The 72,089-nt window shown below is 35.8% G+C and overlaps 1 protein-coding gene across 1 annotated transcript; it reads left to right on the forward strand.

Annotated features, from left to right (window-relative positions):
* Positions 1–9,560: 9,560 nt before the first annotated feature.
* On the forward strand, positions 9,561–59,792 carry grin2cb (glutamate receptor, ionotropic, N-methyl D-aspartate 2Cb). The gene is made up of 13 exons (XM_051123606.1): positions 9,561–10,648; positions 20,420–20,858; positions 28,257–28,852; positions 32,989–33,103; positions 41,533–41,744; positions 49,741–49,909; positions 52,749–52,902; positions 53,278–53,403; positions 53,908–54,137; positions 55,617–55,777; positions 56,105–56,292; positions 56,773–57,005; positions 58,212–59,792. The coding sequence occupies exons 2-13, from the start codon at positions 20,436–20,438 to the stop codon at positions 59,589–59,591; spliced, it is 3,987 nt and encodes a 1,328-aa protein (XP_050979563.1). The 5' UTR covers positions 9,561–10,648; positions 20,420–20,435; the 3' UTR covers positions 59,592–59,792.
* The last annotated feature ends 12,297 nt before the right edge of the window (positions 59,793–72,089 follow it).

Here is a 72,089-nt window from a genome sequence, read left to right on the forward strand (position 1 = left end):
CAGAAGAGCACTTGTGTTGTTAACATGTAAACCTTTTCCCTTAAACCTACGAGTGCAAGGCTTGTAGAGATGTAAAAATAGTTTCCATGCAAATCTGGAGTGTCCTTCAAAAAATGCAGACAATAAAACGAAGACACTCTGTAATATTTGTGCATCTATTAGTAAGTGATTTCCTAGAAATGATGGGAATCAGATAGGATTGGACAAAGAGGGTTGTAGTGCTGTTAAATTCTGAAGAGTTGTGTAAAGACTGTCATGACTCACTCTGGATAGTTACAAAGCTCTATAGCTATATGCAGTCACATCAAGAATGGCCAATTTAAGTCATTCATTGTCCTTTTTTTCCTTTATGATTTTCTTTCGTCCTATAGGTGTTTCTTATTCTTAAGGCCTGTAGGTGGCAGCATGATGATTTCACTTAAAGGAGAAGTCCACTTCCAAAACAAAGATTCACATGTACTCACCCCCTTGTCATCCAAGATGTTCATGTCTTTCTTCAGACGTAAAGAAATTATGTTTTTTGAGGAAAACATTTCAGCATTTTTCTCCATATAATGGACTGATATGGTGCCCCCATTTTGAACTTCCAAAATGCAGTTTAAATGCGGCTTCAAACAATCCCAAATGCAGTTGTAAATGATCCCAGCTGAGGAAGAAGGGTGTTGTCTAGTGTAATGATTGGTTAATTTAATAATACAATTTATATACTTTTTAATGTCAAATGCTCGTCTTTTCTTACTCTGCCTGAACTGTTTTTGTTACGGTTCATGACAGTTAGGATATGTCGAAAAACTCCCATCTCATGTTCTCCCTCAACTTCAGAATCGTCCTATATCGCTGTTTTACCTTTTTTGTTAAGGGTGTTTGATATTCTTTGCATGTTCACTTTGCAAAAACTGGTTGGTACTTCTGCAGTGATGTAGGATGATTTTGAAATGATTTTTGAAGTTGAGGGAGAAAATACAGTTGGAGTTTTCCGACATACCCTAACTGTCTTGAGTCAGAATACAGGGAGTTCAGGGAGAGCAAAGCAAGACGAGCATTTGAAATAAAAAAATATTTTAATTGTATTTTTTAATGACAATAACCAATCATTTAGCTAGATAAGACCCTTCTTCCTATGGGGGCACCATATCAGTGCAGAAATGTTTTCCTCAAAAAAACATAATTTCTTTATGACCGTAGAAAGAAAGACATGAACATCTTGGATGACAAGGGGGTGAGTACATTATATGTGAATCTTTGTTTTGGAAGTGGACTACTCCTTTAAGGATCAGCTGGTTTTCCCGGGTGAGGTTTGATAGATGCACGGCTCAAACCCTGAGCCGATGTGGCGATGTGGAATATTTTTGCTTTACATGTGAGTTTGAATCTTTACTGGTTTATTAGATGTATGTCAGTAATAGTGTCTTTTCTGATTTCATTGGAATGAAGAGCATTTGTCTAAGAGTTAGAGAAACAGAAATCATGTCTGTTAAAGCTGTGTGCAGGGCAGACTTATGTGGCCTAACATTGGAGGAAACGATTTTCAAGTTGAATTAACTTCAGATTGCAGATGCCCTTTTCAGCAAACATGAAGTGAGATCACATGATCACAAGGGTGCTGACAGCTGAGTTAATTGCGGATTTTTGAGGTGGCTGAAATGCAAACATGAGATCGAAGCCCCCCTAAGTAGGGTTTAACAGCACCTACGATTGATAACATTAAAAGGCATTAAATGTATGACAGCATATGCATTAAGGCTGTTCTTTATTCAAAACCAAAATTCAATCCCTTGAAATTATAGTACTCATATGTTCATGCACAACATAATCTGTAGATTCTGCTTTGAGAGTCTCTTCTTGAGCATTTTACAGTTTCTTTTGAGAAAAGCTATCGTCATATCAACACAAAAATTTGTAGGTTTTCACAACAATCTGTCAAAATAAAAGTTTGGTTTAACTTGAAGAAACTGTGACGGAAATGTATTACTTAATATAATGATAGAACTACTACTACTAATACAATTATTATTAAAACCTTATTTTTATTATAAATATTTAACAGAAAAATTATTCATCAGAATTTAATAATAAAATTACTATTAAAACCTTATTTTTTACCAGAAAAAATGTAAAAGAGAGAGAGAGAGAGAGAGAGAGAAATAAAAAAATAATGAATCAAATCAATTAATTAGAGATGCTTTTGATTATTAAAATTTTATGAAACAATTAAAATAAATCCAGAAAATTAATGATGGTAAAAAATAAAACACATTTCATAGGGCTTTAAAAATGTATTTTTTGTTTTTAATAAATTGCTGTTAAATTGTGTAAGTTGATTTTAATTAATTAGACATGCTTTTTTACATTTAACCATTAAAACAGAGTCTAGAAAAATAAAAAATAGAACAAAATGAATTTGTTTAAAAAAATAAATAAATACATTTATAAATAAATAAATAAATAAATAAAACAGATTTAATAGGGCCCTAAAATATTATGATTTTATTTGCTTTATTGTAAAAAGAGACTTTTATTTCAGCCATAGATTGTTTACGATTAAAGCAAGGACTTGAAAACCTTTCACTTTTTTATTTTTTTGAGATAATAGGGATTGTTTACCCATTATTTACTCATCATTTTCTCACCCTCATGTCATTCCAAACCTGCATTTCTTTCTTCAGTGGAACTCAAAAGATATTTTGAGAGTTGTTGAGAATATGGCATAAAAGAAAGGCAGGCCAGTTTTGGAACTACATGAGGGTGAGAGACAGAATTTTCAGTTTTGGGTGTAGTATCCCTTTAACTGCATTTGAGCCCATTTAAACTTTGTACACCATCATACAAAAGACATTTTCTGATTTCATACCAGGACAAATATAGTTTAGCAGTTCTATTTATGTCCTACGTGTATATTTTTTGTCAAATCACACTTTTGAGCTCATGAATAATTGCATATTTGCATACTATAAATAACTTTTCTAGATTTCTGGTTGTCACTAAAATATGCTGTCATGTGTCTCAATGTCTCCAGATGTATCCAAATGTACGTCATATCAAAACTCATCTAGTCTTTTAATATTGTTTACAAGATGTTGTCATATGTTAAAGTCTTAAAGCAAAGTTACAGTCCGAATTGAGACTCTTTTGATTTCTTCCAGTTGCTCCTCAAGGGAGTTGTGCAACAAAGTTAACCCTGCTGCACGTTTCCTTCTCATTCTCCGGCTTCTCTTACTAAAGTCTATCTAAAAATAGCCAGCAGCATAGGAAAAAAAACTGAAATGTCACATTTCATAGATGAAAGACGAAAGATTGGATTTATTTATATGCATGCCAATATTTATATATTTCCACAATGTTGCTATTTTCCACTTTCAGTCCATCTGATGCAGTGTAAATCTGGCAGTTTTCTGCCTTTGGCACATTAGCTGCTGATTCTAAGACACCTGATGGACAGGCAGCCTCCACCTGAGCCCTTAAGGGACACTTGACCGCATGACATTTCATCCCCAGGATCTGACACGGCTACCAGCTGTACCTGGGGAACCCAAAGCATCTGCATTTCAATTTACACCTCAGAGAAAAACCCACATTTTGACAAGGGAGTGAACAAGAGATTCTGTGTTGTTACACACATGATCCATACTTGACAAAACAACTCAATAACCCATTTTACCACAATTACAGCTAAGGCAGTTATTGGGTCTATGATGAAGGAATTTATATTATTTAACTTGTATAGCTGACTGAATTGCTTTGAACTGAAGACCCTTATTATGAACACAAGTACAGCACAACAGTAACTCAGCTGAGTTTAATTTCTCCCAGACGCTGCCAGGGTGCATCATAGGTGAACAATCAACAGTATTGACATTTAAGCAAAACTCGAGCACAGATTAATATTATAAAAGACAATCTGTCATTCCAGGTACATCTCAGCCTCACACAATCCATAGATTTCTTTATAGTAGATGGTGACAAGCAATACATTTCAGATGAACACACTGCAGTTGAACAGACTTGAATTTGAGATGTTCATCCTTGTCTTAAAATTCAAATAAAGATAGATCGATCTTGCTTCGCACATTATTGTATGAGAACAAAACTTGAATTGACTGGAGCTGAATAATGACACCATTGTCTTGCTGCAGCTGCTTTACAGCAGAATTTGGATTTGCCTCTTTTGAAGTTTGCATCATTGATTATGCTACTTTCCTGAATATTTTTATTAATAAAATTGAAGTTCAAGGAGAAGTAGATATTGTTCAAGTCCTTGTAAAGCAAAGTCTGTTAACTTGTATGGCTTACGTTGATCGTGACAAACTAGGATAAGTGTATATTATGTTTTGGGTATGGACAATTATAAATGGCACTTTGAATCATTGATTCACACGATTCGTTCAAAACGCGGATTCATTCAGAAACTAAACATGTTTCTCAGAGACATGCAACAATTCTGCTATGGCTTCAAAGGTAATATATTTTCTGCAAAATTGAGCAAAAACACATAATATAGTGTTTAAAATATAACACAATATCAACTTCTTATTTACTGCACTGTTGTATAAAATCACATTTAAGTTTCACTTAAATCAGCACTTGTGTCATATTTCTCTCGCTGCCTTTGTGATATCGTGTGATATATATAAATATGAGACAAAACACATACAGGGGCATTTTGCACTAATATCTTGAATTTTAGGGAACAGTTGCATTTATTGAGTTGTTGCCCTGCATCATATTTGTCAACAGTCAACTGTATGAAATATAAGATGATGCACAGGTCTGGGGGCGGGGCCAGCACATTAAAGGGGTCCTATTATGCTCTTTTTTTTGAAGTCTTGAAAAAGCATAATATCACCGCTTTAAGCATTATTTGGTTTATGTGTAGTAAAAAAATATGAGCAGTTTCCTCCATTTTTTGGCCTCGCAATCATAATTGTAACTTTATATTCCACCACATGACTTTATGTCTTATGACTTTATGACTTTATGTGACTTTATATTTCACAGTGAGACTATATATAATGCAATTGCAATTTTATTTCTCTTAAATTCTCTTAAACTGTGACTTTACTGTAAATCTTACAATGCAACTCTGTCAGAAAGTAACTTTATTTCTTAAACTTTTTCTAACAAATACTTTTTTTTTTTTACTCCAAGGCAAGAATGGGCTTCCAAATGAAGTGACGAACTGCTGTCATACGCTGTCAGAAAACATTATGCATCAGGTACTGTTTCATACTAAAATGTTCTCTCTTTTTTTGTCAAGAATGTTTAAACCCATTTGCTTCTCCAAAAGACAGGTCATCATATGTTGTGTGTGTGTCAAAATGCGCAAAAAGTTTGCACAGTTCGGTTGGAACATGTTTGAAGAGTCACACTGGTTTCTCCTCCTGTCAGTATGCCTCATCACCTGGCCCGCTCTAAAATAGCACCATGGTATTTTTAGTTTCTTAAAAGCTGCCATGTGCACAAAGCGATTTAGACAATTTAGAGAGTTCCTTTTGAGCAGACGGAAAATAAGAGGAGACAGCAGATCTTTAAAGCTGGGACAAAAAAAGAGGGAAAAATTAACTCAGGGTGAGAAAAAAAACACATTTGTGTTGCATGACAGCATCCCGGCTGATCTTTTTTTTTTTTTTAAATAGTGTAGTATATATTTAGTTTTGCACATGCTGTACAGGTGCAAAAGACATCGTGTTTAAAATATGTCAGCAATCAAAGAACAATGAGCCGTGTGTAGATTATAGCACTGATTTAACACGTATATTATTAGTAGTCTACGTGAGCTGAAACACCAGGGTTCTGCCATTTAATGCTCTCATGAGTGGGAAAACCAGTGTGTTTTTATCCTGCATTATGGGTTACAGCAGGGAATCATAAGACATGTGGAATTGTTCTGTCTCGTTACATGTGGAAAGTTTAATTTGCAGCGTCAGGTGAACAAAACTTGATTAGATTTTTTTTGTGCTAATGAAATTAAACCAAATCGAACCTTAAAATTAACTTTTTGCTTTCATCTTTCAACTGATTAAATTGATTTTGTTCTTAAAAAAACACACACACACTTTTTGGCATGAGATCTTGCCTTGCTACTCAAGCATCAAGTCTCTCGCAAATCCATGTCTAAAGATATGTCTCGTCCGTGACCACTTGGTTGAATCATTTTAATATACTTAACTAACTCTTAAGAAAGAAAGGAAAAAAAAGATATTATTTAACTATTTCTCACTTTCATCTCTGTTCTTGTGTTCTCTGAACAATCTTTTCCCCTCAGGGTGAATCGCTTATGTTTTATTCTTCATCTGTGAGGCTTTTGTAAATCATTTTGAATAAAAGCTTCATGAATGCTAAGGCAATAAATGTAAATATGCACATACTTACATTTTAATTTATTTTTAAATTATGTGTATGTGTGTATTAGGTTTGGGGTGAGTTGATTTATTTATTTTTTTTAAGAAGTCTCTTATGCTCATCAAAGCTGCATTTTAATTGATTTAAAAACACAGTAAAAAAACATATAGTGAAATATTATTACAATATAAAATGACTTTTTTTAGTTGAATATGTTTTAAACAGGGCTGTCAGTTGATAAAAATGTGTAATCTAATTAATTCTGTCGATTAATTAATCTAATTATTTGCGAAATAAATTTGGCTGTGAAAATACTCACAAAAGATTATTTAAAGTTATTTTTGTCTTAAATGAGAAATCAAGTAGACATTACAAATTGTCGCTTTAGAATGAAATATTTTATTTGATTCAACATAAAATTTATTACACATAAACATTTAGGCTGCAATGGCCTAACATAAATTCTGAAGCATAAAAGAAGATAATTTGAGAAACGTTGCAATGTTTTTTTTTTTTTTGTTCATATAATGAAAGTCATGGTAACCAAAACAGCTTTGTTACCAATAGTCTTCAAAACACTTTCTTTTATGTTCCACAAAAGAAAGGTTTGAAACAACATGAAAGTGAGTAAATGATGGCAGAATGTTAATTTTTGGGGGGGTGAACTATCCCTTTAATGTTTTCATTTTTATTATTATTATTATTATTTTTTAATGAAATGATACTCTAAATAAGAAACTAAACCTGCTAGCAGGTGGCGGCAAATGTCTTTATGAGTCATTCACTTATTCGATTCGATTAGTTCAAATAGCTGATTCATTTAGGAACAAAATAAATGGCTCTCTTTATAAATGGGTCTTTGAATCATTGATTCACACGATTCGTTCAAAACACGGATTCATTCAGAAACTAAACACCACTGTGATGCTCGGAGACGCACAACAGTTCTGCTATGGCTTTAAATGTAATAAAAAAATACATAATATAGTGTTTAAAATATAACACAATATCAACTTATTATTTACTGAACTGTTGTTTAAAATCACATTTGAGCTCATGATAGATTATGACAAAATCAGCACTCACTCGTGTGATATGTGATATATATAAATACGAGACAAAACACATACAGGGGCATTTTTTGCACCAATGTCTAGAATTTTAGGGCATAACTGCATTTATAGAGTTGTTGCCCTGCATCATATTTGTCAACAGTCAACTGTATGAAATATAAGATGATGCACAGGTCTGGGGTCATGGTCAATGCGTTAACTGCGTTAAAATATTTTAATCACGTTATTTTTTAATAACTAATTAATTAAGTTAATGCGTTAAAGTGACAGCCCTAGTTTTAAAATGTTTATTCCTGTAATTGCAAAGCTGCAGTCTTCATTGTCACATGATCCATTAAATGTTATTTTTTAAAATATGCTGATTTAGTGCTTAAAAACATTTCTTATTATTAGTGTTGCTTAATATTTTTGTGAAAACTGCAATACATTTTTCAAGAATCGTTGATGAATGGAAAGTTTAAATGAGCAACATAATACAATAAATTTTACATTAAAACATTTTACAATAAAATTTCTCTGTCACTTTTGATCAATTTAATGCATCCTTGCTGAATAAAAGTATTTCTTAAAAAAAAAAATCTTACTCACCTCAACTTTTGAATGATAGTGTGTGTATATATGAATATATTAATGGAGACCTATTATGCCCCTTTTTACAATATATAATATAATGGTGTCCCAAGAATGTGTCTGTGAAGTTTCATCTTAAAATACCCCACAGGTCACTTATTATATTATTTTGAAAATGCATTATTTGAGTGGAAGCAGAAACACAATGTTTTCGTGCATGTCTCTTTAAATGTAAATGAGCTGCTGCTCCCCGCCCACTTTTCCCAAATAGGGCTGTGTCTTTACAGCTTGTACCACAGATACTCTGCTAAAAAAACATCTGTTTGGTTTTGATCATGTCTATCGGACTGAAATCATACTTTTTAAACCATAATTTCTGATAATAGGGTTTTCTGAGCATACACATCGGAAGCATGCACAAAAAAAGCAGCTGTCACACTGCATGTGAGTACTAAACGGTTCTGTTCATGTCTTATTGCGCTTAAAACTTTCAAATACACACGAGTTTCTGTTAAAAACACATTAGTTATAAAAACTGTCGCTTATGTCTGTGAAGGTAAACAGCTGGAAAATAAATTGCATGTGTATATTAGATCTGTGTGTCAGCAGTGTAGTATACACAAAATACATCAATAAATCCACTGCTCTCTTGACTCCTCTGAGGCTGGGGCTCTGAATAGTGTTCTGTGTTCATCTGTGCAGCCAATGACAGAACAATTAGCATGCTTTGCTCAAACTTTTGCCATGGCGTTAGAACTGGCACACCATTGTCACTTGCGAAAAACGAAATGACAGCGCCGTGGGTGGAAACGTGCAGATTAAGGGGTGGTGATATTATAATAAGATCCCCTTATTACGTCACAGGTTTCGTTTCTGGGTTGGTAGATGCACCGGGGACCTGATTCTAGCACTTAAACACAGAAAAAGTCAAATTTTCATGATATGCCACCTTTAACATTTATGAAACATATTTTATTATAAAATCCACATTGTCCCCATGATAAAAACAGGTTGATAATCAAATAAATAATGTCTTAATAAAAATCTGGAGAGGTTTGTGTAAAGGTAGGTTTAGGATTAGAGGATAGAAAATGTCATTTGCTTAGTATTAAAACAAATGATATGAAAAACAAACGTCCGTGCAGAGGACGTGGATTGATTTCGTAATAGCCGTCTGACAAAAAAGGACAAAACTGCATTTATAATAACCTCAGACTTGAAGGACAAGCAAGGTTGAAGTGTCTAGAAGTGTCAGAGACAGAGAGAGAGAGAATCAACAGGACAAGGGAACTTGTCTGTCGGACCTGCTCATCTCAGAATGATCGGAAAGCAGAAGAAAGAGCATTTAAATTGCAGCAGGAGGATAATGACAAAGATGGTGGGAAAGACAGACAGACACAGGAGTAATAGAGGCAGAGAGAGAACAAACAGGACAGGACAGGGAAGTGAAAATCAGACATGGTGAGAAGGGACTCAGGACGGAGAGAGAGAGGGAGAATAAAAGCACGAGAGAATGAGGAGGGGGGAGGCAGGATAAATCTGTACAGCATCATGATTAGGTATCAGAAGCTTGTTCTGTGGTCTGGAGAGCAGAAGGCAGATCACATCAAACAGATGAGACGCTCAGCACATCTGCTCTACAAACTGGACAAACATCATTTGTGAATTTGTGTTTATGTATGTATTTATTCTGGATTGCTTTCGTGCTCTTCTCAGCCAACGAACTCCAAACTTTTCCGGAATCCAGACTAAATCCAAAAGCGACACCTGCGGATATAAAAGATTCAGATGAGCAGCACATTTCGACTAACTGAGAAGCATCTTCATGGACTTTCTTTTCAAAATCAGCAAACTACAACTCCAGAGACGGAAAAGGTCAGATGCACAGCTTCAGTCTCATTCGAATCTATTTTAATCAGCTGTACTCTCTTCCCAGCATCCTTCTCATTTCATCATGATTATTCCCCAAGGTTGGGGAACTAGGTTGGTCGTGATGGAACGGGCGGAGGCTATGGATGAGCGATTTGATTGAAGATGAAGGGTTAGCCCATGCCAAAAACTCTGACGCACACTTTTAAACATACTTTCTGAGCTTCGACAGGCATATCACAACTTCAGGCATAGGTAAACAAGACCCACGTGAGATTTATTCAAGATTTACAGAGTAAGACACCACCTCGCGCGTTCGCACGCCAATCCGCGAGCGAGGGGAGTCACCGCCACGCGCTCCCCACCTGCTCTCGCACCTTTCCTCAGTCAGAGATCACAACTGCAACTCTCCAGCTGTCTCTTGTCGGCGTCACAAGCTGCTAACAGCTGTTTCTCCTCTTTTTTTGGACACTTGTCTGTCTGTTTCTCGCTAATTCCTTCCATCTTTTTCCTCACCGTGTCACTGATACCATCTTCAGTTTGACCCTCTTTGCCAGAAAGAGCGAGAGAGAGCGAGAGGGAGAGAAATGCCATCACCACAGCAGGGTCTTCAGCTGCCACACAAGTAGTCTCACACAAGTGTTGAGAGAAGGAGAGAGAGACAGTGCGAAAGATAGAAAAGGCCAAAAGGAGGTGAGAGGAAGCAAAGGCGAGAAGAGGAAACAAGAGGAGGCGGAGACGCACAGCTGAAGAATGTACAGCTTGGGGTCGGGCTCGAATGCATCCAGCCGGCACAGGTAAGGAAACTCCTTTTCATTCACTCCAACATACAGTTTCGTTCGACCTCTGTGCATGTGTCCACATGGAGAGCGGCTTTCCGTCTCTGGGTCTTGCATGTGTGGCAGGGGAAATGCCTGTGGGGCTAAAGCTGGCGTAGTTAACAGGTGGAGCGCCGCTCTCTGTCGTGTCTGCTCGCTCGCCGAGTGCAGAAACAGTCCTCGAAAGCGTAACCGGCAGAGTGAATGGGATTCTGGAGACCTGAATGCTTTCTGACACACATACCTGCACTGGGACTTTTTGGCATTGGGAATGTCATAGGCATGCATATATCAGCTCACAGTCTGTGTCAGTGATGCTAGACTTAGTTACACACAATTACAACAGGAAAAAGAGGCAAACTGGGTCATTCGTGACAGATTGGGTTGGAAAACACCTGTTTTTAGTTCTAAACTCTTTAAATTTGTGTTGATATTCTCTTTTTAACTCCGTAATCATGCTTGAATATTATAGATATGTATACAAATTGGCGATAGGAGATCGGCCAAGGTCAAAGAAGGGAAATTGATTTTCTTGCAGTCTTCATGTTTTCCTTATGATTTGTTTTCCTCACAAATGAAATGTGACGTCCTGTAAAGTCTTGTGTGAGTGGGACAGACGAAATGAGGTTTACCATTGGCGTGCACGCAGTATGTGCGTATTTAATTATTTATACATTTCAGACTGTCATGTTAACTCTTTTAAATTGAGTAGAAGTGATAGAAAGTGATAGATGTAGATTTATAAACATCTTAAGTCATTTATCACTCAAGTGTCATTTCCGACAATCCTGTTATAGGTATGCTGTTGACTGGAAAGGTCCAACATGTTATTTTCATTTATTTAATACAGACAATCCGTCCCCTCTTAGCATTCATAAGACTGAACTGCTGATTGTTGCTGGAAAGCTCATCCGTTAATGTCCAATCACAACTGTTTGGAGTGTGACTAATACATCACTATTAACATCCGATTCTGTCTGCGCCGCCACACAGTTACAAATGCGGGCGATGGTGATACTTCCGTCTGTATTTCAGTGTCATAATCTGTTTTCATTTTAGAGCAGACCTGTATGATAATGGTTGAAATTGTGAGATCACAGAGGTTTGGAAAAGCCAGCTGATACATGCAGATTTGGGAGACACTAATGTGTGCTCTGACCGTGACATTCTGAGCTCTTTCACCTTGGATCACTGTTGAAAATGTATACAGCATGCGGTGGGTTTGTGTGGAATACTAAATAAGGATGTGATCTGTTTTTAAAAGAGTCACTGTACGGCCACACAGACCTTGAGTCATCACTGTTAACAAGTAAGATACAGCTGAGGTCAAAAGTTTACATCCCCCTTTCAGAATTTGCAAAATGGTAATTTTTTTTACCAAAGTAAGAGGGATCATACAAAATGCATGTTATTGTTTGTTTAGTACTGACCTGAATAAGATATTTCACATAAAAGATGTTTACAAGAGAAAATAATTGTTGAATTTGTAAAAACAACCCTGTTCAAAAGTTGATACTGTGTTGTTTCCTGAATGATCCACACCTGTGTTTTTTTTTTTGTTTAGTGATAGTTGTTCATGGGTCCCTTGTTTATTCAGAACAGTTAGAAAAGTCTTTTAGGTCCCACAAATTAGTTGGTTTTCCAGCATTTTTGTGTATTTGAACCCTTTCCAACAATGACTGTATGATTTTGAGATCCATCTTTTCACACTGAGGACAACTGAGGGACTCATATGCAACTATTACAGAAGGTTCAAACACTCACTGATGCTCCAGAAGGAAACACGATGCATTAAGAACTGGGGGGGTGAAAACTTTTGAAATTTGAAGATCAGGGTAAATTTAACTTTCTCTTTTGGGACTTCTGTAGGATCTTCTGTAGCCTCTGAAGGGCAGTTCTAAATGAAAACTATAAATATTTAAGCAAAATAAGTAAAATGTACACATATGCATTCTGTTCAAAAGTTTTCACCCCCTGGCTCTTAATGCATAGTTTTCATTCTGGAGCATCAGTGAGCGTTTGAACCTTGTAATAGTTGCATATGAGTCGCTCAGTTTTCCTCAGTGTGAAAAAATGGATCTCAAAATCATACAGTCATTGTTGGAAAGGGTTCAACCCTGGTGAAAAAAACAGTATATGCTGGTAGGTATGTTTTGATGCTGGAATACTGGTTAGGTAGGTTTTGATGCTGGTTTAAGCTGGTCCTTTGCTGGTTTATGCTGGTCCTTAGCTGGTTTAAGCTGGTCCTTTGCTGGTCATGTTGTTGGTCAAGGACCAGCATGAACCAGCAAAGGACCAGCATAAACCAGCAAAGGACCAGCTTAAACCAGCATCAAAACCTACCTAACCAGCATTCCAGCATCGAAATATATCTACCAGCATATGCTGTTTTTTTCACCAGGGAAATACACAAAAATGCTGTAAAACCAAAGAATTTGTGGGACCTAAAGGATTTTTCTGAAGACACAGTAGTTAAACTAGCTGGACAGTTGGGATTCTGTCACCTTTGTGGCCAGAGCTTAAAAGGAAAACTTACCATGATCCCCTTCTCCTGTGTGATTGAAGACCAATACAATACCAGGCGGCTTGTGTCCCACATTGCAGAAAGCAGACGGATCGCTCATAGAAAGCAACGTTGAGACTAGGAATTAGCTTTGTGTTGTTAACATCACTCAAGTGAGAATGTGTTTGGGATTGTTGCTATAAATAGCAGCGATAGTGTAACTCTGAATGTAATTCAGCTTTAAACTCGCTAACGCTCTCATTTGTGGCGGCATTTTACCTCAGAATCACATACGTCGACAGAATACACAAGATGTTAATTCAGTGCTAATATAACACACCATCTGGATGATGTGTATGACAGTCCGTGTATGGTTTACAGCTCTTTGATTGTCATTTTTGATGGTCGCAGATGTCAGTCTAACTACAAATGTGACCAGCAAATGTCTAGTTTGTATTTGGAGCAAAGCCCAATCTACAACCATTTGAAGTTGTGCCAAACGGGACGTAATCCTATATTTTTGTGCTCTATTTTTCATTTATTTGAATCATTTCAGAGCTAACATCTAATGATATTAAAATATATGATTGGGGAAACAGTACTGTAGCTGTTATTATTTTTACTTACTGTCCAGCCAAATAGTTTTAATGCATTAGAATTTTTTTCTTTCAGATGTGCCCATTCTTCTTGTGGATGCTTGTTCATTTGAATGCTGTTTAAATTACAGTTCAGTTTATGATCTGAACTGAAGAGTGGATGTGAGTTGTAGTTGTGGTTGCAAAATGTATTAAAAGCCATTGTGCTTTAATCAGCTTCACCTATCAGATACCGCGTGGACAGCTGGCACCCACAGCTGGTGTTTTACTTTGAAAATATTTCTATCTGCGATTATCTACATGGAAGGTGCAGATTAAATTTTGCGACGAGTCGTGTTTACATGTAATGCTGTGAATTCAGGAACGTGCCTTACAGTAACTCAGGCACCTCGGTGCATGTGTCACAGACCTGTATGATCACTGTCTATTTCACAACTTTATTTACATTTGCACAAGTGCTTCAAATCCTGTTCAATGATGGCACAAAAAATAGAATGAATGGCAGCTGTTCTTTGCCTGACATTGATGAACGCTTTCATTTTTGTTCTTTTGTTGTTTTTGTTTGAAATAAGAGTACATGCTCTAGCTGTGTGATGTGATTGTCCATAGGATCTATGGTCAAACACATATCAAAGTGTCCATTTTTAAAGAGATCTGAGGACTTGAAAAGGACATGAGAAGATCACATCAACAGCAGATCTAACAGACTGAAAACGGGAGTGTGAATATATTATCGTGCAGCAGCCTGACTCTGTGTGTGTGTGTTTGTGTTCCATTTTCTGTCATCAAAGCAAGTCTGCAGGTGTCTCACTGCTGTTCACAGTGTCACGTGCAGTAGGCCAATGAACACACACTCTGAAGACATCCAATATAGGGGTGTTTCTTCATCTATTGGCACTTGTGTCCCAGGGGTTCATTATTACTGAAACTAACAGTTTTCAAGCTTTTTTCTTGTTATATTAGGGTCACATGAAAAGTGTCTTGGAAACTTTTCGTCTTGCATTCCTTGTTTATTTTTGCTACTTTTTAAATGTTCTTTTTATATACAGTTTGTTTTTTGTTAACACTTTATAGTAAGGTGTCATTTGTTAACATTAGTTAACGTATTAACTAGCATGAACAAACAATGAACAATTATTTATTACACTATTTATTAATCTTTGTTAATGAGGTTCAAATAAGGTTCCATTAGTTATAGTTAATGCATTAACTAACATAAACAAACAATGAACAATACATTTATTACAGTATTTGTTAATGTTAGTTAAAGAAAATACAGTCGTTTATTGTTTGTTCATGTTAGTTCACAATGCATTATCTAATGTTAACAAGCACTACTTGTGATTTTAATAATGCATTAGTAAATGTTGACATTTACATTAACTGTTAATGAATGCTTTAGAAGTATTGTTCATTCTTAGTTCATGTTAACTAATGTAGTTAACTAATGAACCATATTGTAAAGTGTTATCATTTTGTTCCTTTATCCGAGAGCTTTTATGTTTATATCTTAAAAAATGAAAAATTACAAAAAATATATGTATTTGTACATTTTAACAAAAAAAAAGTAAATTATAAATGATTTCCATATTTATTGTGTCAACATTATTTTGATTTTATATGCAAATTACTGTCCCAGTTGTGGCTTAATTTCCATAATGACCAATAATTTTACCCTAATACATATTTTACATATTTTTACATTTTGTATTTTTTTTTTTCCAGAGTTTGTGTATTTTTGTTACAAAGAGGACAATAGTGTCAGTGAAGAGCATGCTTGAGATTAAATACTTTGTTATATTAGTATCATTGAGATATTATAGCCTTTATTAATGTTTTGAATTAGCTTATTTAAAAAAAAAAAAAAAATATTTTTTTAAAGTTTTTTTTAATTTACTGTTTTATGTCATTGTTTCCATTTGTTTAAATATGTAAAATTTTATTAATTTTGCACTTAGTTATTTTAGTACAAGTTAAACTAAAAAATTGTAATTTTAATCATTTTATTTTAAAAGAATTAATATTTTAAATAATGAAAATTGTTTTAGCTGATTTTAGTATTTGTTAATTAACCCTAGATTAAATATGAAAGCAAAGTAATTAAAGACTTAAGATGGAAAATCCTCCAAGTCTGTCTGAGATTTTTCTTTCAAATTAACTTTTTTATCACACTCCTATGAAAATATCATTAGACATTTTTAAAAATAAGGCATAAGACTAATAACCTTTTCTTTGCCATTAAAGTGAAATTACTGAATCTAAACATAGAAGCCTCATAAAAATACTAATTTAAAAGAAAATGCAACTTGGAAGGTTTTTGCATCTGAAGTCTTCAGCTGTAAACAGAATTTATTCTGCATCATTTCCAGTCAAGCTGTAATTTTGTGTAATTTGAGTGTGAAAATTTAATTATTCAGAAAAAGTAATATGTTTTGCCAATTTTACTCCAGGTTTAAAATGCAATTCACACCACAGAATGCTATTGCTGTTAATCACAATACACTGTATGAGATGTGCTGGAAAAGATTATTATGTGGAAGTGGCCACTATTGGACATTATACTATTGGTTAATGAGAGTGTGCAAAGCATGTTTTAAAGGAGAAGTCCACTTCCAAAACAAAGATTCACATATGATGTACTCACCCCCTTGTCTTCCAAGATGTTTATGTCTTTCTTTCTTCAGTCATAAAGAAATTATGTTTTTTGAGGAAAACATTTTTCTCCATATAATGGACTGATATGGTGCCTCGATTTTGAACTTTGGCATTTGGGATCGTTTGAAGCCGCATTTAAACTGCATTTTGAAAGTTCAAATTTGGGGCATTATATGAAGAAAAATGCTGAAATGTTTTCCTCAAAAAACATAATTTCTTTACGACTGAAGAAAGACAGACATAAACATTGTGGATGACAAGGAGGTGAGTAAATTATTTGTAAATTGTTGTTCTGGAAGTGGAGTTCTCCTTTAAGACGCTCCACAGGACCAGAAGTGCCTAGTTGAAGAAACACCCCTCAGATGTATATTTTTTAAATAAAAGATGCTCTTTTTTCACTCTTCTCTGTCACGTTCCCTAGAAACTCGCCCAGCTGTTGCTATGTTAACTCCGCTGCTCGACTAAGTGTGAGGATTTCGTTGAGTTACAAGCATACAAATATGCTCATTGATGCTTTGCCAGTATTGAGTGGAGTTTTGAACAGTGTCTTTTTAATGAGGATTCAAAAAAGCAAACAGAGAGAGGAAAAACAGAGACAGGGGACAGAGACCATGACGGCTTTAACTCTCTCTGAGCGTCTGGGTTTCTCATGGCAAGTCTTGTGTTTGCTTTTGTTGCTTTTGCAATTGGAATGCATATCTCCATTCTTACTTCGCCATCTGTCTTCCACTTGTGCAGAAAGTACTTGAGATTCCACATTGGATGAAGAACGTTGCTAATGAAGTCCAATGCAGTACAAAGCATCAGAGCGAGCAAGCAAAACCACATGCATTCTTACCATAATATGTCCTTAATGTAGCAATTAGAAGCCAGATGTATTTTAAAGAACATGATAACCATCAAAATGTGAGTGTTGCATTTATCATGGATAGTAATTACAGTCCATGGTCCAACAGCTAGCTCTGATAGTTTAATAGGCTTCGGTGTCATAGTCGTAAGATGCTGGCATGGATGGATGGGCCTAACCTTTAAGATTCTAATTCAAGTGCATCTCATCAGATTCTGATTTAGTTTGCTCTTGAAACAAGCCTGCTTTATTTGTGTGTACTGTAACACACTTAAAAGTACAGCGGTAGCCTTATGGTTAAAGTTCAGCTCTGGCATCGCAAAGGTTGCTGGTTCATTTCCAAGTCGCTGCGACCCAGAAACTGGAGAGTTATTGAGATCACTATCATGCTCTGTCACCATGGCTACCAGTAATGCACTTGACCCGAGGTCGCTCCAAAGGGCCTGTCCTTGAAATTACTAGACTTTAAGGTCTATATGGTCACTTGTAAGATTAAGACAGGCAACATATGCTATAGACCTGTGCACTATATAGATATCCATGGTTCACAAACTGGCAGTGGTGTGAATTGGAATCATTAAACAAGCGTTCGTCAGTTTTTTTTTTTCATTAGAGGTGAGCTTTCGATGACCCACGCCATCTGCGGGTTGAGAGATCAGGGACCAGCCCCTGTGAAGTGTTGAGAGCTGAGTTTAGATGTGATTCCCTGCTGGATTCATTGTAAACCTCCCACTCAGCTTGCTAATGGCCTGTTGTGTCACAAAGGCGCATGCACACTGTGACCAGAACACATGCAGTCTGAGATTATGAGTGACAGAAATAGACATTCAGACCATGTGAATGTTTTTTAAACACGGGATTACTGTACATTAAAGTACACCTGTACATTTTTTATGTACAATTTCATACTGTATGTCTGTATAGTCATCAGTAAGATAAAATAAATTAAAACAAAAATAAAATTCAATTAATTTAATTGAGTTTGGCAGTTTTGTGTGGATGACACTTAAGGCACATAATATACATTGCTGTTCAAAATGTTTTTTTGTTTTTTTGTTTAAAAAGAAGTGTCTTATCCTTATCAACGCTGCATTTATTTGATCAAAAATCCAGAAAAAACAGTAATAATGTGAAATATAATTTCAGTGTAAAACAAACGTTTTCTATGTGAATATATTTAAAAATGTAATTTATTTCAGTAATGCAAAGCTGAATTTTCAGCAGTCTTCAGTGTCACATGATCCGTCAGAAATCATTCTTATATGCTGATTTATTATCAGTGTTAAAAAAAGATTTGCTACTTAATATTTTGTTGGAACCTGTGATACTTTTTTTTAGGAATCTTTAATAAATAAAAAGTTATAAAGAACAGAATTTATTTAAAATAGAAATATTTTGTAACAATATAAACTACCATTTAAATGTTTGTGGTCAGTAAGTTGATAAAAAGTGAGAGCAAAGATATATAGACATTATAGATAGTTTATTTTGAATAAATACTGTTATTTTTAACTTTTAATTCATCAAAGCATCCTGACAAAAGAATCACAGATTCCACAAAAATATTAAGCAGCACAGCTGTTTCCAACATTGATCATAAAAGTAATAAATCAGCATATTAGAATGATTTCTGAAGGATCATGTGACACTGAAGACTGGAGTATTATAGATATAAATTGTATTTTAAAATGTATTAAAATAGAAAACCATTATTTTAAAATGTAAAAATATTTCACAATATTACAGTTTTTTTCTGTATTTTTGATCAATAATTCTTTAAAAAAAACATTAAAAATCTTACTGATCCCAAACTTTTGAACGACACTGTATGTGTTTATAAACAACACCTGACAGAGGTTGATTTCTGCAGCAATGCTTTTTATTTGTGTCACTCAGGCCTCGCTCTTGTTCGTAACAATGCAACACTGTGTCCTATTTTCATCTCATCATGTCTGAACACACAGAAATCAATATTGTTAAATAATCGCTGCTGCTTGTTGCTCATTTGCAAGTCTCCCCTGATAAAAATGTAGAAATAATGTAAATGTACACTACAGTTCAAGAGTTTGGGGCCGGTGAGTTTTTTAATGTTTTTGAAAGCAGTCTCTTATGCTCAAGGCTGCATTTATTTGATCAAAAATACAATAAAAACAGTAATATTTCTGTTTTTCACAAACTGTATTAAAGTGCATTGAAATTTCAATTGCATCTCAATGCTAATCTGCAATAATTAAACAATTATGAACTGTATGGACCACTCTATGATTTTCACCGACCAACTGCAGTAAAAAAATCTTTGGAAAACTTGTTAATTATACAGACTTAAGCCTGATTTGTGCAGTAATTGTTTTTCATGGGGACGTAAACAATTTTTAGCTTTTAACAAGGTTTAGTCTGTGATTTGATTTTATTGCCGTCCGAATCCAGAATGTTAGTGTTTTTCTCTCAGCACCTGTGAAAAAATCCCTGGCCGAATTACCTACGGTTTTTTGACAAACACTTTGTCATGGTAATTTAATTGCCGTCCAAATCCACATCTGTGAGTTTACAAGAAGAAATCAATTCAAAATTCACTGTTTAAATCCTTTTTGACCACTGTTGAAACACCATATGGTAACTGTTGCATTTCGCTGTAATTTGCATGCATACTCATTACTAAAATGCTGGAAAGTATTTACAAGAACATTATTTCATAACTGCTCAACCACAGCGAGTGGGAGCTGTTAAGAACAAAAAGAAGAAAGAGAAGAAAAGTACATAAACATTTGAAAAGGGTCATTATTATGGCAGCAGCAGGAATACAATAAAATTTTGAAATATGTATATATAAACCAAGCAGCTTTATGGATACCTTAGATAAATAAGAGGTTGCATTAAGTTATTTCTGCTAATTTTCACATTTTTAGTGTCATCCATCATTTTGAGAGATAAAATGCAAGACATAAAACCATTTTAACTACAGGTTTGTAGGATCACAGAATAAATTGGCATACAAATCCATCACTGTTATCACTGAGGTGCCATGTAAATTTATTTTTTAATTTTCATCCACATGAAAAACAATAGAGCTTTAGAGAGAACACATATCTGACATTTTCCAAACTGACAAAAAATTCTGAAATTATGTTTTTGTTCTTTCTCTCTCTCAGGCTTTAGGAGGCTGAAATGGCCACTCCTCAAGGGTGTTGGGGTCCCTCTCTTCAACTCCTCCTCTTCTTCCATCTGTTACTCAGCGTAGTGCCTCCCTGCCGGGGACGTCCGTTCTTCGGTCCTCCTTCGGTCAACGTGGCTGTGGTTTTCAGTGGTTTGGCCCACCACAGTGAGATCAAGGGCCGTCTGAGTCCAGAAAACTTCCTAGACATGCCCCTGGAAGTGAACCCTATCACCGTGCTGGTGAATGACACTAACCCCAGGGCTTTACTCACACGTCTCTGTCAGACTATGGCAGCAGAGAGCCTCCACGGAGTGGTGTTTGAAGATGACGTGGACTCAGAAGCTGTGGCACAAATCTTAGACTTTATCTCCTCTCAGACGTCCATCCCCATCATAGGCATCAGTGGAGGGTCGGCAGTAGTCATCCCGCATAAAGTAAGTGTTTGAAAGGTGGTAGTGGTAGATCTTAAGGATCTGTCAGCAGAGAAGGAAAAGGTTTAATAAGTAATGGGGATTTCCTGAGATCACAATCCATTCAAGACTTAAGTTACTACAAAAAGCATTGTCCTTGAACTGGAAACCTTTGGATCACCTAAAAATATATTTGAATTAAGTTTATTTGGATTATTTTTATATTTAACCAACTACAGGAAAATGTATTTATTGAGTTTATAGAGTAATGATAATACAACAACAAAATCCCCTGAGCTGAAATCAAAAGTTTACATACACCTTGCAGAATCTGGAAAATGGTAATTATTTTACCAAAATAAGAGGGATCATACAAAATACATGTTTTACTTTATTTAGTACTGACCTGAAAAAGATATTTAACATAAAAGACATTTACATATAGTCCACAAGAGAAAAAAAGTTAAATTTATAAAACTGACCCTGTTCAAATGTTTACATACACTTGATTCTTAATACTGTGTTATTACCTGAATGATCCACAGCTGTGGGTGCTGTGAGTTTTGAGGGTTTTTTTTGTGTATTGTAACCCTTTCCAACAATGACTGTATGATTTTGAGATCCATCTTTTCACACTTAAGACAACAGAGGGACTCATATGCAACTATTACAGAAGGTCCAAACACTCACTGATGCTCCAGAAGGAAAATTGATGCATTAAGAGTCAGGGGGTGAAAACTTTTGAACATAATGAAGAGGTGTACATTTTTCTCATTTTGCCTACATATCATATTTTTTTCATTTAGTACTGCCCTTCAGAAGAAGATAGTCTGTAATTTTATTGCTGTACGAATCCAGAATGTCTGTGTTTTTCTCCCAGTACCTGTGTAAAAATACCTGGACGAATTACCTATAATTAGGTAATTTATTTACCTATTTAATTGCCGTCCAAGTTTACAAGAAGAAATCGATTCAAAATTCACTGTTTAAATCTTTTCTGACCTCTGCCGAATGCCATATGGTAACTGTTGCACTTCGCTGTAATTTGCATGCATATTCATTACTGAGATGGTGGAAAGTATTAACAAGAACAATATTTCATAACTACTTCACCACAACAAGTGGGAGCTGGTAAGAACAAAAAGAAGAAAGAGAAGAAAAGCATATAAACATTTGAAATGGGTCATTATTATGAAAGCAACTGGAATAGAATAAAATTGTAAAATACGCATTTTATACAGTTATTTACATAAAAATATAAACCAAGCAGCTTTATGGATACCTTGTATAAGGATACTTACATGTTCCCCAGAAGGCAAAATAAGTTAAATTTATCCTGATCTTCAAATTCAAAAGTTTTCACCCACCTCTTAATGCATCGTTTTTCCTTCTGAAGCCTAAGTGACCATTTGAACCTTCTCTAATAGTTGCTTATGAGTCTCTCAGTTGTGCTCAGTGTGAAAAGATGGATCTCAAAATCATACAGTCACTGTTGGAAAGTGTTCAAATACACAAAAAAGCTGAAAAACCAAAGAATCTGTGGAATCTGAAGGATTTTTCTGAAGAACATCAGGCAGTTTAACTGTTGAGGACAAGCTAGGGACTCATGAACAACTATCACTAAACAAAACAAAACAAAAAAACACACAGCTGTGGATCATTCAGGTAACAACACAGTATTAAGAAAGTGTATGTAAACTTTTGAACAGGATCATTTTTAGAAATTCAACTGTTGTGAAATATCTTACTCAGGCCAGAACTAAATAAAAAAATATCATGCATTTTGTATGATCCCTCTTATTTTGGTAAAATAATAATCATTTTGCAGATTCTGCAAGGTATACTATATGTAAACTTCAATTGTATGAATTTCAAATCAAAATTTATTCATGGGTATCTGTGAAATCATTTCAGGAATGCTGTTCTCACAGCTCTTATTAGACACAGCGAGTCTAAAATAACTGCTGTGAGGTTGAAAAACGTTAGCATGTGCATGTGGTTTGTGTGTGCATTTTTCATCGAGCCCCCCTGCAATGATATGCTATTGAACAGCTGTGTGGAAAAGTGATTTTGTGAGGTGTGAAAATCAGTAGGTGTTATGATGTATAACCAGCAACCAACAGTTGTGTCCTATTTTCCTCTGATTACTGAGGTGTGGAAACTTCTGAATAACATCAAGAAAAAATATAAAATTGCAGCTGTTAAATGCACATTTTCAAGGCAACTACTGTCCGTATAAGACTTTTTCATGACAGTAATTTTCTACACACCGTGTGTAGCGAGGGCATTTTTTGTACATTTATTGAGTGTCTGGTGGCAGCTTCAACTGCGAATGAAATAAAAAACACACTCTTATCTATTATTGAAAGGACCAAACACAAAGCAGTCTGAAGAATCGCATAAATTTCTTGGTTTTCGCCTTTGAGAAACTTCATTATTCCATCTCTGCAGTCCACAGTGGAAAACTAGAAAAGCCATACAGGTTTGAAAAAACATGAAGTTGAGAAAATGATGACAGAATGTTCATTTTTGGCCTTTAATTCAAACAGCTATTACTAAAGGCACATGCAGTTGTGTCACTTTTTTACGATTAGTGCACGCTTTGTGGATTTTGCAGCATATCTGAAATCCACAATGCACTAAAAAGTACGCTTTTTAGACAGTAAAACAATCATTACATATGCAGACTGGCAAAAGATGTATATCTTTAAATGAGAAACACAATAGTCCTTGATTTAATGGGGCAGATGAGTATCTTCAATGCCAGCTAGAGAGTGGAAGACTCCTTCCTGCCCAGCTGTCATTTTTCAAATGCCTTTTAGACTCGCACAATGTGCAGAAAAATGTTGATAAGATGTATAAAGTAGAACAGAAGGCCAAAAATATGCGTTTGTCTCCAGTGCCAGATAATTGTGTAGGAACTGGATTAAAATGAAGCATTCTGGAATGGAATAATTTTTCAAGAGCTTAACTATAGAACGTGAAACAAACAGTCCAGTGACCATGTCCTTTCATGCTATTACTTCCTTCACATTTATCATTTCCAGTTCTCATTTATCTAATAATGTTATAATATTTTGGACAGAACTCAAGAACTCTAATGTCAATCAAATTAGAAATAGGAGTATAAAGCTGTGAACCATATTTTATGGCACTCTGAATAACCACACTTCCAGATTATGGATTAGGCATTTAATCTCCTTTGAGAAATGCATGCATATCATATCATATAAATTTGATGCGATTATACAATTCCCCTTGTATAGGCATGTGGTGGGCGGAGCCAGAGACATGCGACAGCCTGTTCTACTTTATTCAAATCTGGTCGTTGTACAGCAAGACAAACCAATGTATATTGCACATGTAAATCCCATGCAATTGAATAAGCTGTTCCCGATTATTTTTTTCTAGCATGAGGGATTGCACTGGAGGTCACAAACATCTGGTATGGGATTTCTCATGAAATCCCAGTAGCATAAGACACTGTGTCAATGGCCAAGTGCCTTCCAAATAAAGTGAGCTTAAAATATCACCTTTCAGGGTAGAACTTCCCTTTTTGGAAAAATGAAAATTCTGTCATCATTTACTCACCATCATGTCACTCCAAACCTGTTTGACTTACTTTCTTCTGCAGAACACAAAATTACATTTTGAAAAATGCTGGTAATTTTGAAGAACATTTTGAAGAACGTTACTGTCACCTTTAATGTTTCACAGATGAAAGTAAGTCAAACAAGTTTGGAAAGACACAAGGGTGAGTAATTGATGACATCTTTTTCATTTTGAACGTGGTGAACTAAAGCTTTAAAGAGATAGTTCACCCTAAAATGAAAATTCTGTCATTAATTACTCACTTTCATGTCGTTCCAAACCTGTAAGACCTTTGTTCATCTTCAGAACAAAAAATGAAGATATTTTTGATGAAATCTGACAACTTTCTGACAGAGCTTTTAGACAGCAGCGTAACTGACGTTCCAGACCCAAAAAGGTAGTAGGGACATACGCCACCAGTCAAAAGTTTTTGAAGGATTTTTGAACAGTAAGATTTTTAATGTTTTTTAAAGTCTTTCTGCCCACCAAGTCTGCATTTATTTGATCTAAAGTACAGCAAAAATGTAATTTTTTTTTTAAATATATTTACTATTTAAAATAACTGTTTTCTATCTGAATATATTTTAAAATGTAATTTATTCCTGTGATTTCAAAGCTACATTTTTTAGCATCATTACTCCAGTCACATGATCCTTCGGAAATCATTCTAATATTCTGATTTGCTGCTAAAAAACATTTTCTTCTTCTTATTATTATTATGTTTATATCATTATTATTATGTTGAAAACAGCTGAGTAGAATTTTTTCTTTGATGAATAGAAATTTCAAAAGAACAGCATTTATCTAAAATTCAAATCTTTTGTAATTTTATAAATGTCTTTATTAGCACTTTTGATCAATTAAAAGCATCCTTGCAAAATAAAAGTATTAATTTCTATAATTTCTTTCCCAAATAAATAAATTATACTGACTCCGTGCTTTTGAATGGTACAGTGTATAATGTTACAAATCTTTTTTTTTTAGATAAATGCTGATCTTTGGACCTTTCTATTCATCAGATGATCCTGACAAAATGTACTTACCATTTTAAATATACAATAATAATAATAATATATAATAATAATAATGACAAAAAAATTCTTGAACAGCAAATCAGCATATTAGAATGACTTCTAAAGGATCATGTGACACTGAAGACTGGAGTAATGATGCTGAAAATGTAGATTTGATCACAGAAATAAATTACATTTTAAAAAATATTCAAATAGAAGGCAGTTATTTTAAATAGTAAAAATATTTTGCTGTACATTGGATCAAACAAATGCAGGCTTGGTGAGCAGAAGAGACTGCTTTAAAAAAACATTCGAAATCTTACTGTTCAAAAACTTTTGACTGGTAGTGTAGTTAAAATAGTCCATGTGACATCAGTGGTTCAACCGTAATTTTATGAAGCTATGAGAAAACGTTTTGTGCTCAAATAAAACAAAAATAACTTTATTCAACAATTTCTTCTCTTCCATGTCAGTCCATACATGTTAACAAGAGTACAACATCGCATGCATTCTGAGATCAAAAATATCTTAATTTGTGTTCTGAAGATGAACAAAGGTCTTATGGGTTTGGAACGACATGGGGTTGAGTAATTAATGACAAAAAATTTTTTTTTCCCCTTAAGATACATGGCACCCATTGAAGCTCATGGGACAAATTTCATGCCCAAAGTGTACATGTAATGCCTATTACCAAAGTCCTGGAGGGATCATGCCATTTTACTGCTTGAGTGCCAGTTTTTTCCAAACATAAAACACATTTTGACTACTACGTTATGACTTCAAAATGGTCTTGTCAAGGCTTGTGAGTGCTAATCGCAGGAGAGCTGAGTCCAGGTGATTGTGTAACTTCTTAAAGAAAGAAATCTGGCAGAGAAGGAGGACTGGTGAGTCCCAGAGCACCTGACATTCACAAGCCCTCTCTCTCTCCAAGAGGTAGCCTACTTTAACCACAGAAGTTATTTGAAAGACACCGGATCAGTCTGTCAGGAGAGGGGAAAGCTCTAGTCAGGAGGAGTCTTGGGAAAATGTCTCTCGGCTCCTGACACTCCCAGACCTCCACACCCATTTTTCTCACTTTGGAACTTAATTGGACACCACCTCCTCCGGTACCTTTGAGTCATCTCATGCTGTGCGGTGGAAGTAAATGCGGCTGGCAGTGTAGGGCATTAGGACGCTCGCTTGTTTGAGGTTAACTAAGTGCAAGTGAAATTATAACATCACTTAATAGATCACTTTATTTTTTACATGCACAATTGCGGCTTGATATTGACACTAAGTGTGATGATTCACACATTTTTATATGCAAATGTAATTGTGCATATTTTTTTTTTTAAAAGAGCGCATCACAACGGCACAATATTGAACAGCTGCATGGATAAACGAGTATTAGGTGTCAAGTGTAAATCTATTCAATGAGATTACAGAAAGAGGAATAATGGTTGAAAGTCAGGCAATAAATCAAGGCTGCTACGCGTGGCTGTGGTACAGATAGGATCAATAGTTTAGTGAATTGTCTTTGCGTTGTAAATCCAATTCTCGTATCTCATACTTTGGAATGCGTTCAAGGTTAATGTCGCTCAGTAATACATGTTATTTCAATGGTATGAGAAAGTCTCATGTACCATGATTGAGTTACTATGGATCTCCTGTGCGTTCAGCAATCTGTAAAACTGAAATGCAGAAAATTATAGGGCTGTGCGAGTTATGGCTGCCATCAGAAGGTCATTCAGTGAAAATTTAAAACATACACTACCTTTCGAAAGTTTGGAGTCGGTAGGATTTTTTTTGAATGGTTTGAAAGAAGATTTATGCTCACCTAATAATATAAAAATATATACAAATCTATGGTACCCACATGTGTTTGATTATTCTATATAGCATATTCACTACCAGTCAAAAGTTTTTGAACAGTAATATTTTTAATGCTTTTTTTATTTAAAGAAGTCTCTTTTGCTCACCAAGCTTATATTTATTTGATCCAAATTACAGCAAAAATGGTAAAAAATAGAAATATTTGTATTATTTAAAATAACTGTTTTCTATTTTAATATATTTTAAAATCTATTTTATTCCTGTGATCAAAGCTGAATTTTTAGCATCACTACTCCAGTCTCATGATCCTTCAGAAATCATTCTAATATTCTGATTTGCTGCTCAAAAACTTATTATTATTATTATTGTTATGTTGAAATCAGCTGAGTATATTTATTTTCAGGTTTCTTTGATGAATAGAAAGTTAAAAATTCAGAAGAACAGCATTTATCTGAAATAGAATTTTTTTGTAAATGTTTTTACTATAATTTTTTATCAATTTAAAGAATCCTTGCTAAATAAAAGTAAAATTATTTTTTATAATTAAAAAAAAAACAATAAATACATTTTAGATAAATGCTGATATTTGGGTCTTTCTATTAATCAAAGAATCTTGAAAAAAAATGTACTTACTGTTTTAAATATGGATAATAATAATAATAAATGTTTCTTGAACAGCAAATAAGCATATTAGAATGATTTCTGAAGGATCATCTGACTCTGAAGACTGGAGTAATGATGCTGAAAATGTATAGGAATAAATTGCATTTTAAAATATATACAAATAGAATTTTTAAATAGTAAAAATATTTCAGATTTTCACAGTTTTTGCTGTACTTTGGATCAAATAAATGCAGGCTTGGTGAGCAAAAGGGACTTCTTTAAAAAACATTAAAAATCTTACTGTTCAAAAACTTTTGACTGGTAGTGTAAGTTTTTATACATAAGTTATAAACTTTCATCATCAAATGCAGAATTAAATGTATCTTCTGTCTTGATTCTATAGGCTGAAGGCTCTACTTTTCTCCAGATGGGAGCCTCTATAGAGCAGCAAATACATGCGATGTTCAAAGTGATGGAGGAGTACAACTGGGGTAACTTTGTAGTCATCACCAGCTTGTATCCCGGCTACGAGACCTTCGTGGACTACATCCGCTCCTTCACAGACACCAGCTACTTCCTGTGGGAGCTGCAGGATGTGCTAAGCTTTGAGATGTCCGTGGGGGCCAACGATATCCGCACACGTAGACTACTGCAGCAGGTGGACTCGCAGGTATATCTAGTGTACTGTTCCCACGAGGAGGCACAGTACTTATTCAGGATGGCCTCTGATGTGGGGCTGCTAGGGCCTGGATACATCTGGGTCGTCCCCAGTCTGGCTGTGGGGAACCCTGAAGTATCCCCTCCAGACAGTTTCCCAGTGGGCGTCATCAGTATTATCACAGACCGCTGGAGGAAGACACTGCGCCAGAGGGTACGGGAAGGAGTCGCAGTCATAGTAAAAGGGGTGCACAGTTTCCACAAGAACAGAGGATTCATTCCCGAGGGTCACATGGACTGCAATAGTCCTGTCAAATCGTTCGCCAACAATTCTCTCTTCAGGTAAGACTATTTCAGAGTACTAAGTAAAGATATTTTTTAAAAGCACCAGTAGATTGTTTGTTAAAGAGAAGGATTTAAAACCCATATCTTCCCTTGTGAAACAAAGTAAATTTTAGTATACTTTTAAAAAGAAAACTTATTTTTGAAAGAATATACTTCAAACATTCTTTAAAAAATGTATGGTTTAAGGATTAGTTCACTACCAGAATTTCCTGATAATTTACTCACCGATGTCTTCCAAAATGTTCATGTCTTTTTTCTTCAGATGAAAAGAAATGAAGGTTTTTGAGGAAAACACTCCAGGATTTTTCTCCATATAGTGGACTTAATGGGAGCCAACGGGTTGAAGGTCCAAATTGCAGTTTCAAAGGTTTCTACATGATCCCAGCTGAGGAATAAGGGTCTTATCTAGCGAAACGATGTGTCATTTTCTAAAAAAAAAATACAATTTATATACTTTTTAGCCACAAATGCTCACCTTGCAGTAGCTCGACCTCACGCATTATTAGTGCTGTCAAATCCATTAATGGTGATTAATCGCATCCAAAATAAAAGTTTGTGTTTACGTAATATCTGTATGTACTATGTATATTTCTATGTATAAATACACATACATACGTATATATATATATATATATATATATATTTAAATTTATGTGTAATATAAATATATCAATATATTTACATTTCTTAAATATTTACATGTTTGTGTGTGTATTTATATACATATAAATTTAACTTGGGTGTGATTCATCGTGATTAACGTAGGCGGAAATACCAACCCAGTGTTTACAAAGCCAATGTGCAAAAAAAAGTTAAACGCCCTTTACAAAAAAAAAGGCAAAACAACATGTCAGAAGATTTTGAAATTGAAATTTTTGTTTTTATGTATATGTTTTTATATATATATATATATATATATATATATTTTTTTTTTTTTTTTTTTTTCATTTTTTAAATGACTGATTGTTTCGCTAGATAAGACCCTTATTTCTCGGCTGGGATCATGTAGAGCCCTTTGAAGCTGCGATGAAACTGCAAATTAGACCTTTAACCCGTTGGCCACCATTGAAATTCACCATATGGAGAAGAATCCTGGAATGTTCAAGTCAACTAATCTTTTTGCAAACCGAATGTAATGTTTTGGATACTTAATTGCATGTTAAGTGCAATTTAATAAAAATGTATTATAGTTACAATTTATATTAAATGCAGTTAGGTTTTTGACCCACCCTAGTACATCTTTATATGTAATTTTATCATATACTTTAATGTCATTTTTTTCTATTGAAAATGTCTTTAATGATGTGTTCTGGTCGTTTTGACCTGGAGTCAATTTTCTCTTCCCTGAAAATGCAAATGTTATCGCATTGGGCTAAAACGTACTGCTCACAAATGTATAATAAGTTATAAATTATGCTAAATTTTTGCCAAATATTGGATTCAGCCGTTTAATTATTTAATGCTTTTTAATGCTGATAGAAAGAAAACCAGTTGCCTGAATCAAAGATTTGGTGATAATATAGCATAATGAGAGATTTACACTCTTAAGTAGATAAAGGATTTTTATCACAGCACAAGGGTTGAATATATTTGTATTGATCAAGTTGCAGTTTAGTAAATGTAAAATACATGGTATTAAATTTTAAACGTAATAATGAATAACATTCACCCCCATGTCTCACTCAAATTGTAATCAAGTACCCTACATATGCTTTAGTTCAAAGGAATGCACTTTCAAGTATGACAAAAGATTAATAAAACATAATGTACTTTTAAAGTAAAACTTTTAATTATTACAAAGTGCACTTTTTAAAGTTGACTAGAAACCTAGTCATGAAAGCATACTCTTGAGTGGCATTTTAATTCATTAATGTACTGTAATATCTCTCATTGTTGTGGTTTATTGATCTTCATTAACATCAGTAACATCGTCGTTAACATCATGTCCTGAAAAAAACTATATCTTAGACATCCCTTTGGAGTATCTGGGTACTCTGAGTGCCAGTAATGTTTAATGAAGCTGTCATATATTTAGTCCTCCCTTGGCCAGCATTGCCCTATTTTTTGTCAAACGTGTTGATCACATCAAATTCAACAGGAAAGTGTGGGTGGCAAAGTTACAAATCCTCAAAATCCTGACATTTTTAATTCTCGCAGCTTAATTTGCCTCTAGAGATTTCGTCATAAACAGCTTCCCAGACAAAACATTGCATTCTTGCGCTTTTTCATGTGGTGTCCCTCCCGTTGTAATGAGACTGGGAGATTCTCCAGATTTCCTTGTTAAATCTGCCGTTCACCTGGGAGTCACCGTCCTCATTAAATAGTGTTCCAGTTGCCTCTCCGAGCTTTCTGTGATCAAGCGTATCAGAGACACATGAGTGACTGGGTCCTCCATCCGGAATGTTTCCAGGCTTTGCTGCTGTTCAGGTGTCTGCCCATCTCTATAGCATAAAAAGAAACGTCCTGTCAGAAGACAGTTAAGAAATCTGGCTTTAAGACAGGACACTGACCTTCTTTTCAAATGTGTGACTGGTTGGGCAGTATCAAAGGATTCATCAGCTGGCAAGAAAGAAAATATTCTCTGAGGTAAAATGGTAAGATGTGTACACAATTTAAAAAAACGTGCTTTAAAAGGTTCTTCACAGCAATGCCATAGAAGAACCGTTTTTAGTTCCACAAAGTCAAACCACTGTTCAGTCAAATGTTCTTTAAAGAACAATCTTTCTTACCTTTTTGTAATCTGAAGAACCTTTTTTCACCACAAAGAACCAAACAGAGGTTCTTCAGATGTTAAAGGCTCTTTATGGAACCATTTAAACAAAAAAGGTTCTTCTATAGCATCATGAAGTACATTTGTGTAGAGTGTAGAGGAATAAATGAAAATGACATTTACTCACCTTAATGTTGGCCATAGAAAATGTTAACTCTCAAGTCAGTGAAAAATGATTCATTGAATAATTTATTTTTTTAATTAATTGTTTACAAATCACACTGATTTGTTTTGAAGGGGTCATCGGATGCCCATTTTCCACAAGTAGATATGATTCTTTAGGGTCTTAATGAAAAGTCTATAATATGCTTTGGTTAAAAATTCTCAATGGTAGTGTAAAACAACACCCTTTTTACCTTGTCAAAATGAGCTCTGCAAAATTCATCCTGTTCTGGTCAAGGTTGCTTTAAATGTTAATGAGCTGTGCTCGCCCCGCCCCTCTCTTCTCTCTGTGGAGTGACGAGCCTGTTTACTTTAGCCGCATTTAGCAGCTCATTTAAAACAAGATTAATGGTAAATAGGCCTACTCTTAAATTTCTGTCTGTTTGTCATTGTCAGATCATATGGCTTCATAAGTTTTGGAGTACAACTAGTTGGGCTGTTTTATGTGTTTATTTTTTTGTTTTGTTTGCATGGTGAAATTTGCACTGCCATTATATGAAAAAATATTTGTTTGAAGTAATTTTTTCTACAGACATTGTTATTCAAATTTTAAATGACATGGGGGTGAATAAATGCTGGCAAAATTTTCATTTTGGTAGGAACTATTGCTGTTCAAGTAATTTACATTCATATTTACTGCATATTTGTCCAAGCATCACTGATATTGAATCGTTGTTTATGAGCTTTATTGTTTACAAAGTAGCTATAAATCTCAGAGATGGTGGATAAGATGGATATAGAGCTGTGTATTTGAACTCAAGACTTTTTTGTTGAAAGTTGTTAGTCATGATTTTAACCACTATGAATTATCAATGATGTCTGTATAATGCTATTGGCTGCTGCACTTTTGCATCAGTAAAACTGAATGACAATATTAAATCCTGCCTCGTGTTCTGCTCCACACTATAAGTGAACAATTCGTTTAGGAAAAATGTTCAGGTCTATGAGACAAAGAGGATTAAAAGAGAGAGAATGAATACTGTAAATGTATTAGTGTCTGTACGCTCTGATTTATATTCATTTGACATAGTGGAAGAAAAAAAAATTATAGGCTTGTATTTGAAATGTCCTCCTTTCTCTGCCTAATAGTCTTCTGTCTCATTTCAGAGATGGATAAATCCAGGCAATTGTACAATCACTTAAAATTCAAATCTACTTTTTTTGGGTCTACTAATTTAAAGCTGCTAAATGTGTTCTGCAGGCATATGCTAAATGTGTCATGGGAGCATAAGGACCTCTCCTTCAACATTGATGGCTATCTCACCAATCCTTCCATGGTGATCATTGCTTTGGACCGTGAGAGACATTGGGACAAGGTAAGTCTTATAATAAGTAACAGTGATAATGTTGAAACATAAAGCTAGGTTACCACATAAAGCTAGAAAAGCGAACACACAGCTGGAGATACAGCCTTTTATCTCTTCCTTATAGAAATAAGTGGTTGGAAGTCATTTCTCTCTATTTTTGGAACACCTATTAGAGTAACAGTACAGATAATATAACGACTCAGAAATTTCAATTGACTACATTATACTTTAGTGGCACCGGGTGGTAGAGCATGCCAAAATTATGGATTTGAATGCCAACTTTTTTGGGATGCACAACTGTTTTAAAAGTTGATAGTAATAAATGTTTCTTGAAAACATTTTTTGCCTGCTTAAAGGGACAGTTCACCATTAATTAATTACTCACCTTCATGCTGTTCTAAACCTATAAAACCTATCATTTTCAGAACACAAATTAAGATATTTTTGATGGAATCCAAGAGCTTTTTGACCCTGCATAGACAGCAACACAACTGACACGTTCAAGGCCCAGAAAGCTAGTATGGACATTGTTAAAGGAGAAATTCACTTCCAAAACAAAAATTTACAGATGTATTCACCTTCTTGTCATCCAAGGTGTTCATGTCTTTCTTTCTTCAGTCGTAAAGAAATTATGTTTTTTGGGGAAAACATTTCAGGATTTTTCTCCATAATGTGGACTTCAGTGGTACCCCTGAGTTTGAACTTCCAAAATGCAGTTTAAATGCAGCTTTAAAGAGCTCTGAATGATCCCAGCCAAGGAATAAGTGTCTTATCTAGCAAAACAATCGTTTTGGGTTTTTTTTTTTTTTAAATACAATTTATATACTTTTTAACCTCAAATGCTCATCATATCTAGGTCTGCCTGAACTCTTTTTTCTGGTTCAAGACAGTTAGGGTATATCAAAAAACTCCCATCTCATTTTCTCCTTCAACTTTAATATTATCCTACATTGGTGCAGAAGTACCAACCCAGTGTTTGCAAAGTGATGATGCAAAGAAAATCAAACACTCTTTATAAAAAAAAAAAAGGTAAAACAGCAATGTAGGATGATTTTGAAGTTGGAGGAGAAAATAAGATGGGAGTTTTTCAACATACCCTAACTGTACTGAGTTCAGGCAGACCTGGACAAAATGAGTATTTGAGGTTAAATAGTATATAAATTGTATTTTTTTATTAGAAAATAACCGATCGTTAAGCTAGATAAGACCCTTTAACCTCAGCTGGGATTATTTTGAAGCTGTATTTAAACTGCATTTTGGAAGTTCAAACTCAGGAGTACCACTGAAGTCCACATTATGGAGAAAAAACCTAAAATGTTTTCCTCAAAAAAACATAATTTCTTTATGACTGAAGAAAAAAGACATGAACATCATGGATGACAAGAGCGTGAGTTCATTTCTGTAAATGTTTGTTCTGGAAGTGAACTTCTCCTTTATAATAGTCCATCTGACATCAGTAGTTCCACCTTAGATGTCAAATGGTTTCTTTTTATCGATGTCCTTATACATTTCTGGACCTTGAACATTGCTGTCTATGCAGGTTGAAAAAGCTCTCACAGCATCCAGAGATTTTGTCAACATCAAAAATATTGTTATTCTAATTCTTTGCTTTTTATTATAAGATACTGCCAGCTATTTCTCTGACATTTTGGACCATTTCAATAACTTTTAGCTTTTATTGATCGTACATTTTCACATTAATATGACAAGGATCATAAAAGCCAGCTTTACAGGCTCCTCCAACACTAGAGATTTATTACCATCTACACCAGGTCATGATGCAATTACACTTGGCTCTCTGAAACAGTCCTTTCTTCCTCACATGGCCAGCTCTCCAGCACTTTGGCCTCTGTGATAGGGACATGTGTAGGCCGTCTGGCAATGTGTGAACACCACCTGACTACAAAAAGAGATTAGAGGAATAAATAGAGATCAAAATGACATCCAAATTTACATCCGGTCATCACACCCTCCTCTAGGTGGATTAGAGGATACGGATATTAGAGGATGTGTGTTGTCGTCTAAGACTGAAATAAATATTACTGGGTCGAGTTCTTTTGTAACCTCATTTTGAAAATAGCCTTGCTTTTTTTTGTAAATTGCAGGGGTTTGATTCACTCTTCCTTTTGCACCACTATTATATGTGGCATTTCAACAATCCAGTTTAACCAGCTACTGAATGTGGTGCAATTTAAATTAAATATTTAAATGAGGTAACTGTCATTCTTTTTAGCTCAAACAAGCTTCTTTTCTGTGTAAATGAGACTCATTACAAATTGTGCCTTATTCACTAAAATCACTGGTTTTTGCACAGCAGATTTAACATTGCACTGTTAGCGGACGTATGTGGGAATTTAATTGAAAAGAGATGTTTGACTACATTTTCTGTTGATCATGACAGCAGTAATTCATCAAATGACGATCAAATGATGGAGAAAACTGTTGTAGCTGGGCATACATCCAGACACGTTGTCAACGAGTGAATTTTGCTCTTTTAAGGAGCTGAATCAGGTGTCTGAATCACAGTGGTGGAGCGATACTGTGCAGTTCCAGCAGAGTCTGCTCTATTTAGTGTGACATACAAATAGCGTTCAGCACAGATTTTGCAGGTGTGCTTGCTAATTTGCATAATTCCTTTAGTAAATTAAGCATTAAAACAATGCAGACAGTGTGTGCAAATAAACTGTGCAATTAGTGAGAGTAATTCGTACTCCTGTTAACAAGTGCACGACAAGTAGAGTTACACGTGAAGGAGCTGCAAAGAGATTTGATAGATTTCTCTTCAATTCAGTCTTTAGTTTTAACTCCCTCCTCTGGCCTTCACGGCTCACCTGACCCCCCTCTGTGTGACATAACAGTTTATCTATATCTGGTCACCTTGCTCTGTAGCCCCTCTCACGCTCCCATTGACACTCTCTGCATCGCCTCACTTTCCCATGCTGTGCACACCCTGCTCGTGTTGTGTGCTGAAGTCATTAGCGAGATGAATCATTGCTTCCCTATTTTAAAGTACAGGCGTACTGACAGCACCGAGACTGTGTTTCTCTGCTGGTACCATGATAATATCTCTAAGACAGACAAAAGCCCAAATGACGCAGATCAGTCTGTGGAAAACACTGGTTTTAAAAATGTCCTTGTACATCTGTGTAATTAGTGCATGATTTTGAAGGAAATAAAAGAGCCTTGGTTTTGCTTAAGGACCCGGATACTTTGCCTTGGACATCAAGTGGCAACCTGAAACAGCATGAAGCTTATTTGTTGCCCACAAGTAAACAAAAACAGTGCCATCTTTGGAGAATTCTGCCTAATTTGCCTTACTTCTGCGCTTGGACTCTCTGCCTTTGACATAAACAAACAAGCATGTGGAAAGTATTGTAATGCTATTTCTAATTGTATTAAAAGGTAAGACAGTAATTTTGAGTAGTTGCATTTTATATTTGCATTGAATTCGAGGCTTCAAAGCACTTATTGCAAATCATTTGATTCAGATTGGGGCTTTAGAACGCATATCGGCAATCATTTGATTCAGATTGGGGCTTCAAAGTGTATTGCAAATCATTTTATTCAGATCTGGGCTTCAAAACACGTATTGAGAATCATTTGATTCAGATCAGAGCTTTAAGGTGTGTATCTCAAATCAGTTGATTCAGATCGGGGCTTCGAAGTGCATACGTGCAGTTATTTTATTCATATCGGGATTTTAAAGCACATATTGTGAATCATTTGATTCAGATCAGGACTTCAAAGCATGTATCGCGAATCAATTTATTCAGATCGGGACTTTAAAGTGTGTATCACGAATCATTTGATTCAGATCTGGGCTTCAAAGCACGTATTGGGAATCATTTATTTCAGATCAGAGCTTCAAAGTGTGTATCGCAAATCAGTTGATTCAGATCGGGGCTTCAAAGTGCGTATGTGCAATTATTTGATTCATATCGGGATTTTAAAGGACATATTGTGAATCATTTGATTCAGATCAGGACTTCAAAGTGCGCATAGGCAATCGTTTGATTCAGATTGGGGGCTTCAAAGCATGTATCGCAAATCATTTTATTCAGATCGGGGCTTCAAAGCACGTATTGGGAATTGTTTCATTCAGATCAGAGCTTCAAAGTGTGTATCGCAAATCATTTTATTCAGCTCGGGGCTTCAAAATGCGTATCGCAAATAATTTGATTCAGATCGGGACTTCAAAGCGCATATCGGCAATCATTTGATTCAGATTGGGGCTTCAAAGCGATTATTGGCAATCATTTGATTCAGGCGGGGCTTCAAAGCCCGTATTAGCAATCATTTGATTCAGATCGGGGCTTCAAAGCCCGTATTAGCAATCATTTGATTCAGTTTGGGGCTTCAAAGCTCGTATCGCGAATCATTTGATTCAGATCGGGGCTTTAAAGCACATATTAGCAATCATTTGATTCAGACCTGGGCTTCAAAGCATGTATCGCGAATCATTTGATTCAGATCGGGGATTCAATACGTATATCGCAAATCATTTGATTCAGATTGGGGCTGCAAAGCACATAGTGCAAATCATTTGATTCAGATCGGGACTTCAAAGTGCGTATCGCTAATCATTTGATTCAGATCTGTGTTTCATAGCACGTCTTGGCAATCATTTGATTCAGATCTGTGTTTCATAGCGCATATCACAAATCATTTGATTCCGATTGTGGCTTCAAAGTGCATATCGGCAATCATTTGATTCAGATCGGGACTTTAAAGTGCGTAGCACAAATCATTTGATTCAGATCGGGGCTTCAAAGCCCGTATTAGCAATCATTTGATTCAGATCGGGGCTTCAAAGCCCGTATTAGCAATCATTTGATTCAGTTTGGGGCTTCAAAGCTCGTATCGCGAATCATTTGATTCAGATCGGGGCTTTAAAGCACATATTAGCAATCATTTGATTCAGACCTGGGCTTCAAAGCATGTATCGCGAATCATTTGATTCAGATCGGGGATTCAATACGTATATCGCAAATCATTTGATTCAGATTGGGGCTGCAAAGCACATAGTGCAAATCATTTGATTCAGATCGGGACTTCAAAGTGCGTATCGCTAATCATTTGATTCAGATCTGTGTTTCATAGCACGTCTTGGCAATCATTTGATTCAGATCTGTGTTTCATAGCGCATATCACAAATCATTTGATTCCGATTGTGGCTTCAAAGTGCATATCGGCAATCATTTGATTCAGATCGGGACTTTAAAGTGCGTAGCACAAATCATTTGATTCAGATCGGGGCTTCAAAACGCATAATGCGAATCATTTGATTCAGATCTGGATTTTAAAGCGCATATTGTGATTTAATAGTTCACCGAATGCAACCATTTCACATCATCAAAATGAGGGTGCCCACACCCCCACCCCCCAATAGCCCAAAATGTGTATAAAACGATGTGGATTTTTTAAATAACACAAATCCTTCATGTGTTTGTTTATTGCTCTAATGTGTTAATAACTTTGCAAAGTCCTGTCAGCCGAGTATATAGCACACATTTGGTCATGATCTCGATGATTCGTTCAGAAAGTAGAACAGACCTGCGATCTATTTTCAGTTGTGTCTCACCAGTTAAGAATCACTGCAATAGACAAAATGCTTTGGTAGTTTAAGTACATGATGACTTGGTTTAGTGTTTGGAAAGACATTGTCTTTTAAAAAACTCTGCAGAAGCATCCTAGGTATGCTAGGCGGCTGTAAAACGAAATAGGCTATTTCAAATAACAGATATCTACTCTGACGGAAATCTGGTTTGCGCCTCAGAACAAGAATAGAATACCCTGCTATTACAGCCATTATATTCTGCTGAATTACTATACCTCTCACTTTCACTACACAGCCTATTTCAGTCGCTGGTCTGAAAGTGCTCACTAAAACAGCCAGAAATAACTGCCGGGCTTTGTCTGGATTCATTCTTTACATATAAAGAACAGTTTCCACGACACAGCCCTCATTTAATGTGCAAATAAAATGTTCTTTAGTGCTCGTCGTCATTGCTAATGATCAGATGTGATGTGCCACCAGGCTGTCATGATATTCACACCTGGAGTCCGGAGATTGAATCTGTTTGTTCTGCTGAAGTTTATGAATGATTCTTCAATAAATCCCTGTTGCCGAGGCTTATCACGCTCACTTCCCCTCACAGCTAATACCATAACCAAACATGGATTACAATTCCCAATCCGAAAAGCCTCCGCTGCATTTGGGAAAGGCTGTCAAACAGCTGCTGCACAATTAGTGCAACACTTTCCTGAGGTTCCTGTCGTTTGTAGTATAAGAATATGCAACAGTGGGCTCATTTTTCAGCTCTTTTACATTTTTTTCCAAAAATATGATGCAAGCATGGTTTGGGAATACAGATGCTAAACTATTTGTTCAAATAGAGCAGCTGGGGTCACACATTCGAAAAGCAGTCAGGTAATAACAACACCAGCTAATGGACTGCAGCTTTTAGATTTTAGGAGTGTATGTTCTTCTCTCATGTACCTTTGCAAGAGGGTCCCAGGGATGGACAGCAGATTTGTACTTCTTCCCTCTTGGTATTTGGGTGTGACGCATAGGTTCTTGGGAAATTTTAGAAGAGGCAGTTTTGAAACCGGCTCTCCATAGTCTCTTTTAAGCTGAGCTGGACCAGTGGGTTGAGCTCTCTCTGGATAATAGGGCTTTTCCACAGTCTACAAACAGCTCTGTAAAGATTCCCCGTGAGCCTCTGAGCCCTGGGAGATTTACGGCTTTGTGCAACACCTTCATTACTGGAGTAGTATAAATTCTGACCATTATTACAAATTCATTCCAAGTTCAGAGGAAAAATCTAAAAAAAATAAGAGCAATAAAAGAGAATAACATAAGAAAGCTTTGGGATATTTGATAATACATCACGCTGATGGTGCGACAAACGAATAATGTATTGTATTAAACAGAGGATGAAAAATACAACGTGCCTGTGAGGAAGACACCATGAATTGGACTTTGGAACATTTTCCTTTATCACTCCTGTCATGTGCTTGAATGTTTGTTGTGGTTTTGCCTATCAAAAGATCCTTACAAGGCTGAAATGACTAACATTGTGTCTTGGGCCCTATGAAATCCGTTTTATTTTTTCCCAAATTCCATTTTATCTTTTTTCCAAATTCCTTTTTTCCCCGGTTTACATTTTTCTGGATTGCGTTTTTTCCATTTTAATTTTTCCCTGTTTTAATGTTTAAATAAAAAATATAGCACTCAAAACCCATGTCTAATTAATTGAAATTACGAAACTTAAACAATTTAACAGTGCTTTATTAAGTTTACCAAAATTTACATTTTTAAGGTAGTATGAAATAATTTTTTTTATTTTATTTTTATCAAATTCTGTGTTTTCCATTAATTTTCTGGATTCCAGTTTAATGGTTTCATTAATTTTCCTCTGATTAGCTGATTTTTTTTTTTTTTTCAGAAATAATGTGTTGTGTATTTACATTTTACATACTGGTAAATAAATATTTTTTCTGGTAAATATTCCTTTAAAAAATAATGTTTAATAATCATTTAATAATTATCATTAGGTCTACATTAAGTAATATATTTCTGTGACAGTTTCTCCAAGTTAAACTGAACTTTTATTTTGACAGGTTGCTCCTTTAAGTTTCTGTATGACGTATAAAACTGACCTACTTATGATTTATTATTCCGTAATTTGACAACTTAGATATTTGAATTGACTAAACTAAATATTTGATCTTTTAAACTTAAAAGCTGGGTTTGTTACCTAGCTGCCTTAAAATTTTAAGTAGAATCAACTCAAATATCTAAAAAATCTGTCACTTAACTTAATTTTTCAAGTTGACTAAACTTTTTTTTTGAGTTGACTGAACTTAAAATTTTAAGGCAGAGGGGTAACAAATTGTTTTTTAAGTTGACTCATTTATTAAGTTGACTCAACAAATAGTTTTTTATAGTGTAGTTCATACTTTTTCAGCAAGTAATGTACATACATGCATGCATGTACATGCACATGTGTCCACAATAAAAACTACAGAGTTTTGATCATAAACTAGGCATTTAATATCACCCTATTAAGAGATATTTTAGGAGTTATAGTTTTTTGGCCATATAAATATCAGCAGCTTTACCAATTTGTATATTTCTGCTCAGTTTTGGCCTCTGAATGTGTTGATATTCAACAAAGATTTTTTTTTAATATTTTGTGTAAAGGTTCAATAAACTTTTCCATTGAAAAGGTAGTTTTTTCTGACTATTATTTCATATGTCAATGCATATGTCTATTTCATATATCTAAAAATGCTGTTTGCTTTAGGTTTAAGGGATAGAAAATATAATTAGCTCAGTACAAATACAATATAGAAGTCAATGAAGAACACCTTTGCTTTGTTTGCAGTTCGTAAGGTTTAATCCACATTTAAACCTCTTCTGAATCCCTCCACAGGTTGGAAGCTACGAGGGAGGGATTCTTCAGATGCGATACCCTGTATGGCCCCGTTACGGCAGCTTCCTGGAACCCGTGTCCGACAACCGCCACCTGACTGTAGCAACGCTGGAGGAGAGGCCTTTTGTCATCGTGGAGAGTGTCGATCCTGCCACGGGCACTTGTGTACGCAATACTGTGCCGTGTCGCCGGCAATCCAACAGGACTGAAAGGTACATCTGTGAAAGTGACTTCAAAAGGTCAACATCTGTGGCTGTTTACAAAGATATTCCTCAAATGGGCTTGTTTATGAGACCAATATCTAGAAGGCTTCACATTAGATCATCCTCTCTCTGCTGCACATGCAAACGTACTAATTTGACTGCATTGATCCTAAAAACGAATGGTCTCTTATTAAGGGAAGCAATAAAGAGTGTCCACTGGATGGATTGTCCCGGCTACAGTGATAATAGGTACCCATTAATAATTATAAAATAAGCGACAGCAACCTTTTCACTTTCTAGAATGAGTCACCGTACAAACACAAACAAGAAAATCTGAAAGCGAGAAAGTTCTACTAAACTTTAAGTGAAAACATCTAACATTCACTATTATATATTTACCAGCTGTTTCCGATATTAGAAAACAAGAAAAAGCAGAGTCTACTAATTAAAAAGAAAAGTCTAATAAAGCCTACACAAAATTGGCAAACATCCCCATTTAGCAATATGCTGTGAGAGTCACTTAACATATGCAACTTGTTACAGTCCAGCAAGCTTATTACACACTTTATTGGGGTGTTGCATCTGTGAGATTGTAGAGAGTTCAAGATGCAGCTAATTACTTTACTGGAGCATTATTTAAAGGCGTAGTTCACCTTAAAAAAAGAATCTTCTTGCTGGCTTTATACATACACAGTTATTTTGCTCCAAAAATGATGACAAAGCTTGAGAAATGCTATGATCGGATCAAATCAGTTCAGGTAAAAGGGTAATTAAGTAATTTGTCCATGAAAAATATATAAATGAGGAGGTAAAGTCCTCAGATTTGTTTATTTGTTTATTTAGGATCTTTTATTTTTTTTAAATCAGATGTAAATTGATGTCCCAGTCACATTTTCTTGGTTAAAGGAACATTACTTACACTATCAAAAAAAGAAAAAACAAAACAATTCTGTTTAATATTTTTACATTAGCAGTGTCGTCAATATTCTATTTATTAAACGAGTAGTTCACTTCCAGAACAAAAATTTACAGATAATGTACAACCCCGTTGTCATCCAAGATGTTCATGTCTTTCTTTCTTCAGTCGAAAAGAAATTATGATTATTGAGGAAAACATATCAGTAATTATCTCCATATAGTGGACTTCTATGGTTCAATGCAGCTTCAAGCTCCAGCTGAGGAAGGAGGGTCTTTTTTAGCGATACGGTCATTTTCTTAAAAAAAAGTTAAAAATGTATAGACTTTGTCTAGCTCTGCTTGTACTCTCTGCTTGTGCATTCCGGTTCAATACAGTTAGGGTATGTCAAAAAAACCCCTAATTTTCTCCTCCAACTTAAAAATCGTCCTACATCACTCCAGAAGTACAGACTCGGTGTTTACAAAGTGAACGTGCAAAGATGGTCAAACGCCCTTTACAAAAACAGGTAAAAGCGATGTAGGACGATTTTGAAGTTGGAGGAGAAAATAAGATGGGAGTTTCTCGACATACAACTAATGGTCTTGAACGGGACTGCACAGAGGATCCCATGCCAGATGAGTGTTTGAGGTTAAAAAGTATATATATTTTTATTTTGTTTTAGAAAATGATTGATCGTTTTGGTAGATAAGGTCTTTCTTCCTTGGTTGGGATCATTTGGAGCCTTTTGAAGCTGCATTGAAACTGCATTTTGGAAGTTCAAACTCGTGGGCACCATAGAAGTCCACTATATGGAAAATATTCCTGAAATATTTTCCTCTAAAAACATAATTTCTTTACGACTGAAGAAAGAAAGACATGAACATCTTGGATGACCTTGGATGTTTGATTGAATTCTCTTTTCTAACTTTAAGAAAGTTCTTTGTAATAGTTAACTTTTAACTGTTTATTAATTTTTCGGGTCATCAAAGCTTGGTAAATATTGGTCACAGATGCTGGGATTTACTTTAAAATTTCATCCAGCTGATTACTCACTATAAACTCCCTCAGATCATGGTTTCATGCCATTTTAAGTCTTATTTTGACGTAACAACGTGGTTATATATAAGTGTGTGAGTTGCCTTTTTATTAGTCTTTCCATTAAGGCCATTATATTCTTCATTCAAACTGATTTGCAAACTAGAAACGCACACGAAGAGGCAGGATTTATCGCATAAACCAATCACAGCCGATCATAAAAAAAGTCATATCATGTGACTTTACCCCTTTCATTCTTAATTACCCCCCAAACAAAGTCACCGCATGCTTTAGTGGTTCTTTTTAAACTTAATGGGCTCAGGGGAAGTAAAAGGGATGCAGACTCCTGCTGTAGCTTTAGAAACACGTGTGATTTATATGCTTTATGTTGTATTTTGTAATGTCTGTGTTGTTTTTGGATTATGAATTTTTCTCTCATCCAATTTTTTTGAGGAGACACTGCCTCTCTTGCTTCCTCAGAGGAAACACCTCTACATAAATCCTGTTTAGCAGCCATACCTACTTTGTTAATGTGAATTCACCTTAGAGCAAAATCCTGTTAAAAAGTCTGACTCACTAGGATTTTTAGTGTTTCTAAAAATGGAAATGAGACCAAACTTAAGCACCTTGGAGGCTCCCAAACTCAGCTACCAGTGTGCTTGTGAATGCCAGCGAGTCTCATCTTCATTTACCAGAGGGCTTAATGATTTAAACAGAAGCTCAATGGATTGAAGACCCCGAACCTATTATTAGGAATTGTTTTGCTCATTCCAGCAATTAATCCCTCAACCCTTCTTGCCCTGGGCATAAACTTGCAATTTAAAATCTGTGACTCCTTGATCACAGTAATTTGCTTTCCTCTGTCGGTGGATTTCCTAGACGTGAACGGTAAAATAGTGTAATTCCAAAAGTTTTGTCTTTGGCTCCCCCAGGTAAATGAACGCAGGTTCAGTGAATTGTGCAGCTCTGAAGCTAACACATGGTGAGTGAGGAGTGTGTCGTGCCCAGAGAGAGAGAGATGACAGGCTCATTATGACTCCATGCTGAGGGGAGAGAGTGTAAATAAATCATAAAGCAGAGTAATCACCCCTTGGGGAGCGTGTGATGGCTGAGGGGGAAACAATGATCAATAACCATAATGGTGACGTTCTGCTGTGGGCCCATCACACACCTTCATGTTAATTGGCACTGGTGTTCAGGAAGTTCTGGAAAGTGTGACAACTGCTTTTAATTGGACCTGAAGTTACAATAGGCATTTCATGTGTGACTGAATTTATGAGCTTATTATATAATGAGTCCCAATTCTTGTCTACAAATGTGTTTTACACATGCTAATTAGTCATTCATAGAAATGTATACCACTGGATTTGGCAAAAAGTAAGAGTATACCAAAATATGGTTGGCGAGATCAGGGTTTGTTGCCACAAACAGTTACTTTAGGGTTCAGAGTCAAGTCAATTGCACAGACACAGCCAAGATTCAACTATTTAAAGGGATAGTTCACCCAAAAATAAAAATGACCCCTCAATTTACTCACCCTCAAGCCATCCTAGGTGTACACGACTTTTATCTTTTAGATTAATACAATTGGAGTCATATAAAAAAAAAATGTCATGGATCTTCCAAGCTTTATAATGGCAGTTAATGGGTGTTGAGATTTTAAAGTCTAATAAAGTGTATCCATTCATCATAAAAAGTTCTCCACATTGTTCCATGTTCGCCTACATCCTACGCAGGGATTGAAATGAACTTTTTCACTGACCAGCCAATTTGGCTACTAAATTTTTAAGTTACTGGCCATTCATAACTTCTACTAGCCAAAAAAAAAGGAAATACACCAATAGCCTGAGGCTGTCTATACTGGACGTGACAAAGCGACTGTTGCAAATCATTTTATGTCAGTACTAGGAGTATGCGATATTGACAAAAAATGATATCCCAGTATTTTCTGGGATTTTATACGATAGACAATATTTTGTTATTGTACTGATATATACCATGGACAGCTGACTTCTAAAGTTTTTGATATTCTTCATATTCTGTGTGGTCAGTTCACAGCAGTGATCGAAATTATTTTTTTTCCTATGTTTAAATTGATTTTTACCTTTATAAAGCCATTTTTTCTAAAAGTGTGCATCTTCTTTTGAGTCAAATTCTTATAGTTAATCAGTCCATTATAATAATAATACATTTAGGCTGTTACCAAACAAATGAAATCAGTATCAACAGAATTCATCTTTCCAGATTTGAAATTCAGTTGAAGTGGCATTTAGATATGGGCTAATCTATAATTAGGGGTACATTTAGAATTTGACAATGTGAAGAAAAAAACTTTTCCTTTTTCCCAAAAACCCAAACATGACCTTACATATCTGCTTTGAAACAATCTATATTGTATAAAGTGCTACATAAATATGTGCATAAAATACCATCTATGTTGCTTACTCGTGACTGCATGTACAACAGTTAGCGGAAGCTAGAGATTACGGTTTATAAATATTTAAATAAGGATATTTTTCTTAAACAAACGTATTGATTCACTTCAGAAGGCCTTTATTAACCCCCCAAAGTTGTGTGGAGTGCGTTTTATAATGGATGGATGCACTTTATTGGACTTCAAAATCTCAACACCCATTCACTGCCATTATAAAGCTTGGAAGAGACAGTACATTTTTTAATAGAACTCCAATTATATTTGCTTGAAAGAAGAAAGTCATATGCACATAGGGTGGCTTGAGGGTGAGTAAATCATAGGGCATTTCAATTTTGGGTGAACTATCTCTTTAGTTAGTGTGACCTAGGTCTCCCTATATATGGTATACTCTTTCTAAAGTCAGAGCATCCAGTACAGTCAGTGGCATTTATGATGCCACGAATATCAAGGTCAGCAGACTGCTGCACTAATGTGGCGCTGTGTTTGGATATGAAATGCATTAGTCCACTACAACCAGATCGATGTGCTACACCCATTTCTGCAATAGATAGGTCAAGCCAATGTCTCATCCAGCTGCGATGGTTTCAGAATAACTGACTGTACGCCAATGATAACAGAGATCCATATTACTCGATGTACTGTAATTAACTTTGTTTGAAGGAGAAATAATTGATTGGCACTCCCTAGGCACCAAGTGTGTTTGTGTGCCTGTGTCCATTATGCCAGGAAACAGACTGCCGCTCTTTGACACCAACTTTCTCTTCATCTCTGTCCCTTGTGCTTCATGTCTGTGTATGTGTTTGACTGATTAAACAGCTCATCCTCAATTCACAGCCCACTTAACCCAAAGCGCCAGCACCGTTTGCAGGTGGTGAGACAGACTAGAAAAGAGACAGGCTTGTTTATGTTACGTCCAGACCGCTTGCAGAGGGAGACTCTCATCTTTCCAAACACTTCATTTGTCTTTCTTTGTTATGGTTGCTGCCAGTGCCGCACACCCTGCATTGCCGGCCCTCCGCCCCAAGTCCACTCCCCGTACAGCTCATTACGCTGGAGGTCTGGGGGAGGTTAGAGGTGATGTATCATTATTGCTCTCAGAGTTTCTCTGCTGAGTGCCTCCAGCATCTAACGGTTAATGGAGGCCATCGCTTTGTTTCAAGCATTTTATTGTGAATGCTCACAACCAGGACACTGTTTTTACAGATTCTGGGCTACAGGTTTTTAAATTACAGAGGTTTGCAGAGGAGAGCTGTTGTTTATTTGCTTGAGTCGTATCTACTCTTGTGTATGGAAGCTTATTTCAGCCATAAGAATGAATTGTAATTGTGACCTTTTGTCTTACAATTGAAACTTTTTTTAAGATATGAACTTAGTTTTTTTTTAGAAGAGTTTATATCTCACAATTCAGACTTCGAATTCTGCGTGTATAGCTCAGAATTCTGAGATATAAAAACAAAATAGCAAGATATTAACACAATTCTGTTTATATCTTTTAATTCTTTTCTCTGAGATTATTATCTCGCTATTCTAAGTTTGTATCTCACAAATTTGTACTCAACTCAGAATTGTGATGTATAAACGCGGAACTGCATGAGTTTATATTAAAGTTCTGCAAGGAAAAATTCTAAATTGTGAGATATAAATTAAAAAGTGTGGGGGAAAAGTCTGATTTATGAGAGAACCCAGTCATGCAAATCCTTTTTTTAATATTCTGAGTTTATATATCACAATTCAGACTCTTTTCTCACAATTCTGAGATAAAATTGCAATTTTGCACTTCTGAGTTTATATCCATCAGATTTGTACTTAACTCAGAATTGTGACGTATAAACTCAAGACTGCAAGATATGAGTTTGCAATTATGAGTTTATATCAAAGTTCTGGAAGAAAAATTCAGAATTGTGAGAAGTGCGAGGAGAATGTCTGAATTGTGAGATAACGCAATCATGCAATTCCTTTTTTAATACTCGAGTTTATATCTCACAATTCAGACTTGTTTCTAACAATTCTGAGATATAAACTAATAATTGGAAGATAAAACTCACAGTTTATCTCTGATTTCTGAGTTTTTATCTCACAAATTTTTGCTAAACTCAGAATTGAGAAATATAAACCCAGAATTGTGACGTATAAACTCAAAATTGCAAAATATGAACTTCTGAGTTTATATCAAAGTTCTGAAAGGGAGATTTCTGAATTGTGAGATATAAACTAAGAAGTGTGAAGAAAAAGTCTGAATTGTGAGATAACACAATCATGCAATTCCTTTTTTTTAATATTTATTTTATATCAGTTTATATCTCACAATTCAGACAATTCAGACTGCAGAACTCGCAGCTTATGTCGGACTTCTGAGTTTACATTTATCAGATTTGTACTCAACTCAGAATTGCGACGTATAAACTCAAAACTGCAAGATTTTTTTTTTAACTTTTTTTAATATATCTCACAATTCAGACTTTTTTCTCACAATTCTGAGATATAAACTAAGAATTGCAAAATAAAACTCACAGTTTTGACAATCTGTCAGATTTCTACTAAACTCTGAACTGAATTGCGAGATATAAACTTAAAATTGCAATGTATAAACTCAAAACTGCAAGACATCAACTTGCAATTCTGAGTTTATATCTCAAAATTCTGCAAGGAAACATTTTGAATTGTGAGCTATAAAACATTTTTAGGAAAGTCTGAACTATGAGATAAAAAGTCAGAATTAACTTTTTTATTTTTATTTTATAATTCTGACTTTTTCTTGTAAAAATAATTCTGTTTATATCTTGCACTTGTTTTTTTCTTGCAGTTCTGAGTTTATATCACAATTCCTTTGTTTATATATATAAACATATTTTAAATGTATATCACAATTCAGACTTTTTTCTCACAATTCTAAGCTTATATCTCTCAATTTTGAACTGACTCAGAATTGCCAGATATAACCTCAGTTTTGCAAGATATGGACTTGCAGTTCTGAGTTTATATCTCACAGTTTTGCAAGGAAAAATTCAGAATTGTGAGGAAAGGTCTGAATTGTGAGATAAAAAGTCACAATTACTTTTTATTTTTCATTCCATGGTGGAAATAAGCTTCCATAAAAATGTGCTTAAGGTTATGAGTGAACATACTTATGTAGAGTATTTACTGTTTCTCCCAGGTCAGTAAGAGAGAAAAGGTCTACAGATGTACAGTACTAAGATGGCATTTTACCTCTACTGTACATAAAGTCTTCTGATGTTCTTCATATCCTCTTATGGCAGCACAGATCATTTCCTCTTTCCGTATTCGCGTCTGTATTATTCCAGTTATAATTCATTAGCCTTTCTGTCAGTAATCTTTCTTTCTGATGTGTGTCACACCATATGTTTTGACCTAGAACCAAATGCTTTGATCCTCTTCACCAAATGTTTAATGTAAGCATGTGAGATTTAACCTTTTTAACCGTGGTTCCTGCTTGGGTTAAAGGAATAGTCATCTAAAACAAAGAATAGGGTTGCAAGGAACATGGACTGAAGAGTTCAAGCTTAGTAGTAACAAAAGTGGTCTGTATGATTTGTGTTACAATTTCTCACATAAAGCTATCATTTGGCTTCAGAATGCCTGGAGCAATTAATTTTAATTTTTTCTTTTTTTATGTGCAGTGTAACAGGTCACACTGAGCCTTACACCAAACTCTGCTGCAAAGGTTTCTGCATAGACATCCTAAAGAAGCTCTCACGCACCATCAAGTTTTCATACGACCTTTATCTGGTCACCAACGGGAAGCATGGCAAGATGGTCCGTGGCGTCTGGAACGGGATGATTGGAGAGGTATGAAATGGCACATTTTCTTTCTCTCTTTCTCACATAAACGCACTCGCACTTCAAACATGTCAACAGTTCAGAGCTCATGGGAAATGAGCTAAATTAACATCTGAGGATATAAAAATAAAACAGTGTACAGCGTGATACGAAAAATAAATCAGCTTCCTATGACAGCGTCAACGCGCTTTTCCTAGCATTACTCACACCCTGTTTTCTTTCCGTGTTTAACAGATCTCCTGAACCCTCCAATTATTGCAGCTAAAGTTGTTAAGAGCATTCATAAAGCATAACTGGCTTTAAAATGCGATCTTGACACACTTCATCCTGTGACCTCCTGCTGCGTGTAGTGTCACTTAATCCGGTGGTTAAGTGTCTTCCACAGCTGCTGATCACTTCATCGGTTCTCATCACCTGCATCTGCTCACATGCTGATGAGTTTAAAGATAGCAAACCCTCGCTCCGCATACAAGGCTTAAATGCTTTTCATGCCGTGAGAGAAATAGCTCATTAAATGAGATAAATAATGATTATATAATAGCTAGATAGTAATTCCGGACTGACGTGAGTGCGATATAAGGAATTTTCGTTTATGAGGCTGATTGCGGGCGACGGCAAAACAAATCTGTCAACACTGATTTGCGATGTTACAAGTTGTGTGATGACGGGGCTAGTGGTTCGTGTCCATTTCTATTCCTTGAAGAAATTGGAATCTGGAAACCAGTGGCTATAATAGCAACAGTCTTAATTGTGATATCCACAAAAATATTTAGTATTATGTCACGTTTATAGTGGGTATGGCTGACATTGATGTACAGGACACCTGTTCAATGCAGAGATGCTCTTCACTGTTATGAGCCAGTATACATATACAGCATACATATACGTATTACTCACTACCATTCAAAAGGTAGTGAGTAGTATTAAAAAGTTTAAAAAGTCTCTTATTCTTACCAAAGCTGCAGTATACAGTAAAAAACAGTAATGTTTGTAAATGCAATTTCATTCTTGTGATGGCAAAAGTGAATTTTAGCTGCAATTATTCCAGATTGACTCCACATGATCCTTCTAATAAAATCATTCTAATATGCTGATTTGGTGCTCATGTAATCTTATTAAAAAAATTGTTTACCCAAAAATGAAAATTCTTTCATTAATTACTCACCCTCATGTTGTTTCAATTTGTGTTGAAAAGATGAACGAAGGTCCTACAGGTTTGGAACGACATGAGGGTGAATGACAGAATTTTCATTTTTAGATGAACTATCCCTTTAATATCAATTATGAAAACAGTTGTGCTGCTTAATACTTTGATCTATAGAAAGGTTAAAAGAACAGTGTTCATTTGAAATATATATATGTATATATATATATATATATATTATAATAATGTAAAAGTCTTTACTGTCACTTTTGATGAGTTTAATATGGAAGTCATTTTTTTGCCACTGAATAAAAAATAAAAAATGTTATTGTAACACATTGCTGTTATAAAATTTAAAAACTTTTCTTCTCTGAACTGCATGATATAAACTTACGATTGTGAGTTATAGTCAGAATTGTGTGAAGAAACTTGCATTTCTGACTTTTTATCTCAGAATTGTGAGATAAAAGCTTACAATTGCAAGTTATAGTCCAATTTTGAAGGGAAAAAAGACTTATATGTTCTCTGAATTGCATGTTTATATCTCGCAATTCTGACTTTATAACTCACAATTATATCATGCAATTCTGAGAAAAAAACGTCACAATTGCAAGATATATATACTCGCATTTGTGAGAAAAAAAGTTGGAATTTTCAAGTTTATTTCTCAGAATTGCGAGTTTATATCTCACCATCTGAGGAAAAAACTCACAATTGCAAGAAAAGAATGCAAAATTGTGAAATAAAAAGTTGCAGTTACCTTTTTTATTTTACTTTTTATTCAGTGGCAGAAATGGGCTTCCATAGTTTAATGCAATTCTAAAGAAAAAAAAAAGTCATAATTGTGAGATATAAACTTATTGAGACAAAGTCAGAAATTCGAGTTTATTTTTCAGAATTGTGAGTTAATGTCTCACAATTTTGACTTTGCAACTCGCAATTGCGAGTTTATATCATGCAATTCTGAGAAAAAATTCAGAATTGCAAGTTTGTTTAATGCAATTCTGAGAAAAAAAGTCACAATTGTGAAATATAAACTCGCATTTGTGAAAAAAAAAAGTTGGAATTTCGAGTTTATTTCTCAGAATTGCGAAACAAACTTGAAACAAAAAAAGAATTGTGAAACAAAAAGTGTATATCGTGCAATTCTGAGAAAAAAATTCAGAATTTTGAGTTTATTTCTCAAAATTGCGAGTTTATGTTTTACAATTCTGACTATAACTCGCAATTGCGAGTATTTATCACGCAATTCGGACTTCTTTTCTCAGAATTGCAAGTTTATATAAAGTCAGAATTATGAGATGTAAACTCACAATTGAGAGAAAAACGTCAGAATTGGCTGCAATGGGCTTCCATGGTTTCATGCATCCGTGCTAAATAAAAGTACAAACAAAACATGTTGGTTTGAATTTTCCACTTACTCCAAATTGGCTAACATACATTACATTGTTTTTACTTGGCTTTAATGCTGCATGGAGACATTCTATACATCCAAATATGTCTACAATATTGTATTTGAAAAGCAGTATCTCAAATGAGTGTTATGTATGAATATAAAGTATGTGTATTTAACCTCAGATGCATGACATCATCATCTGTGGGAGGATCCCGTCTTATGGTTCACAGGGGCCTCCATTATTTCCGGATTTCATATTTGCCACTGATGACTGCCTGAAGTTTTAATTCACTTTCTCCTTGTTCAAGGTCTTCTACAAGCGTGCAGATATGGCAATTGGCTCTCTTACCATCAATGAGGAGCGCTCAGAGATTGTTGACTTTTCAGTGCCGTTCGTGGAGACTGGGATTAGCGTTATGGTGGCCAGAAGCAACGGAACAGTCTCACCTTCTGCCTTCCTGGGTGAGAAGCCATCATTAGCCGTCTATTTCCAAGGCCTCGCTCACATTGAGAGATGCTTGCAGGCAGTGTTAAATATTTCCTGCCAGTGGTGGTTTTAATTAGAATGTGATTAGATTCAAATTTTTAAATAAATTGAAAATAAATCCTAGACAGGAAAAACATTTTGTAATGCATTGTAAACGCTGCACACAAAAGAAAGGCATTTTGACTGTGTTAAACTGCTAATTTGCTCATTAATTATTATGCTAACTGCACAGCATTTACATAACAAACAAAAACAAGTTATGCACAAGATCTTACTCGGTTAATTAGATCATTTTTGTATTTTCAAAAAAGTACTTTTGTGAACCGAAACGTGTCTTTCTCTCTTTACAGAGCCTTACAGTCCAGCCGTGTGGGTTATGATGTTCGTAATGTGCCTGACTGTTGTGGCAGTCACCGTTTTCGTGTTTGAATACTTCAGCCCTGTTGGCTACAACCGGAGCCTTGTCAGTGCCAAAGGTCAGCCTTGGTTTTTCAAACAGTATTCGTTCTATCAGACACAAAGCTCTAAGAGAGGAAGAATAGTTGTGGAAGCAGCCTAATCAATCCACATAAACCGAGCTGACAGGGTGTGTACTTGTCTCCTAGTGTAAAAGGTCATTTTTCGGAGGTTTAATTAACGTTTGTCGCTTTGCTAATTTGACTTTGATTGATTGCTTGGCTTTTCTGTGGCTGTGTGTGAGACACAAGAACCACATTAAGAACTGATGTCAAGGTGGAACTAGAAAAGAAAGTTTGCCCATGTGGACTGATCTGTAACTAATTCAATCGAAAAAGACAGAACATCTGTTATAAAGGACGTACAGATGTGTATTATATAAATCATTCTAATATGCTAATTTGGCGCTCAAGAAACATTTCTTAAAATCATTCTTACTGACCCCAAACTTTTGATTTTATATATATATATTATAATGAAGTGTTATTTTATATATAATATGTATGAATATATCTCTCTTATAGCCCCTGGGGGTCCAACTTTTACCATTGGGAAGTCTGTCTGGCTCCTGTGGGGAATCGTCTTCAACAACTCTGTTCCTATTGAAAACCCCAAAGGCACAACGAGCAAAATTATGGTCCTGGTCTGGGCTTTTTTTGCTGTAATTTTCCTCGCCAGCTACACAGCCAATTTAGCTGCCTTCATGATCCAAGAGCAGTATATTGACACTGTGTCTGGACTTAGTGACAAAAAGGTAAGCGTTATGTAATTGTATATGAGCTATATTCAAAGGAAAGGCCTTGTTATACTTTCAGTATCCAACAAAAATGAAACCTAGTTTTAAAAGTATAGTATATATACTATATAAGTGTATTACTCACTCTCATGTTGTTCCAAACCTGTAAGACCTTCATCTTCAGAACACAAATTAAGGTTATTTTTGATGAAATCCAAGATTTTTCTGACCCTGCAAAGACAACTACCACGTTCAAGGCCCGGAAAGGTAGTAAGGACATTGTTAAAATAGTCCATGTGTTGATCTGTCAGCGTTTTATTCAGGGGCTAGGCAAGTTTTTAATTTGTTCATAAGCCAAGCAGTTTGTTTTTGCCCAAAAATGAAGAAAATTTAGCATCAAAACAAAAGCTTGATTGAAATATCAGTAAACTGGCACCTTTCAAAGTGCCCTGTCACTCAAGGATGATCTCAGGATAACTAACATTTTTGTTCACTGTTTTTCAAAATGCTATAAGCAGTGTTGCCAAGTCTGTGGTTTTTCAGCGTAATTGGGCTACACTCTATAAATGACACTCTACAATAAAGGTGCTTTAAAAGATTCTTCACAGCAATGCCATAAAAGAATGATTTTTGGTTCCACAAAGAACCATTTAGTCAAAGGTTCTTTAAAGAACCATCTCTCCTTTTTTGCTGTTTTTGCATTTGTTTTGATAGGACAGTGGAGATGTGACAGGAAGCAAGTGGGAGAGAGAAAGAAGGGGGATGGGATCGGGAAAGGTCCACGAGGTGGGATTCGAACTCGGGTCACCCAAAGCGCAATTGTGCAATATGTCAGCGCACTGGCCACTGGCTATCGGCGCCGACTCTTTCTTAACTTGTTATAATCTGAAAAACCTTCTTTTGCCACAAAGAACCTTTTGTGAAACAGAAGGTTCTTTATGGAACCATTTAGACAAAAAAAGGTTTTTCTATGGCATCGTAAAGCACCTTTATTTTTAAGAGCGTACTTTAACATGACATGTTTTTCATGTCTGTGGGTTGAAGAAACCCAAAAAACATGATATTTAGCCTCTGGAATGCGAATTTTACCAGGGGACCCCCACCAAACTCAACTTGGCTAGTTTTGAGTAGCAATTGGGTGGGTTTTATTGTAAAAACCTGGCAACCCTGACTGTAAGTAACAGAAATCCATAAAATTATGCAACTAAGAAATGAACAGGACTATTGCAGTATTAATAGTCACTCAGAGCAAATTACTTCATCCCTTGTTCAGTCCAGTATGCATAAACTATTGCCAACAGTCCAAATGCATAAATCAGTATAGAGAAAAATAGAAAAGCACTACTTTTAATATCCTTTTCCAAGGTCACTGCCACCCGGGCAGTAGGTGATTCTGTGTAAAGTCCATGTAATCTGTGTTGATCTACACTATTAAGGTTAAGCCGCAACCTGCCTCGGCTAAACAATTGAACTGCCATCTATTCCTTTTTGTTTCAGTTTCAAAAACCCCAGGAACATTATCCTCCTTTTCGCTTTGGGACGGTCCCAAACGGCAGCACAGAGAGGAACATTCGAAGCAATTACCCTGACATGCACACCCACATGATAAAATACAACCAGAAGGGAGTGGAAGAAGCTCTCAACAGCCTTAAAACAGGGTGGGCTTCAGCAATAACACTTTATGTGTGTGTGGTTGTGTGGAAGAGCTGGTATTACCATAGCACATGTCCAACAACATGTTTGGTTAATAGTCCGTAATGAGATTTATTCCATTGGTCATTATATGCATCATTTAGAAGCAATTTACTTAGATATTTTCACAGATCTAAGGGTCAGTGGGAAACAGCCAAGCATAAATAATGTATCGCTCACCATTTGTCAAGGAAAAGAGGGGTATAAATTAACAAGCGCTAATTATTTACTTGACATAATTACGTGTAATTATTAAGCCATTTGCCTTGGGCTCATTTATGTCCTCTGTGTAGGAAGTTGGACGCCTTCATATATGATGCAGCAGTACTTAATTATATGGCTGGCAAGGATGAGGGCTGCAAGCTGGTCACCATTGGTAGTGGGAAGGTGTTTGCTACCACAGGCTACGGCATTGCTCTGCAGAAGGACTCCCGCTGGAAGCGCCCCATAGACCTGGCTCTCCTCCAGTTCCTGGGAGATGGTAAATTGCACTTGGGGGACCGGAACTAGTCCACACTTAATATCCTCTTCCCCAGCATGGAAGCTATCACATTCCCATCTTACTGTAAAAACTCAATGTGCTGAGAATTGAGAGGTTGCGTATAAAATGACAATGCACGCTACAGGCATAAGGAAGCCTCCGCTGAACAGTAGAAACTGACTCTGTTTTAAATCCTAGTGCCTTGCTGCTTTTATTTATATATTTTTTTCACATTTGACACAATGTATTCTTGAATGGATATTACCCTAAAAGGTCCATGCAATATTGCCCAAACTAGGTAGTTATTTGTTGGAACAGCCTTCTCATTGGAAGCACACATTAATGTCTAGGTAGGCAGCTCACTAGGTTTTGCAGCAGAGCACATACGTGTGTGGTTCTCACTTGTTTCTGTCATAGTTGAGTAGTCTTTGACTGCCACTGTTTCTGGCATTGTTCCTGACCCTGTTTTCTTTCATGCAGGGGACACACAGAGACTGGAGACAGTATGGCTGTCTGGAATATGCCAGAATGAGAAAAACGAGGTCATGAGCTCCAAACTAGACATAGACAACATGGCAGGTGTTTTCTACATGTTGCTCGTGGCCATGGGCCTCAGCCTGCTGGTCTTTGCTTGGGAACATTTACTTTACTGGAAACTGAGGCACTCTGTCCACAAGTCTGATCATTTAGACTTCCTGCTGGCCATTAGTAGGGTAAGACAGCATTGCTAATTTTTTTTGGATTCAGACAATGCAATGATAATTAGGGCTGGGTATCAATGAAGATTCTGACTCCATTCAGATCCAGTTTTTATTCGGGTTGATTTTAGTTAATTTGAGTATATTTCATTAAAAGAAAAAGACATTTTTATTCAACAAGGATGCATTAAATACATCAAAAGAGGCAATAAAGACATTTCTTGAACTTTCTTTTTGTCAAAGATTGATAATAATAATAATAAATGTTTTTTTGAATTTGAATATATTATGATAGAAAGAAATACTCTCTCTGAAAATTGTGTAGGGCAGTGTTTCAGATTAATTCAAACTCATCTTTTTGAGCTACTCATTAAAAGACTTATCAGAGTCATTTGTTTTAAAGGGAGGATGAAAAAAAAAAAAAAAAATTCACCCAAAAATGAAAATTCAGGCAATAATTATTTACCCTCATGTCGTTCCAAACCCATAAGACCTTTGTTCATGTTTGGAATATAAATTAAGATATTTTTGGTGAAACTCAAGAGCTTTCTGACCATGCATAGACAGCAGTGCAAATACTGTTAAAATAGTCCATGTGACATCAGTGAACTAAAAGAATACCTTTGTGCACAAAGAAAACCAAAAATAATGACCTTAGTCAACGATTTCTTCTCTTCCGTGTCAATCAACACACATTCACAACAGTACGACGTGTGTGTGTGGTGCTGCTGACGCAGGAGCCAACATAGTCTCGTGAATGCGCGAAAGAGAAGAAATTGTTGAGTAAAGTCATTATATAGGGTCAGAAAGCTCTCAGATTTCATCAGAAAGATCTTACTTTGTGTTCTGAAGATGAACGAAGGTCTTACAGTTTGGAACGACATGAGGGTGAGTAATTAATGACAGAATTTTCTTTTTTGGGTGAACTATTCCTTTCAGAATTGGACTACACTGGCATTTTACACTGGTAAAATATTTTTACCCGGCCCTAATGCATAATGCATGTCTGTTGCATTTAACCTACTTGTTATGCTTAGGTAAATTAAGTTCAAATAAAAACCTCTATACGCACAATATTCTAGTGAAAATCATCAAATAATTCACCATTAGGAAGCACATTAAACTTTGAGTGATCTATGTATTATCATTATAATGGAGAAACATTGTCTGTAGGAATCTACAATCACTGTTCATTGGACCTTGCAATGCTTTACATTTCAGGGCATATACAGCTGCTTCAACGGTGTTGAAGACATTGGCAGATCTACCAGCATACAGAATCCAGATATCACGGCCAATTACGCCCAGGCCAACATGCTGAAAATGCTGCAGACAGCCAAGGACATTGTCTCCTCAGCCAAAGTGGAAAACTCATTGGATAACGCCACCAAAACCATTGAGAACTGGAGCAGACACAGCGGCAGCCTGCCAGCACGTATCCCACTGGTCACCACGACTGAAAAAGTTCCTGGTCACTTCTCTTACATTACCAATGTCACAGAGAACCACATACCTCACATGCAGCGTTCCATAACTCCACCTTTCACACAACACACCAAAACCACAAGCCCACCACCACCAATGATAAACCACAGAGTTTTAACACGGCCTACTCCTCTTCGCTACACGCTTCCCGCCAGGACCAGAGGTTTTTATGATGGAATGCTTCCTGTATCAAGTCTGAGCACACCTCATCTAGCCATGCATGATCCTCCATCCGACATGGCACGTCCTGGATCTTCCTTTGTTCCGTATAGAGACATCTACACTGAACACCACAAACCTTGCCACAGTGATTTCTCAGACGCGGTCAGGCGGAAAAAACGACCTCAGAATCTTATGGTGGAGTCTATGGATTTGAGAGGACTTCATGATTATAAAGACCAATCTATGTGTCATAATGAAGCAAACAGCTTTGCTGAAAACCACCTGTCGTCATCTTTCAGCGAAAATCCTTTTGTAGCAGAAACAGCTTGTAATTCCTGCATCAAAACGTATTTCGACCCTGCATTCGATGACATACCTCTAATAGGGAAAAGAAAGCTTCATCGCAGACCTTCGTTCCTCAAAGCCACTTGGGGTCCCGACAGAGTACGATTTCCAGGTGACAGACCCACCGCCGCAGCCCCCCCACAAGTAACTATACCAGACCTGTTCCCATGCGTGGACGTTCATGGACGGGTGAGGAACACCCTGTGTTATGCCCAACCGATGGATCACAACTACCTTCACGCCTTCCGGCGAAACAACAGGAAAAGTCAGAAGCTCAGACACAGCCAGTCCACAAGGCTTCCGTCTTACAAGGAGGCGATTTTCCACAACGTGGCAGCTGTCAGAAGGGCGTCCAGCTTGGTACATAGACCCTACTCCTATCCAGAGCTGCCGGTCTACCAGAGCCCACTGTCATATGGACCTGCCGAATTATGCAACATCTTCCCCTGCATGGGACATCCCAGTGACAGTGTATATGGAGGGTATAGAGCACCCACACACCTACAGGATGACCATCTAGTGTCTGTTCCAGGCAGCAGGGTGGTTCATAGCAGTCCTATTGTGCCCATGACATGGGGCAGAATTTCAAGTCTGGAATCAGAGGTGTGAACTTGTCTTTCCATGTGCCAATTACGAACTATTTGGCCAATGAGCTTCTACTGACCAATAAAATGACTTCGCCTTTAAAGGAGAAGTTCACTTCCAGAGCAAAAATTTACAGATAATTTACTCACCCCCTTGTCATCTAAGATGTTAATGTCTTTCTTTCTTGAGTCATAAAGAAATTATGTTTCTGGAGGAAAACATTTCAGGAATGTTCTCCATATAGTGGACTTCTATGGTGCCCACGAGTCTGAAGTTCAAAAATAGTTTAAATACAGCTTCAAAGGGCTCTAAACAATCCCAGACGAGGAAGAAGGGCTATCTAGCGAAACGTTTGATTGTTTTCTGAAACAGTGTACTATTTGTATGCTTTTTAACCTCAAATGCTTGTCTTGTCTAGCTCTGCGATGTGCCTGCGTAGTCTGTGTAATCCGGGTCAATGCAGTTAGGGTAGGTCGAAAATTACATCTCATTTTCTCTTCCAACTTCAAAGAAGATCAAATACCCTTTGCAAAATAAGATTAAAAAGTGATGTAAGACGATGAAGTTGGAGGAGAAAATGAGATGGGAGTTTTTTGACCTACCCTAACTGTATTGACCCGGATTACACAGACTACACATGCACATCGCCGAGCTAGACGAGTATTTGAGGTTAAAAAGCATGTACATTTTTTTTAGAAAATAACCGATTGTTATAAGACCCTTCTTTCTCAGCTGGGATCATTTAGAGCCCTTCGAACCTGCATTTAAACTGCATTTTGGATGTTCAAATTTGCAGTTACCATAGAACTCCACTATATGGAGAAAAATCCTGAATGTTTTAATCAAGAAACATAATTTCTTTACGAAGAAAGAAAGACATGAACATCTTTGATGACAAGAGGGTAAGTCAATTATCAGTGAATGTTTGTTCTGAAAGTGAACTTCTCCTTTAACTTAAGCAGAAACACAAACCATCTTACTGGTTTTCGTTAATTTATTTTATTTAATTTATATTTATTTTTTAAAGTGCAATAAAGTAATAACTGAGGAAAGTGTTTAAGAATAATCAAATCCATCCTAAATTTTGAATGAATGGACATGTAGAACTGTAAATGATTAGACGTTCTTATCTCTTTAGTCCACACAATGCAATATATTGCTATATGTATTGGACTGGATAAAAGATTTTTTCTTCAAAGATTGTAGTAGAGAGTTCAAACTGAGACACTAAACTATATGAAGTGTTGATTTTGGTATTATACACTATGTAATTCTCTATGGTACAGAATTTTGTAAACACTTTAGACATATTGTCCGAAATTTTTTATTTTAACAGCAGGGCTATATAAGTGGATTTTTCAGGCTCTATCGTTCCCTTTCCGTCTCTCGTTCAATGTCCAATCTCCTCTCGCTCTCTCTCTCTCTCACTTTTGAAGAAGAGCAAATTGAATGGTACTCTAATATTAGCATCATCAAGGATCTTCACACTTTAATAAATCACAAAGGACCATCAGTTAGTCCTTTGTAACTGCTGTCTTCTTTAGATGGCTGACGGATATAACTCTTTGAACACTGCCTTTTATATGCAGAGCCATGGCGTATTTTTAACAGGGATTGGCTGTTTGCAGTTGTGACATGACGGAAAGACGCATTATTTTAATAATATCCAAAAAAACAACGACTGCCGCCACCCATAAGATCAGGTTTAGGCCAGTTTCGCTGTTGGCGTTGGACGACTGCTATCAAGTCTGTTTGACCTGCATACTGAACCTCACATACCCACGAGGAAATCTGTCTGTGCCTCAAAATAAACTTGCGATGCTCCAGAGTGTGAAAGAGTGAGAGAAGGATGGCGCAACGGATGGAAAAGAAGAGAAACAACAAGGAAATGAGGAACCACACTTCCTTCAGTTGGGATTTAAGCTACAATATCTGAATGTTTATGAGCTCACAAGGCTCATTTGAGGTTGTCATAAGAGTCTCATTAAAGCAACTCTGTGGAGTGATTATACAGGAGGACGTGTTACCAAAAAGTGTCCTTTACTCTAGGATTTCATTATGTCGGCTGTCTCCACCGCACGGCGTTCTCGCGACGCCCAAGGTGACCTAGGCTGGGGTAATTATGCCGTAAGGCTTTTGTTATCTCCCGATAAGGAGCCTTCTTTTCAAGCGGCGAGTGAGGAGCGTTTGAGAATCTAAACATCGAGAAACTTTACATTTTTTCATCACGAGCTTTTCTTTGTTATTGCCGTATTACAGTTCATAGCGCAGCAGTGATTTAATCTTCGGTACTGCCAGCGTGCACAGATAGATTTATGTACCGCAGGATAATTGTACTTCTTTCATAATGTTTCTGCCAGTTCCGTGATATCAAAAAAAGAGACCTGCTTCAGTACGACACACATTTCATTTTCATAAAAAAAAAAAAAAGGAGAGGCAGGCTAAAGCCATCATCATCATCACCATCCCAGCACAGTCTTATTTCTCTGTGTTCCTGAAAAGCATATTATTGAATGATCTTGCGAGTTGATAAATGATTCAATACATGCATATAAAAACATCAAGGGAGGCTCGTCCTCTGGTAGAAATAAGCAGCAATATATCAACGCCACAGGTAGCTGTGGTGAAAAATGAAATGCATTTAAAAGTCAGGGGAGCCTGGTCTCATCCAGCCGTGGAAAAGATGCGATGGAATGACGAGGCAGACTCCTGTTTTTGAAACATTAATAATTCACATGTTCATTTGAATGTTTTAAGGATTTGTTTGTCGTTCAGCCCCCTTGGAATCACCCAGGGCATCTATTTCCACTCAAGTGATAATAAGAGCGGTATTTTTATGATTTGTGACCCTAGACCATAAAACCAGTCATAAGTAGTACAGGTATATTTGTAGCAATAGCTAACAATACATTGTATGGGTCAAAATTATAGATTTTTCTTTTATACCACAGATCATTAGGATATTAAGTTAAGATCATGTTCCATGAAGATGTTTGGTACATTTCCTACCATAAATATATCAAAACTTAAATTCTGAGTAGTAATATGCATTCCAAGAACTTGCTAAGACAACTTTAAAGGTGATTTTCTCAATATTTATATTTTTTTGCACCCTCAGATTCCAGATTTTTAAATAGTTGTATCCCAGCAAAATATTGTTCGATCCTAACAAACCATGCATCAGTGGAAAGCTTATTCATTCAGCTTTTAGATGATGTATAAATCTCAATTTTATAAAATTGACCTTTATGACTGGTTTTGTGGTCCAGGGTCACATTTTATCATAAACATTACACTGAAACTTTCACTTCAGGAAAATTTTCAAATAATTACATCAAAAAAGGAAATGGAAACATCATATACAGAGTCAGAAATTAACTTTAAGGGGCAACATTTGATTTCCAGGGGCATTTTTTATTTATTTATTTATAATCACTGTATTATTATAATCACCATACTATGTTGTCCTTAATGTCAAATACTTAAAGTTGCCCAATTACTTTAATTAACATTGACTGTTTAAAATTTTATCTAGATTACACACGTAAAACAGGAGCTCATAGGGCTGCAATATTACGGCAAAAATCATTATTGTAGATTATTGCTCTTTATATTGTAATAATGATAATTAATATCGATATAGTAAACAATATTGTTTCGTGTATGCGTTTTGAGCATGTCACTTTCTGGCATCACAGACAAACATGTCATTCCATGATGTTAGTCTACTCTAGCGCAAGTTATGCAAAAACTCCAGAAACTACAAAATTAGTCTTTTATTTATGAGAGAATTCGCAAGCGTGTGTACTCCACACAGCTCCGGTGTTTTCAGCGCTGACTAATCTAAGCTCCTCTGATTGGCCAGCACATTCCTAAATTCAACAGAAACGCGTTTGACTGGTTATAAGGCTCAGCGCTATGGAAATGCTATTTGCAGCACTATTTGCTGGAAATTTACTCAGCCTCAGGTCATTTGATCACCAATGGATCTGCTGTAGTGAATGGGTGCCGTCAGAATGAGAGTCCAAATGGCTGATGAAAACATCACAATAACCACTAATAATCAACACATCTTCAGTCTTGTGAAGCGAAAAGCTGCATTTTTGCAATAAACAAATCCATAATTAAGACATTTTTATCTTTAAACCATTGCTTAAAATGGCTTCAAATATGAGTCCTCTATCTATAATGTTGCTTTCTCCTGTGAAAAAAAGTCCATCTTCTGTTGTCCTCTCACAACAAAATTCTCTGACATATTTGCTTGTAAATTGTTTTTTCTTGTAAATTGTACTTGATCTTTGCATATTTCTCTCTTGATACGTATGTAACCCTGAACCACAAAACCATAAACCAGTCATAAGGGTCAGTTTTTTGAAATTGAGCTGAATAAGCTTTCCATTGATGTACGGTTTGTAAGGATAGGACAGTATTTGTCTGAGATACAACTATTGAGATCTGGAATCTGAGGGTGCAAAATATCAAAATACTGAGAAATTTGCCTTTAAACTTAAAATTCTTAGCAATGCATATCACTAATCACATTTTGATATATTTACGGTAGGAAATTTACAAAATATCTTCATGGAACATGATCTTTGCTTAATATCCTAATGATTTTTGGCGTAAAAGAAAAAAAGATAATTTTGACTCATACAGTGTATTTTTGGCTATTGCTACAAATACACCCATGCTACTTAAGACTGGTTTTGTGGTCCAGGGTCACATATTTTAATCTGAAGTCCTGTTAAAATGTCATAATTGTGAATTTGAGAAGACTGGTGAAGTATTGACTACTTGTGTATTATTGTGATGTTTTTATTCGCTGTTTGGACACTAATTCTGACTGCACCCATTAACTGCAATGGATCAATTGGTGAGCAAGTGATGTAACGCTCACCATGTTGTTTTTTCCTTGGATGATCTATTTCTTTGAAGTAGAAAGACTGAAACAATATTTGTTTTTCCCCCAACAATCTTTATAACTTTGAAAAATCATTTTTACAGTGTATTATCATAGTGCCATTTTTGAAAGAAAGAGGAAAAAAAGGAAAGGACTGTACAGCGGGAGGAAAAGAAATTCTCACAAAAGACATGCTCACAATAAAACAATTACTCACACCTGCACTGTCACGCCTTCATATCATCGCATTTTTCTCAAGCATCATTTCAGGGCTGCAAATTGTCCCAGATGCTGCTGGTCACCTTGAGCCAAGGGCTTCACAGCCTGGCGGGAGAGGGGAAAAGGCGATGGTGAAAGACACCACAGAGAGGCTGGCAGTCTGAAATTCCATCAATTAAAAACTGAACAGGCTTACAAACAAGTATGTTAACTCACTGCCCGTTTGCAAACAACAATGAACAACTGAAAATATATATACAATGTTTTTATACTCTGTATTCTGTTGCAAGCCTATCGGTGCGGTACAGAATGTGGTTACAACGTGAAAGATGTAAGTTAATGTAGGTTAACACGCAATCACAAGTACATTGTCTGCACTGAGCGTATCCAAATCAAATGAGGTGATTTTATCAAGTTGCTAGCACAATGTTAATTAACCTATGAGTATTACGTGTACTATACTGTTCTGTCTGTTTTATCGCATCGAAGAGTAGCAGTGATATCAGGAATCCAGGGTCTGTCCTAATCTATCAAATCTATAATTGAAGAGCTGTAACTAAACGTTGCACATTAAAGATAATTAATCAAAAAATATATTGTTATTAATGTGAATCAACACTTGGAAATGGGTTCCAACAGTTTATATATTCTTTCTCTTCTCTTTTTTTTGGTTATCGCATTGTTTTGTATAAGTTTACATGTGTCCGTTTTAATTGGGTCTAGCTCTACAAATGTTTTGTCTTTTCTGACTGTCATATCATACTCATGGAGAGACCTAGTGCTCACTGTTTTAATTAAAGGAACCCTGTGCTGTGTGAATTAACAGTTCCCAACCTTTGTACTTATCATCTGTTCTAGCTCTCGTCTCTGCTCAAAGGGATCTCATGATGTGACAGCGGGTCACAAACATTCATTTCTAACCGACCTGATTCGCTGGCCTTTTAACCCGAATCCTGCCGAGGCTTCAGCGCAAGCTCATGGGAGAGGTTGTGGGGTTATTAGCTTTGGTTAACCATCCCTTTTGAGATGTCTCCACTGAATCACAGGTACACGCCACTTGCTAATTATTTAAAAGCTGTTTCTCGAATGACAGCTCTGTTATAATAAAGCAATGTTCTTGTCATTAGAGACTGGTTATCTTTGTCCCTTCATAATTAAAACAAGTTGTGGCTGATCTTACAGGATAGAAACTGAGATAATCTAAGTTGTTCGTGACCTGTTTAACTGAAGACTTTTATGGCCTGAACATCTCAAGGAAGGTTTAAAATGAGAATGTTGATAGCGGTGAAAACTGTGTAAAATGATATTTCAGTTCTAACATTTGTGACCATTCTGAAATTGCCAGAGGTTCTATCTTTAGATGGAGTTCAAAATGTGTTGGCGAAGACCAATTTCATCTTGTGTCAGGAATGGCCTGACTAGGTACAGGGCCATATATAAGCAATAGATCATCGGTCGTATGGGCAGTGGAGAATGAAGCAATATAGGATGTAAGAAATGGATATACTTGTGTTTTTGCCTGCAGACATGAAATTGAACATATGGATGAACGGCGAAGTTTGAAACTTTTTTCATTTTCCCTCCTAACTTCATACATTTTGCTAATGACAGCAGCATTGTGCACTCAAAAGAATTTTTTTTTTGCTGTTGGTCAACGTTTATGTAAAATTAGCCAATGCAACAAAATTTGCATATGGAATTTTTGAATATTTAATATGTAAATAATAAGTATATTTGTGTTTTTGTATCTGGACAAAGTAGGGCTGTCACGATTCCTTGATTCAATTCGAGTACTTGATTTTAAAAAATCCTCGACTGCAATTTGTACCTGGCAAAATACCGGAAGTGGAGAGAATCCATGAAGCGCATTATAGAGGGTTTGCATTTACGTCATGATTTGGTCAGTTACCCAGATGTATGGCCATACTGGTGATACTTGGTTGTAAACAACAGCATGGATTGCACAGTTAATGTACCATTAAATATGTACGTAATCTATGCTGTCAAAAACATGTGGAAGCAACTTGATTTATAATAACTTTCGGTAGTTTATAGTACTCCAAACGTTTTTCTTAGTCCGACCAATTAGTACAGTCCAAAACATGACAACAATTGATCATTTTCAGCAGCAATAATCAGCAAAATATGCGAGTTTCGTTCAGTTCAGTGGCATTGTTGTACAGTGCTGCCAGTGTGACCAATTGATGACATGTCCTGAAAACAATCTATTAGACCGTTTTCCAAGGCTGCATGATCAATTAAATCCATTTGAAAATAAAGAATAATGCTATTGTAAATCACAAACGCTACGATTTAATTAAATAGATATATGCGAAGCGAGTTTAATATATGTGCTTTAATTATTTACATGCCTGTAGGTTACGTACCTGCCAGTTTTCCCGCGGAATTGGGCTACTTTAACACTGTTGACGTGGGTTGTTTTTCATGTCCGCGGGTTGAAACGACCCCAATAACTTGATATTTAGTCACTGAAATGCAAATTTTACCCAAGGAATCCTGCCAAAAATGTGTATTTTACCTCTCAGAATGTGTATTTTACCGGGGACCCCCTTCGAAACGCCATTGGGCTACTTTTGGGCTAGTATTGATTTGCAGTTGGGCGCATTTTGTTGTGAAAACCTGGCAACCCTGGTACATGCGTCTCAAAGCGGCTCTAAAAACGGCTCAGTAAACGCCGCTCTACACAAACTATTATTATATACATGGACTTTAGAAGTAAATGTTAAGTTTTAAACAAGGATTAGATCCCACAGTAAAGTGTAAAAACAGTGTCAGGCTTTTAGCGCCCTCTGCAGTCATTTGTTATAATGCATAATGTACGTTAGTTCTGTTGTTTATAATACATTAGGTATTTCATTTATTTTGTTTAAAAAAAGCATATGATTACTTGCTCTTGATACTTTATTTTAACTATTATTGCCTCATTGCTATTATACATGTATTTAAGTAATTTTAAAAGCTATTGTTTGCTTGGGTCTATTTTAATTTCCACCAAAAAATAAAATAATAATAATAATAATAATAATAATCCGATCACTTCATTAATCGTCATAATCGACCGATTACTTGACTACTAAAGTAATCGCATAGCCCTAATTTTATTGTTTAAAAAAACTACAGACTTGCAATTAAATTATAAATATTTATAAAGTATATATCTGAATTAAGTATACTTTACATTTGAATAAAATTATGTAAAATCATAGTATAGTTAGCCGTTCACATTGTACTTGTCAAAAAGTTTTTAAATGTGTTGAAATAGTATTTCAGTATTCAACAAAAATGAAAAAAAGGAAAGGAAAATTACATTATGTCTCAAATGATGACAGACAAATGTCAGTGTGTATTCCTGTCAAAAGGTTAAAGTAAAAGTGGCCTGAATAAATCCTGCATTGTTTATCATCGTTCATTTTGTCCTTCCAAGGTGACAGTCCCAGCAGTAGGCTTGGCTCATAACATGGCAGCAAATTAACATCCCCTAGGTTGCCATGCCATAGGCCCTGGTATGAGTGAGACCACACTTTAGCAGCTTGCCAGAGAGCACTTGGATACATATTCATTTCTAATTAAGAAAGGCTTGAGTCTAAACCACCGACCGAGTTTACAATAAAAGCCTTTCTTTAAGCAGCAAACGCATTTACTCACCCTCATGCCGTTCCAAACCTCAAGTGACAATGTCCTCTGCGAAACAAATCATGAGAAATACTGATAAATCTCCTGGCACAGTAAATGTTTAAATGAAAATGTACTGACCCTTAGCTAAAATACGAGTCCTCTATCCATAATACTACTTTCTCCAGTAAAAAAAGTCATCTCACCTCTATAAGGAGAGAAATACGTACATTCGCACAAATACCATTTATAATGAAAATGGTCCAAAACAGTTCTAAACCAATACATTGGTGGATTTTGATGAGAGAGGACAACAGGCACTGAATTATGAACTCATATTTTGGCTAGAAGCAGCCGTTTAAAGACTCTGTGACACAGCTTTGTGAATTATTGTGAGGTTTTAGTCACAATAAACATTTCATTCTGACGGCACCCATTCACTGCAGAGGATCCACTGGTGGAAATTTTGAATGGCTTGAGGATAAGTAAATTTTAAGCAAATGTTCACTTTTGAGTGACCTATTTTTTAAATACATTATATCCTAATACTTTTAAAGCCATATCATAGTTATGTGTGATGAACAGGCCTAGATTTAACTCATTATTCACTTGTTATAATCTTCTCCCTCCATTTATCTACACGCAAATAATGCTTGGCCACGTCACATTGACGTCACTGTCTCTTTAAAAAAGGAAAAATTATTGCAGACACTCCTGTCTAATATTACGATGTATTTCTTTCACACTTGATTTGGAAGAAGGAATGAGTGACTGAAATACTAAGTAATATGAGAGGCACTCGGAGTGGAAACAAGAAACCCACAGCACATTGAGAGTGTCTTAATTTCTAGAGTCACAGAGATGACTCGGCTGTCCTAAAGGAAATCAGTTTTGGAGGCTGGATCCATTAGATTGGCCAGCACCGCCTATTGTAGAAATTATCTATGAAATCAAGTCAGGTCACCCATGTCCTTGACAGAACAAAGGCAGTATAACCTTTGGTCTGTACATATCTATCTCTCAGAAAGCTCTAATGGATTTTGCTATGGCTTTGTAAATTAGCATCATATAATGTCCTGCTGTACTTGTATGTGGCCTGGACGGGTCATATTAATATACGTAGGGTAATTTCCACATCACGCAATTGCATTCAGCCTTGACACTTATATTACACTCCCGTCAAAAAAAATATAGTGCTATTACCAAAGCAAACCAATCACGATGATTTGTTTTATCTTACATACTGAAAGTTAGTATGCATTTCTGGTTAGAGATTAGAAAGTCAATATTACATTTTGAAAACAAGATATTAAAAAGGTGTTTACATGCTTTTACATAACGCCTTCATCAAGCTCTACACCGAAATATTATCATCCTATAGTCTGATGAAAGACTTAGTCAACCATTAAGAAAAACATGCAATTCCTGTAAATTAATTTAATGTATTATTCAAAGCAATGAAATGGGTTGCCGCTGTCCCATCTTATCAGCTGGTCAGGATGATGTTTCTAATGAACTAAGTCTTGAATGAGCACTTAATTGACTCTATGGTGCATAAAATCACCCAAAGATGTAACACTTCAGAGATATTTCATTATTCTGCTTAATAAATTAGTAGACCATAGGGGCTGGATCCATATGACACTTGGAGAGATGTCAGCCCCAATTGTTTATATTCATGATCTGCTCCATGACATTTATGTTTGAACTTGTGTATAATCTGATCTGCTCTATTAGAGAAGAAAGCATGCTGGGTACAGTGAGGGTTTAAAATTATCAGATCACTAGGGAAAATGTTTCATTTTAAATGAAACAGTGAAAAAATAAAATAAAATGAATTTCAGAATAAAAATGGCTATAACCGTGCAACCATTTGTCTTATCAACCTTAAAATCGGTGTGCAGGGTTTTTGTCCGAAGTGCCACAAGTGTCTACAAGGACATTCGCGTATCTTCAAAAACATGGCCGCAAAGGTCTGAGAGATTTTGAAAGAAATCGGCCACTGGGCGTAGATATCGCATTTTTTAAGGGGGTAAACGATTGTACGTCGCACGGTTTTTCGCACATATGCACAATATTCGTATCATATGTTATAACTCCTCATTCTGAACAACTGAACAACAGCCTCTAGAACCACTGCTGTCAATCAAATCGTTTGTTAAATGATTGAAAAGATGTACATAAATTACTTTTGCAAACTAGTCCTAGGTTTTTCGCTCAGGCTGGAAAAAAAAAACTGCAGTAAAATTCTCTGGACTTTCTAGGCCAATTCTTGTCAAAATAAATAAATAAAAATAAATTTACCCTTTGGGAATCTATAACGACAGGTGATTCTAAAGAAGCATGCAAGTTTAAAGGGAATTGGACCACAGCTGGTGCTATAACAGTCATTAAGGTTTAAAAAAAAACATCATATTTCTATGGCAAATTATCTATATTTGCCAAAAATGCTTTTTTTCAATCAATGATTTAGGTGGTTACAGGCTTGGTGAATGATATGTCTTTTTTATATTTGCTTAAATGTCTTAAAGCACTTGAACCCCAGCTGCTTGCAGCTATATATGTATATATATATATATATATTTAACCTCTAATACTTTTTTCAGGATTCTTTGTTAAATTAAATGTTAAAAAGAGCAGCATTTATTCAAAATAGAAATATTTTCTAACAATATAAGTCTTTACTATCACTTTTTATCACTTTTTTGCTGAATAAAAGTATTAACTTCTTTCAAAGAATAAAAGAAAAAATGTACTGACCCCAAACAGTATTGTTAGAAAAGATTTCTATTTTAAATAAATTATGTTATTTTTAACATTTTATTCATTAAAAAATCCTGAATAAAGTATCACAGGTTCCAAAAAAAATCAAACAGCACAAATGTTTTCAACACTGAAAAAAAATCAGCGTAGAAGTATACTAAAATAGAAAACCACTATTTTAAATTGCAATAATATTTAACAATATTACTGTTTTCTGTATTTTAATATGCTTTTTTTTGTTTTGTTTATATATTTAATATATTGAACCCTAATTTTTTTTTCCCCCTAGATTTTTTCCCCCCCTAGATTTTTAATATAGTCTCAGGATTCGGATCCTAATATGCTGCGGCACAGTACTGAACTCATTTTGGGTGGTGCTAATCAGGTTTCATCTTCGCTGCGGTACATCAGGGTTAATATGGTGTTTCTGTAAGGTTAATGAATAGATTTGTCCCGTACCACCGGCCTCTGTGTTTCAAGTTGGCAAGATCTCTGTTTCTGTTTTAATTATTACCCTCTTTGTGTTGACGTGGACTTCAGAGGCTTCCATTCATCTTGGCCTGCTATTGATAGACTTCCTTTGATTACCGTTCAGCTGAGAGATAGAAAAGGGGAGGTGGAGGCGAACAGAAAACACACTCAGAGCAGCCGTTCTTCAGCCCGAACTCTCTCTTCCTCACAAACCCACTTTAATTCACTCTGGAAATTTCACTCTGTTAGTTTTTCATATCTGCTCAATTAATCACTTTCACTGTCCCATTTCTCTTCTTCAGTTTTGTAAAATCTGTGTGTGCAAAACCGACAATTCAACTGTATGAATGTAGTCATACAGTATTGTGCCATTGTTTGTGTTTCTGTATGAGTCAGTCTTAAGACTTTTTTTACAATAGTTACATTAATTATGATGTTATCAATGAATTTGATTTATTTTGTGATTCTACGATTGCTCTTCTTCTCATTAAAATTTAAAAAAGAGCAATTACAGATGATATGAATGCTGTGTAATT

The sequence above is a fragment of the Labeo rohita genome, chromosome 12 (assembly GCF_022985175.1).
Source record: "Labeo rohita strain BAU-BD-2019 chromosome 12, IGBB_LRoh.1.0, whole genome shotgun sequence".
Classification (NCBI taxonomy): Eukaryota; Metazoa; Chordata; class Actinopteri; order Cypriniformes; family Cyprinidae; genus Labeo; species Labeo rohita.

Bases quoted from the DNA above. Each gene is read 5' to 3' on its own strand.
- grin2cb (XM_051123606.1), top strand. From the start codon at position 20,436: ATGGCCACTCCTCAAGGGTGTTGGGGTCCCTCTCTTCAACTCCTCCTC. The intron at 33,104-41,532 runs GTAAGTCTTATA...ATCCCTCCACAG, and splicing joins GTGAGAGACATTGGGACAAG to GTTGGAAGCTACGAGGGAGG. The intron at 54,138-55,616 runs GTAAGCGTTATG...TTTTTGTTTCAG, and splicing joins CTGGACTTAGTGACAAAAAG to TTTCAAAAACCCCAGGAACA.